The 55,763-nt window shown below is 44.7% G+C and overlaps 1 protein-coding gene across 1 annotated transcript; it reads right to left on the minus strand.

The window, feature by feature from the left end:
* Positions 1-1,582: 1,582 nt before the first annotated feature.
* On the minus strand, positions 1,583-20,774 carry cdon (cell adhesion associated, oncogene regulated; the record flags this gene model as incomplete). Its single annotated transcript, XM_079225088.1, has 18 exons — positions 1,583-2,225; positions 3,555-3,817; positions 4,877-4,956; positions 5,087-5,382; positions 6,225-6,416; positions 6,637-6,759; positions 8,856-8,961; positions 9,637-9,818; positions 10,318-10,521; positions 11,061-11,177; positions 12,550-12,724; positions 13,012-13,286; positions 16,649-16,918; positions 17,008-17,298; positions 17,398-17,541; positions 17,846-17,992; positions 18,483-18,761; positions 20,702-20,774. 18 exons carry the CDS (start codon positions 20,772-20,774, stop codon positions 2,071-2,073), a joined length of 3,372 nt encoding a protein of 1,123 aa, XP_079081214.1. The 3' UTR covers positions 1,583-2,070.
* Positions 20,775-55,763: the final 34,989 nt, after the last annotated feature.

The raw sequence follows: 55,763 nt of genomic DNA on the forward strand, positions 1-55,763 counted from the left end.
TTGCTCCCTAATGGCAGGGAGAGAATCAGAATGCACTCCCGATTGAACCGCTGCATGGAAGTTAAATAAAAGAAGAATGGGACCTTAAAGAAACTGGTGCAGAGAATGGCTGGTTCTTCCCATCACTCTGGGTCGTGAGTCACTTTTAGTTTTTGGATCCACACCTCAAAAATAAAATAAAATCGGTGTGAAACAATTTACTGTTTCAAGGCTGAGAAACTCCTGGGAAAGAACTAAGTTTAAGCCAAGTCGAGGGAATGAATGCCGCCAGCTTCCATCGAAACTAAAAATAACAGCCGGAAGAGGCGATGCCACGCCTCAGCAGCAGGCGAGTAAATCTGGGTGCCAGGAATATCCCTTATACCATCACGGGGAGGAGAGATGCCAGGCGAGCCAGGGCCTGAGGACTGGCAGCCAACTCTGGCTCAAACACAGGCAGACAGGCACCAGGCATGGAACGCCTGCACCGCAGTCATCCTCAGTGAAGCGGGGCCAGCCCCGTCATCTGCCCGCTGCAATCCTATCAACTCCAATCAGCCAGCACATCATGGAGATTATTTTAAAACCAATGGAGGGTTTAAGCCTTCAGAAAAATGGGTTTGGCGAAGGCAGGCGGAAACATGAGATGAGTATATTACAACTTGTTTCATGAATGAGTTATCTGCTGTAGTTTCACACATCAGGAGCATCACACAGCACGACCTTTTGAGTAATTCTGAAGACAGAATTACTCAACTCATCCTCCGTCTGTTCCGAATATATCACTGCCCATTTTGCTTTTTTACGGCCAACTTTGCATTTTAGTAGCTCCAACTGGCAATGCAACCTTCAGTTCCCAGAAATCATGGAATGTAACGTCATTAAACTGGGACAGATGGCCAACCGTCCCAATTTGAGATTACTTAAAGGGGCACGCAAATCACAATGCATTTAGTCACTTAGACCAAACAAAAAACTTCTTCATCGACACGATGAAATGATACAATCTGCTTTGTCAGGGTGAAGGGAAAAAAAACATGGTTGCCACATGATTGAGAAAAGATAGTTTTCTGGAGATTTGGACCCGATAACAGAATTTCACCTGGTCAGATAAACTTCATCTGTCACCACAAAATATAAAAAGGATGTGAAAGTATTATGTTGCTGGCAGCAGAGGAGTTTTAACACACTAAGTTCTACGTGAGAGGGCTGCTCACACTTAACAATTCGGATTTGACGCAACTTGCCCACTCCTCCAACAGATTGGGGCCAGTAGGTCAACAGTGCTCTCGAAGCAACAGTGCATTTTGCGTTAAGTGATGAGCTATCAAGTATTCACTGGAGCAAAGAGCAGCAGCCCTTAATCTGAACAGTGAAGGGAGTGTTCACCCCATTCAGGGGTCACTGCAGTGGAACAGCCCATCAGAGAGCACATCAAAGGCCTGACAGAAATATCGATGGTTTGGACCGAGGCCGGGAATTTCACTCCGGTAATCATTCATTGGGCGCCACACATGAAGGAGGGGAGGGAAAGACATTGAAAACAGTTGCTGGTTTACTCTTCCATATCTTCTCTTTATATTATTACAAAACTTTACACGGACAATTGCTAGTCTCCACACTCGAGTGGAACACAGAGGGACAAAACAACAACAACAAAAAGTATTTCTCATCCAAAAGGCATAAATAATATAAAAGACAAACTTATTTTACTTTAAAACAGATACATTCATATGAAATAATATTTCACTACTACAAAAAATAAATAAGTCGTCTCAAGAGTTTGTGATCTTTTGCGAGAGTCTTCCCTCCAGTGGGATATCGTTTCTGTCTTTGAGCAGCTTTTCCTGTGCTCTGTACGTGTCCCTCCATCTGGCCTCGCTCTCAGACTCTTGTAGTCGCTCTCTTTTCACACTGTGTTCCTCTCAGCTCAGCCCATAGAGCATTTAGTGTCTGTGTCACCATAACACGCAGTGTCTCTGACTCGCCCATCACTGGTGCTCTTCCCACCACCGTCTTTCGTCCAGTCTTCTCTGCGCGGCTTCTCGAAGCCCTCCACGCTGCACCAGAGTGTTTGTGTGCGGGCTGTGTTCAGACCTCCTGTGGGCCGGGCTGGATCAGCTCGCCCGCCAGGCCACTGCTGGAGATCCATCCAGGCTTTTCGTCACAGTCCAAGTCTGGCAGGCCAAGACTCTCCCAGCACACCACAGGCCCCTCCATGTCCATGCACTCCAGCTCCTCCTCAGCTGCACACAGACAGAGAGAGAGTCTTTGGTTTATACTTCATATTAAAAAAGACAAGAACAGATTCCGGAGAGAGCCACAGTGTAATTTGTGGCGATGCTGCAGATTTTGTCTGCGTACAACATGAGGATTGGTAATGACACAAACAATTACGAGTAAAGCATGAAGAAGAAGAACAACTTTCAGTGTGATTAAAAAAAAGTGTTGAACCATTTTTTCTGTAGCATTAACTAAACAACAACAATAAAAGGTAACTTTGTTAGAATTGTCATATGTGACCTTTGTCTTCTGCATGCAAACCTGTCATAAGTATTTAGGTGCAGTGGGCTGCTTGAGAGCACCTAGAGACATTGAGCACCCTCTGAGCGGCCCCATGGGTCTTAAAGCAACAGTACGGTAGAAATGATGCTACAGACTGAAGCAGATCAGCTAATTAGCAAAGATTTAAGCCTTTTAATATCACAAATGAACATGTCATTTTGTATATATATATATATATATATATATATATATATATATATATATATATATATAAGAAAAAAATAGACATGAGGCCAGACATTTTCATGGCCAGGATAAGGGACTTCCAGGAGTCCAGGAGACCTTTCCAGTATTAATAAAAAGCTAAGCTAACCTACTGTAGCATTAGATTTACCAGAATGACATGAGAATGGTTTTGATCTTCTCATCTGACTCTGCAAGACACCAAATTAACGTACTAGAGATATCAGACTAGTTCATTAACTGTCTCAGTTTGACATTACAATAAGCTATAGGTTTGATGAGTAGTAAATGCCTACAGATTACTGTAAAAGCCATTAGTCAATCTAATCATAATCATTATTTTGCGTTACGTTTATCATAAAATACTCCACTGACCACATGCCACCATTAAGAGATACTTCAACCATCCAAACACTAAAAGGTGTTCTTGCAATGAACATGTATTGAAATGAAAAAACATTTAAAATCTCTATTGAAGTACTACTATAACCTTTTTCTTCTCTGGTCATGTTCCTTTATTACACTAAATAGTATCCCTGCTGATAATAAGAAAAACATGTTTATTTCTGCCTGAAGCTGATGTTTGTTATATTATATAGCCTAGTGATGAAATTAATTGCTGTTTTCAACAAATTTAAAAGATTATCCAAAAAGTACCTGAAATTATAGAAATAAACAGGAAGTGAGAAGTTGCGGTTCTCTGTATCTGTAGTGAGAAAACACCAGAAGGACAGAAGAGGAAGAATAAGACAAAAGTGTTGGAGGAGATGAAAAGACAAAATACTTGGAAAGATTTTGTGGGCATTTGATATGAAAATGTGTCTCACCAGTATTGTCTGCTGGACAGTTTTCATTGTTCCCGACCAGACAGCAGGAATGCTGTGAGGGCGAGGACTCCCTGTGCTCGTCTGGCAGGCACCCCGCGTCCGCTCCCTGGTCACCAGAGTGCATGTGGCTGTCGGGGCCGTGGCACTGCGACAAAACCTGGCCCAGAGGCACCATCTCCAGGCTGTCTTGCTGGCATGGCGCCACGCGATGCATTACAGGCAGAATGCCGCTGGAGAAAGTGCCATTGGTCTTGTTGTAACATCTGCCCAGAGACAGAGAGAGATGGAAAGAAAAGTGGGACGTGTGTTTATAAAATGGTGCCAGTGCATTGCTGAGTGCTCACCCACTGACAACTCTCAGCTTTATTTTGCTTCACACACACACCACTCTGGTTCTTCCTCTCTGCAGATATCTGTGGGTTTTCCACCAGACCCAGAAAACCCTTGCATTAATACCAGTGTACAGTGTACAAAACGATGACAGCTCTTAACACGAGACCACTGTCGCTCAACCAAAAAATAAAAAGAAGTGTTTTCAACAGTCCAACTGGAGATTAAAGGTCCAGTACCACTGCCTCTAAATAACTAGGACAAACCCAGAGTGCTGCATGCAGCCAGCTTCACCGTGTTTCACTGAACTCAGCTTCCCCCTATCGGCACAAGATTTGATTGTGACCACACCCCCTCTTTTCCCAGCAGCCGGAGGTAAATAAACACAGGGCTCATTAGGTCTGCTGGCTGGGTGCACACAGGGTAAACTGTGATGGTGGGGACCCTTAAGTACATAAACAGGACTCGCAGGAGGGGAAATGTGTGTGTGTGTGTGTGTGTGTGTGTGTGTGTGTGTGTGTGTGTGTGTGTGTGTGTGTGTGTGTGTGTGTGTGTGTGTGTGTTAGAGCTCTTTTACTCAGCGGCATTTTATGAAATACGAGTGTTGTGCATGTCCTTGCAATATCCATAAGGCTCATCTTTTTAAATGTTTTCCAAGGTGCTTGTGTGACAAACAGCTCAGAAAATTTTAATAAATCTTTTTTTTTGTGGAAATCGAGCTGTGGATTATGCACCCTTCAAGTAAGTAAGTATAAAAATATGATAAAGATAAATAATTTAACTTAATAATAATAATAATTTGAGTGTCTTTTGGCTGCCTTGCACATTTTCCACAGATCCCATTCCAGATTTTAGTATTATTGATTTCTTTTCTGAACATGAACACCAATAAATTACCAGATTTCTGGAAAGAAATAAACCCAGAACTAAATCGTCCCAGATATCCACACAGAGCAAAACATATCACACAATGCTAAATTAAGTCATCGTACCTATTGTTATTGCAGAGGTTCTGACAGCTCATACAATCAGACGACTCCGTTTGGGGAAGAGCTGTGTACATGCCTCCACCCTGACAAGAGAGCACAAACACCACATTCAGTATGCACAGCTGCTGCTGTAAAATACTCTGTCATTTCAAACTGGAATATCATGGATATGAATAAGGCTAGGTTTGGAGTGCTTTGTGGTACAGCACTCACATTATGGTGGGGGTGCGGGTGCGAGTGCTCGCAGTCGTGGGTGCTGTGGGTCAGGGTGCCGTCGTGGCCGTGTGGGTGGCCGGGCGAGAACAGGCTGCTGGAGCCGTTGAGCAACGCCAAGCCGTTGGGGAGCTTGTGGTGGAGGTGATGGCACCCTTGGGGTAACATGGGGCCGCTGTGCCCATAGCCACCGTGGACGCCCCCATTGATGCGGCTGGAGCCGGGCAGAGTGGTGTACTCGAGGACATGGCCATTCATCTCTGCTGGCTGGTACAGGTAGCCGGGAGGGTCATACTCTACAGAGGGGGGACAGAGAGAGGGAGGGAGAGGGAGAGGGAGAGAGAGAAGGTGATGAAGAGGCAGAGAATGGCTAAAATAGAAGCTACAAGATAAATATAACTCTATAATTATCGGCAATTGTTACTTACAGAAACACAGAATTAAGAGGCAGATTTAGCTGACAATGATCGTATGAAAAAGTTGTTTACTTTTCTTGCACACACTTTTTAATCTTTTGGATGGTAAATCAAATATTCTTTTTTGCATTTGAGCTATTTTTAGCTTTTTGTCAATGTGCAAATTTGATCTGTGTTCTTGTGAAGCAGCTTGTGTAAAGACAATAACGCTGCACTTTGAGAGGTTTGTCTTCTTCCTCCTCAGTATTTTCTGCAACTAAACTCCAAATGCCCAGTGTACGTGAACGGTCATGTGATCTGCGTTTTCAAAGGTTGCCGTGTGGACGGAGATCGTTTCTGTTTCTAAACTCTGTTTTAAAATGAAAACGTATTAGTGTGAATGTAGCCGAAGTCACTATAGTGAACTCCAATGCATTCTCACACAGAAAGTGAGCACCTGTGATTCAATCTGGTCTTTTCCCCAAAATCTATAAGCTACAAAACCCAAACTATTTACAGACCCAGGCGGTCTGGTAAAGAGTCCATCCAACAATGGCAAACACTTTTGCAAGCAATGTGGGATCCATATATGTAATATGAACACTTGGAATATGCTGCACGCACCATCTTGGGGCCAACATTTTTTAAATATAAGACACTTGGAGTGAACAAAACACAGACCATATGATGGACGGTAAGCAGAAACTATGCTTCTTCTCTGCACACGTTGTCTGTACACTCACTGTGCATGTTGTTCTGCTGACGATTCCTCCACAGACACATGGCAATGAAAGCCAGCAGGATGAGTACCATCACTCCTAAAACGCAGCCCACAATCAGGTACAGCAGTCCTCCAGGTGAGCTGGGAGGCTCCCGCGGGTGAGGGTAAGGTGGGGTGATGGGATGCTGGCTGGGCGACCCCGGGGTCTGACGTGCTGCAGCAGAGAGGAAGGAAGGGGGCATGAGGAACAGCTTTTTACCCGATAGCAAACCATTGTTGTTGCTCTCGTAAAAGTCAGTACATTTATGTTGTGTAATTATGCCCATCATTAAAGTTACAGCTTTTTGCAGAAACATGCCTGGACTTCTGATTAAGTGCAGGTTGGGTTGACGCATTAAGTCTTTTCTCGTGCAGGACAGCTTGTGTTTACTTACCTTTGGTCTCACAGATCATGACGTTGCTGTATTCGCTCTCTCCCCCATCATTAAAGCACTGCATCTTGATATCGTAGGAGGTCTCCGGCTGGAGATGTCCAATCAAGTGCCAGTGTTTTACACCTGAGAAAGGCGGAAGAGAGGGAGGGGGACAAAGGTGAGAAATCACTTCCTCTATGAGCGGGCGATGACTTGCACTGCTCCAAATCCTATATAAACTCACTGTGAGTATTTCCCTCCTTCTCTTCCGTCTCTTTATGTCTCACACCTCAGGTCATGTTCTTTCATGCTCGCTCTGTCATCCACCCCCCTCTCTCTCTTTGCTTTAGCCCGCCGTCAGTCCCACCAGGGCCCAGACAGTTGTTTTACTCTAGATGAGCTCCATATATGGCAGCGTCATGTTTGTCCTGGCTTGCCGCCAATAATCCCACTCTACACACACACACACACACAGACACAGACCACTGCTGAATACAATCAGTAGTGGTGCACAATCAACGTGCTTTGGACTCACAGATGAGACGCCAATCTCCAACATGGAAATGCTAAGTTTCAAACAAATGAGGCAGAAATAAGGTGCTGTTCTTGCTGCGTTTGATTTAACATGAAGTCTAATAAATCATTGCACGGCGGCTTCAACCGCCCCAAGGTAGATTTTAACTGTCGCGAGTGGGAACAATAATAGAAGTAAGATGCTGCTGAAGATAAATCCACTCTGTGCTGTCAATCCGACTCAATACAGATGTTTATTAGCACAAATAAACACCAGTTTGTGCTCAGTCACAGATTTAAAATAATCATTTTCAAAGAAGACACACAGAGATTATCGGAGAGGAAAGTGACTACAGCAGGCATGTAAAGCAAAGTACTGAACCTCCGCACCTTTTGAGGGCCAAGCAAAATGTGTCCTAAGTACTGAGAAGTAAACTGCTGGGTGCGGTTCGGATGAAGGTTGGCATTGAGCGGTTTGTCCGATTATTAGTTGTGTCTTGTTGAGGCAAGGTTCATGAACAATAAAGGGAGTTACTTAGATAAATGTGTTTTTATTCCTCAAAGTATGGTATCCAAATAAGAATTGTGCTGGCTTGCTTTAAGAGGAGCCTGATCCTTGCAGCCATAGCAGCTCTAAACCTGAGAGTGGTCTGTCATTTGTGCTGTTAATATTGTGAGAGTTTCCCCTTGGAGACAATAAAGTCCATAATCTAAATATTAAATCTTACAAAGTTGCATTGACACTGTGGCTGGTAGAAAAGTTAGGAGGTGTCATTAGATGTACAGATCTAAATAATTTGATATAATGTGGAAGCAGGTCATAACTACACATGCACTGAATTCCTGTGGTAAACAGTAGTGGTGTAATGGGCCACTGTTGATCCGTACGGATATCCCCTCGCGGTTTGGTACGCACGTGGACCGCTGATTAATTACACAGTTTAGCGTCAACCATCACAGTGTGAACTAAAGTCTTACAACATTCAGTTTGTATGAAGAGAAAAAGGATAACATTGAGAATTCTTGACTTCAGAGCGGTTGAAATTATTTTTGGGAAGGCTGGAGCCTTGGAGGCCAGCTACTATAATCAAACAAATGAATCAGTATCTGCCATTATAGATCATTGATGATCAGCAATGAGTTTAGATCTGATCCGTGACTCTGATGCGTGAAATGATCGAAACTGTAAGCTTTATGAGCCGTTGCACCCATAGTAAACAGTAATAAGTGACATAATGACAAAAAAAAAAAATAACAAATAAAATGTTTTGCCATATTTTGACTTTCAAATCATCAAAAGCCGTGCTTCACACACATGCCTACAGTGGGGACATTGTGGACAACTAGACTTTCGGTACACATGAGAGGAGAGTGGGGCGGAGGGAAAGGATGTCCCTCCTTCCTTTTCTGTACCAGGCTCCACTGTTAGCATTCCACCCAGCAACCTGAGCCCCTCTCGTCGGCCTGGGCTCATATTTCAGCTCTGGCAACCATTTATTAAAAACAGACTTCCGAAAGCCCTGCTGCCCGTGGACAGCTCTCTCGATAAATCAAACAGCAGAAATGCCATGACAGTGAGTATCCATTACCCTCCCAACTCCCAGTTTATCTGCAGAGCGTGAGCGCAACATCCGCGACAGGCCGGGGCTAGCGACAAACAATCTACACACTCAAATCTGTACTCGAAACACAGACGAGCAAGCATTAAAATGTGCGTTTGCGCTCACCTTCGACTATATCTCTTTTGTAGTCGCTGTCATTGTCGCTGTCCGTGGGCCGGTAGTAAATGTAGAAGCCTTGGATTGGAGTGTTGTTGTTACTCGAGGGGCTATACTGGATGGGGATGGAAAAAAAAGATTACGTTAGAATACAGCAATCTGGTGAGCAATTATTATTCAAAGATAGGACATTTTCCGGCAACTAATGGCACGGCTTGTTATCAGCAGATGTGCAGGACTGCAAGCAAAGATTGTGATTGCGCTTTCTGTCTAAAAGTTCAGGAAATAATGAGACTGTCTGAGGTTAAGTAAATGTGGGGAACTATCTGCAGCCCAAGCTGTGGTGAGGAGGGGAAACCGGGCCGGGCCTCTTAATCTCTGTTAGAGCAGAGCTCTAATCAGCACAGCCGCTCAATGAAAGTTCTGAATGAGAACCACCAGCAGCTCAAACACAAGTGAGACACTGCACTAAGGTGCACCAAGGCAAGATACACAAGTCATCAGGTAGGTTTTAAACAGGCCAACAGTTTACTACAACAAGTATGGTTAGTTAAAGTTGAACCATGAAAGGTTTGACTGTTTTATCTCTTCCAAACAAGTTTGCATCAAATCTGACAGCTCGTGTTTCTGGTCCAGTCGAAATCATTTTTAGCATTTTCTTCTCCCCAGATATCAGCAATTATGCTGGTGGGTACAATGTAATGTACATATTCTATATAGGAATGATCACCCAGAACCAGAACTTCTTCCACCAGCTGTATGGATTATTGTCTGCCGGTCATTCACTCACAGTCCAGCGCAGCATGATCTGTGTGTCGCTGATGGGGTCCGTGGCCGAGATGTGCGGTCCGACCACGGGGCGGTCTGCGATGCGCTGACTGGAGTGCGGCACCTGGTACGGCTTGGAGGGGATGCTGTGAGGACTCTCGCCGTACATGTTCATGGCTACAACGCGGAACTTGTAGGAGGAACCTGAGAGAGAAAAAACTATGTCACAGTGGTGCCGAGCGGTGACTTTTCATCCTGTGATATAAATTATATCCTGGCAATGCTGTTGTCCTCGTTGATTCATTTTAGTCTCATCACTTACGTTTGAATCTTTTCTCATGGTAGAAATGTTTTAAATGCTTTTTGATTAACATATTAAAAAGGTCCATTTTATTACATTATAGCTTTATATTATATGTTCTTTACTTTTAAGAAATGTTGTGATACAGTCATAACCAGGCTACAAAAACAATATTATTGTGTAGTTGTTCGTCACTAATAAATAAACTAAAACTGTCAAACGTCAGCTGGTTGCATGAGCCACCATGCAGCAGGGAAACAGACAAATAAAGACAAGACAGATAAGCAAACTTTAAAAGTTAGTGTTGAGCCTTGCATGATTTTAGATCATGATTAACACATATCTGGGCAGAGAAACCACTTCATGCTGCAGAGGAACCTTTGGAACCTCGTGAACGCTCACCAGGCTCCAGATTGCGGACTTCCACCGACAGCTTGAGAGGTGAGATGTTATCCGCAGCCACAACCCACTCTGCACTGCGGCCGCGTCTGTACTCCACTCGGAAAGCTGTGATTGGAGACCCGCCATTGGCTCTCGGGACCCAGGTGACATACACCGAACTTTCAGTCGCCATGGAGATGGTGGGGCGGTCAGGGGCCTCGGGTACTGGGAGAGAAATAAACAAGGAATAACGCCTTTGAGTCGCGCAAACCTCTGTGAATCCAATTAAACACACAGAGAGACACACAAAGCGTCACGACTGCATCCCGACTCATGTGAGGATAGAACAAGTTCACAGAGAAAGAAAAAAAAAAAAGACGGCATGACGTGGAGGAATGTGTACTTACTGCCTGGGCACTTAGCCACAAAGTTAGAGGGCAGGAAAGAGTAAGAGAGAGAGAGGGTTAGTGAAAAGACCAATGTGAGTTTCAGCAAAGTTTGCTTGCAATGCCAGTAAACATGCACAAACACAGATCTGACCAAAAAGCTGTGTGCAATCTCACAGCTTTCTGCTTACAACATCTTTCATCCAGAGAGTCATTACAGGGTGTCAACTATCGTGTCACTGTTTGTACCAAGAGACAAAGCAGACCACATCCAAACATCTAAACTCTGAGATCTATTCAACACGGTCCGGTCAGGAACCCCACAATAACCTAAACTCCCGCGATCATTGCCGGCTCACAGTGCAGCAGCAGACCTACCTCTGTCGTGAATGACAACGCCAAAGTGTGTGTTGGTGGTTTTGTCCTCTGGGGCTTTAGGAGGCATCGAGATGACGGGAGGCTTGGACGGATTCTTGTTGACGGTGATGCTCTTCTCTGAGAGAGGAGGAAGAAAAGTGGGTAAGAAAAACTAGGCTCAACAAGTCTTTGGGGCTATCGGTTTCACCAAAAAGCACATGGATGTTTTTATTTTTATACATGCGTCTTTGAGGTAAGTATTTTCATACATTTGGTGGCTTTTAAAATTTTTATTAAAAAGATTTTTATTTCTTTAATTTTTTTGTCTGTAGGCAAAAACATGTATTGCACAGAAAATACAGGTAAATAAATAAACGCAATTTAGACCAAAATAAATGTCTTTATTGAGGATAAATCAGATGTTTCTTAGGGAGGTGGCGTTGTTCTGGTGAGTTCTGGATCTGGACACAAGAGTCCGGTTTTGGACTGGCTGGTAGTTTTTGGGTTCAAGAATATGTTGTAAAGGAACCACCCTTGGGATGAAATCATATCTGTGGTTTCTGGAAGTAGTTTACATATTTCTGACCAGGGGACATTTTTTTAACCCTGCTGTGGTATAGCATTATTGTTAGTTTTTGGAACATTTGCGGTTGCTCTTGTTTCTATTTGTCTCAAAAACACAACAAACTTTCTTGAAGTCATTCATTATAATACTATGGAACTGATGATTATGATTGGACAAGGTAGTAGAAGTAGTCATTTAAAGGAATAATCAACCCTCGGAAACAGTATATAGTTGTATAATATACATTTTGAATCATCCAGCAGTCATTTAGTCACAAAGTGTCAGCATTTTTATGTTTCGGTGTATTCACTCATCCTCAACCTGTCTCATCTGCTTCTACTTCAGTTATTAACATTCCTCAGTCCGCAGAAACCATAAACCATTTTCATTTTGCCAGGTGCTTGAGCCCCAAGTTAGCTTTTTTGAAAATACTTTATTGTGCTTCCTCTTCCGAGATTATATGGGTTTTTCTCTGAAGGTAGACAGACAAATATCTCCCCAAAAGCTACACTATATTCTCGTACACCCCAAACTCGAAGAGGTGATGTGCTCTGCATATTGTTTTTGATTCTGATGAGACCGCTATCGCTCAAGAATCTGCTTCGCCTCTCTCTTAAATTTCATCCTGAACGTCTGTTTAATATCTGTACAAAATCTGGAGGTCAGACACAACCAGATGCTCTTTAACTCAGAAGAGATGACACCAAAACCTGACATTTACTGTTGATGTTTTAGGCAGCTGAAAATGTTCCTTTTTCTATCGTAGCGGTGCTGGAAAAGTGGTGAAGTGGGGTCTTCCAGTGGTCAGCTATTCCCAAGAATACCACAAGAAACACTCAACAGCCTAACACACACTGGCGTAGAAGTCACATTGCTATTACCGGTTGTTTCAAACTGTGTTTGAGTGTTTTTTTTTTTCGTTGAGAGCCCCGTGGTTAGACTGACCCTTGCCGGTGCGGAAGGTGAGCATGGCCGGCTGACCCTCGCCTGCTGAACTTCGAGCGACCATCAGCACCTCGTAGAGACTGGAGGCCTCTAGCTCCGACAGCCGCAGGGTCTTCTCACTGCCAGGGACCCGAACCGTCTGCCAGCTCCCCACCACTGTTCCCATTTCATCGACCTGACGCAGATACACGGCCACACACACACACACACACACACACACACACACACACACACACACACACACACACACACAGACAAATACAAACACATGAGTGAAAACATAAAACTAATTCTCTGTAGGTCTCCAACCCTCCATAGTCTCTTTCCGAGCCTAAATAACGATCAGGGAATGGCTTCAGAAGCAATCCGTGGGAGAATTCTGTCACGATTTCCTACGAGATCTGTTTTTAAGACAACAGCAAGAAAGAAGTGAAACATGGCATCGTGTATTTTCCCGCTCACCTTACGGTATTTGACAAAATAGGCATTGATTAGACTCCCTCCATCGCGCCCCGCCCTCCACTCCAAGTCGTACATATCGGGCTTGTGAGTCTGAGGCGGACTGATGATGATCGGCGCCTCTGGAGTCGGATGGCCGTTACTTTTGTCAGCCGGCAGACTGATGGCGCCGCCCTCGTCTTCGGTGAGGAAGCGCTCGTGGCCCTCGTCGCTCTGCATGGGGTGGAGCGACGGTGAGGCCTCCAGCCGCACGCCAGGAGTGGAGCCCAGCTGTGGATCTGTCAGGGAGAGAAACCAAGGGTTATTAAAATATAACTGGAGTCGGCAGATGGAATAAAAAAAAAAAAGCAGGAATAAAAACAGAGTGTGACAGAATTCCTTGTTTATTTCTCCTCGAATGTAAAATATACCCAAAAATCAAAATATATCAATGTTGAGAGGAAAAGTGTGAACCTTGTTTAAATTTGGGGAACATTACTCCGACATCTTCACAAAAACAGATTTTAGATTTCTGAAAGATGACAAGAGCATATTTTAAGTAATATCAACATTCTCAAGCAGCAGCTGACACTTTTGGAAAGCTATTTAATTTCTAAGATTATGCACACACAAAAAAATCAGATTGAGTTATGTTGAATCTAAACATCTGTTACAAAATTGCACATATTATATATACATTATACTGGCAACCTTTGCACATTCCTGCACAAAACTGTGCAGCTCTTCGTTTTTATATTTTGTACATATGTTTTATTATGTTATTTTAGTATTGTCACTTTTTATTTATGTTTCTTGACTGTCGCAGTACTGTCGCAGATTCCTTGGACGAGAATATTCTATTTGGCAACAAACCTGATTGTGATTTCTTATCCATTTCTCAGCTCTAAAATGCAATATATTGTGCCACAACATATACACCTTCTCTGGAGAAAGCACCATGTAATGAAAGCTGAAGCGATGGCAACAAAGTGACTCAGTCAGTGACTAACGCAGGTGGCCCTGCATGTCCACAGAGGTCAACCAGTGCTGGAAAGTTTTGCGTTTGGAACAAGCTTTTAATCTACATAAAATAACAAGAAAAACCTGGAATCTCTGCAGCACTACATAATCACGCTTTGTTTGTTTTTTTCATTAAATCTTCGCCAGAGCCAGAGCGGTCCACCTGGACGAATCATGCAAGCTGGGAGCCTTATTACGGCTGACACCGGTTTGGCAGAGCCCGGGTGGAATTTTTCACAGACATTTGGAGGACGTTGACCACAGCCAACAAGAACAAGGGCTGCTCAACTTTAGAGCCACACCACTGAGGTCAAAGAGCACCATAATTGAATAATAAAGCCTGAACAATTGAGAAAGGGAGGTGAAAGCACCGAGGCTTGACACGAGGGCACGTTGCAGGGTCTACTTTTGGGCACTGCCGGTACTCTTTGTAAAACAAACGGGCCCGGAGCTGGTAACAGTAGACCTGATCCTGGGACTGCGGCCAGCTGCCACACATTCCACACGCCAGCCATTAAAATACCGGAGAGAATCAGACTCCGGCACTACAGCCAGTCCGACGCACTCTCCTGCTCGTTCCCCTCCCTCTGCCCTCACCACAGCTCTGACTCAGGGCTTAGCCACAGCTGGGGCTCCTCCTCCAAAACACTGATACAGGAGCAGGCAATTAAGGCCACAGCGTCCTCACCGTCCTCATGGAGGCGCGCGATATCTTGAGTGAGTGCTGCTGCCCCTGGACAGAGATACACTGCCAGGTCCTTCCCATAAAAAAAAGGTCTGTCATTTAGAGATGAACATGTGATCGTGAATCACGGAGGACTACCAGCAGAGACGAGAGCCTCGGTTTGGACCGAGCTCGGCTGGCTGGAGGACGGCTGGATGGAATGTACTTTTTTTTTTCTCTAACTGACTGCCTGGACCTCACAATAGCTCTGTCCTGATGTGGTGAGAAGGTGGGAGGTGTGTTTAGGGATGCAATGCTTATTTTCATTGACATTTTATGGTTATTAATTATTTGATTTAGAAAATGTCAGAACTTCAGTCTTCAAATTGCTGAATTTGTCAGACCAGCATTGCAAAACAGAGAAAGACAGGAAAGCAATATTATAATCTTTTGCTCATACAAAACATATTAAAGGTTTATCAAAACTGTGCTTGATATATTTTTCTATCAATCAAGTGATCCACTATTCCTTTCAGCCCTTTTTGTGGCTGTAGATGGGCTGCTGGCTTTGACAGGTGGGAGCAGGGAGGGAACAGCCAATTGTGTGAAAGAACAAGGACGCCACATCTCCCCTGGGGTGCATCCCACTTAGCGGATGAAAGCAGGGAGTCGTCATAGTGACGGAAACAACGACACCAAACAGGAAACCCGACATATTTCAGACTGCTCTCCGTGATGAGATACTAATAATACCACACTACTCACGTCAACGATAGTGTTTACTTTGAATGCAAAGGGCATTAGATAAGCGCCGGTGCCTGGTACCTAAAAAGCAACAGAACACAAACTGACCTCAGAGGAGGCCGAGTACGCCTCAGCTTTTCGGTTTCATTATTTGTATATATCTGCAGCAAAAGATATTAAATCTCATTCTTCTTCCTCTAGTCTGTAGAGCAAATGTTTTGCAGTCAACCCTCCTGATCCAGAGTGGGGCCCTGGCGTAGCGTGAGCGGCTGGGGAGGGAGAAGAGGGGAGGCTCGGAGAGCGTTGTGATGTGTTAATAAATAAAAGGCAGTTGTGTATGATGTTGACAGCTGGGTGGTCTGGTCCTCGTCATAACCCTCCACGGCTACTCCTTACATTCCAGTGTCCGGGGGCTTATCCCCGACGGCGTGCACAAAGCTCACTCTCACGCTCAAGCTCGGTTCAAGGCTCAGGAGGAGGGCGGCCTTGGCTAAGCCTCTCCTACCAGCCCTCCGAAACACACACACTCACACACACACACACACACTCAGAGCAAGGACTCCCTGCAGATACTGTATGTGCAGGCACACACAGATCCCGCCTGGTGTGATGCCTTACTCATTTCCAAACATTTTTTTTAAACAATTTAGCAACTAAGGGGCAATTCTTAAAAGGCTCCCTTTTGCATCTGTAAACTCTCTGAGCTTTGCGAGGCCTCCAGTCTCTGCGTACAAACTCACAAACTCAATTGTCATTACTGTACAGTCGCAATGAGGAACTGGATGCAGTTTAGGGTGACTTTGGGAACGGCAGGGTTGAATGACTTGTTTTGATCCAACCAAAGATTATCTGTTTCCTGCTAATTCAATTTGAGGTTTTGTTTTAAAATTACTGTAATTTTGATGTTATGGGGTATCTATTAAACAAGATGTCCCCTTTGGCTTTGCACATGTGAGGGGCATCGTTCTCTATTTTATGGCCTTTTATAAACTAACTGATTAATTGTTTAACAAAAATTCAAAGAAATTGACCGATTAATCAACAATGAAAATAAATGAAATAACTCAAGCCCTTAAAAACTGGCACAATCTTTGACATGCTGTTATTTGTTGCCTGCCTTTTGAAATCTCTCAGTGGGTTTGAGGCATTCAGCTGGTTAAAATATGTATTTATCACCAACAAAGCAGAAACCAAATTAAAGCCAAGAGATTAGTTTAAGATGACAATACACACCTGATTGCGTCGTAAGGACTGCACACGACTGTGCTGAGCCAATCCCGTTGTCCAGCAGACACTGAAACAAGCCCTCATCCTGCGGCGCCACGTCCGTAATAACGAGTGAGGATCCAGAGATCTGGAAGCGGTGCGATGGGGTGATGGAGTTGGCGTTGAACAGCCAGGTGACGTTTGGGGACGGGTTTCCTGTCGCCACGCAGGTAAAACGAGTGGAGGAGCCGCGAGGAACGAGCTGGTCGGTCAGGCCCTCCGTGATGGATATGGGCTCTGTGGAGGAGAGGACGATTAACATCACCATGGGGTCGGCTGCATTGCAAACCCTGCACCGCCGATAGCCTTTCTTGTGTTTTTCTTACCAAGAACATTCACAGTATAGTTGCCGCTGGTCACCGTCCCCTGCTTGCTCTCGGCAGCGCAGGCGTAACTCCCCTCGTCGGCCCTCGTCACCGCGACAAAGGCCAGGTTGTTGTGCTGTCGTTGGCGAGAAGGCCCCGGTGTGACCTCCTGACCGTTCTTAAACCATTTGGCTGCTGGCGCAGGGCTTCCAGACACGATGCACTCCAACGTCAGCGGCTGTGACTGCTGCACCGAAACGGTGACCGGTGCGGTGGGGTACACGACCCTCACTGAGGGGGAGGAGTCAGAATCTAAAACAAACAAAAGGACCGTGTCAAGAGGCGATAAGAGAACATGCAGCTGAGATGGGAGAGACGTCTGAATCGTAAATGAAATGTCGCCAGCCTCACGTTTCACCGACAGCTTGGTGCCATGGGACTGCATGACGGTTTCCCCGGTCACAGGGTTGAATGCACCGCATTTATACATGCCCTGGTGCTGGTCTGAAACAGAGATGATCTGGAGGTTTCCTGACGGAAGCACTAAGTAGTCATCTGAAAAGAGAAAGACACAACAGCATAAGTGATGGCACAGAGAACTTCCACAATGTCGGGATATAGCTTCATCGATTGCAAGTGAACAATGGAGGATTTCTTCAATCTCAGTCCATGGGATTAATATGGTGATATTAATAGTAACCTATAACATCTGCTAGATATTCAATAGAGAAATGATTTATAGGTAAAAAAAAACATATATAAAACATAATTTCATAGATGCATAGATTCATAGATTCCTGCTCTTGGATTTCCAACAATTCTCATACAACAAGAAGAAAAAAAGAAGAAAGAAACACACCTGTCGACACTTCTATCCGCTCCCCTCGTACTCTCAGCCGAGGAAGGGCTGGAGGGACGCTGTGCGGCAGAGGACACTCAATAAGAACAGAGCTGCCTTCCTGCACTGACAACGACCGCCGTCGGCCATCTTCATACTCTGATATTTCTGCAGTGACAGAGAAGAAGAGGACGCCTTGAGTTGAACTGACTTTCGGTGCAGAACAGTGGACGTTTGCCATCAGTCCAGATCGAAGGCCAACAGCGCTACTTGAGCCCGGCGTTTTGTGTTGGATCACTTGGTTTGTTTATTGTTGCAGTGAGCAATTCTATTCATGTCGGATACCGTTCCAGATCAAGGTCAACCCCTGAGTGTCGTTTCCAACAGCAAGAACATAACACACTACACAGGAAAGCCCAAGGCTCATTAAGGATACCGGTCAAGAGGCATTTGGAAGGGTGCCCGAGTAAAAACTCCTCCAGCTTCCTTCCCCTCCGCCACTCAGCAGCAGGCAGCCGAGGACAGGCATTCTTTCAAAGTGTTCAACACTCACAAAATGGCCATCCTTTTTCTCAAGGCAACTTCCTCTTTTTTCCCCTCCACTCTGCTTTGAAGTGAGTAGAAGTATGCACAAAAGGGTAATTCTCTACATCCGTACCTGCTATGGCCACGTGCGCATGGCGGCTGGCGATAGCCGGCCCATGGTCGAAGCGTGCCACACACTGATAGACGCCCACGTGGCTGGGCTTAAGGGAGGGGATGGTGAGGGAGCCCCCGTGGATCTCCACGCCAGGCAGGGTGTCCGGGTCCAGGGGACGGCCTCTGAAGCGCCAGGAAACCGCCGCTGATGGAGGACTCACCGAGCAGAGCAGGCGAGCGACAGAGCCTCGACTCTGAACCAAGGAGTCGGGCTCAGAGAGGAAAGAGGGATATTGAGCTGGAGAGGAGACAGAACTTTGAATCAGTCATGTTGTCATAGGTGCTTGGTAATCCTAAATGAACATATGCCGATAAAAACAATGTTCCCCCACCAAGAACAATTCGATGAAGGTGCTCAAAGAAAACCAAAATAAAACTAAAAGTATCTGCATGGTGTTGAGGCCAAGTGAGAAATACTTCGAAGCCATGGAGTATTTTGTAAGTAAGGTATTACAAAAAAGTATGTATCTAGAGAGAACCAACTCTTTTTGCTGTGTTGCTTTTGCCATAAGAAATCGAAAATATGTATCGTCAGTGAAAACCATGGGATGAAGCTGACTTCTTCATCCTTTTTCGTGATTAAGTTTGACTTTGATGCCCGCCCTTGTTTTGCCTGCTGTAAAGGTGTCATCATGTTATCTGCTTCTTTTGCATCCTTGACAGGAAAGACCTACCCTAACAACAGGGGCCAGATGTATAAATGCACACAAAAAAGCGTACGCCTTTTCCCCACCACACATTGACAGTTTTTTATAAAGGAATGATGTGGAGCGAGATTGTGCGCACTTCACGCAGACTTCAGACAAGACGTGTGCATAGTTACGGCTGAGGCAGCTGCAGGTGAAATGAAGGAGGAGATTGAAGTTGAGAGACAGGTGACATTGTTTTACGGTCATACGCCGCTTTATATGTCCAGGTGCATGGCGCATTTATAAACTTCATTTTTAATTATTTATGTGTGAATTTCTGTAAATTATCTTTTCATTCGATCCTGAATTGTGAAGCACTTTGTAAAGTATTTTACGACATCAACAGCAAAATCCTCCTGGTGTTTAATAATGATGATGATTGAGAGATTTCCTGCATTAAAAAGTGATGAATTAGTGGTATGCACGATACACACAGCCACAGCTGTGCGTAATGACAGCTATTGGAGAACCTCACTGATGCAACACAGTCGGTGAATTTGCTGACAGGTCAAATGAATATCAATAATAATAATAATCATATTGTGAGAAAATCATACATCGAAATATTGTGATACACAATTAAGACCATCTAAATTGATAATAACAAGCATATGCTAACTCAAATTTCTCAGAAATTCGGACGTGAAATATGCAAAGGGGATTTTAAGGGAATGTTTGGAAGATCAGGTTTTGTTTTGACATCATCACTCAGTTCAATGTGATTAACACACGGTGTGTAGATAGAGATTTTTTTTCTTCTCTAATTTCCCTTGAAACTGTTATTGTCTTTCATTTTGCACTTACGTTTGTAATTAAATGAGAAAAATAAATTATTCATTACTTTTAAAATACTTTATTTGTCAAGCACCTCACATGGTAGTTAAGCAAAATAGGCTTTACAATGTGATTTATCAACGTAGACTATTTATTGATTGACCAAAAAACATGCTATATTGGAATGAAATTGGGATTGAGATGAAATTACCTATATTGTGAGAGAAGGCTTGTTATAAAAAGGGAATTGGGTGTACACGTGGCTCCATAAATCTGGCAAAAAGTACGTCTATGCATATTTCTTTCTTTGTCTGACTCTACACAGAGTTCATGCATGTAGCCCGATATGTTTTAAAAAAAAAGAGGATCAAAATGACTACTCTAAAGCTGCAATAGTTTTATTGTTGGCCACATGGGAGCAGGAAACTCCATATCCAACTTTTAAAACACAACCGTAACACGTCCAGCAGACATCTACCCTCCTTTCTGCTGATAACTGCCTTGTTGCTGCTACAAACTGATGAAAACATGCATGAAAGCTGCTGAAAGATGCAGAGTTGGTGATCACTATGACGGACAACTTCAGTACATAATCATTTGCTCCATTGTCACTATAAACATAATGGTTTGTGGTTTGAGCAAAAAATAACGTTTTTATAAAAGGGGATCACACCACTTTTATTCACATCAAGCTGAATGTAGGAACACAACTTACAGGCGCAGCCGATAAGCAGGGACTGGCTGAGACACAGCACAGTGGACAGGAGGACCCTTAGGCCACTGTCCATGGTGCACTTTGACCCCTGCCAGCAGCCGTGTTGCCCAACACGCACGGCCTCGTCTGGTCAGCAAACCTGCAACACACGGGACAGAGAAGGAATACATCAAACTAAAGATCTGCATGGAAACGTGACAGCATCTGCATGAGCAAAAGAAGAGGTGAGACAGAGATAAACGACATAACAAGCTGGAGGAGGATTTGGGAGGTGGATCTATGCAGCGGAAGGGGGGGCGGGGGGGGGGGGTCTATTAGGTTCCAAATGAATCCTGTACGACAATCCTTCTAATCTTCACGACACATCCTCTTTACACACTCCTTGATCTCCACCTCCCACCTTCTCCTCTGACCCCTGTTCTCACCCACATCAGTGTCTCCACGGAGGCTGGAATGTCCAGTCTCTTTGCCCCCCTGCCTCTCTCTCCCACTGGGCCGCTGAGATCTCCCGCTAATGGAGTGGCCGTGGAGAGACTGTCGCCTCACTCTTAATATCACTCTCTTGTCACACTGTGTTGCTTCCTCATAGGTTCACTGTAGCCTGAAGTGCAGGCCCAGACAAACTGGAGGGCACGTAATTAGGAGCATTCCTCTATCCTTTTCAACCCGACCCCCTCCGACTGCGGCACCTCCTCCTCCTTTTTCTAAGAGTAATCCGGGCAAGCTTTGATCCCAGGTTCCTGGTTGGTTACCAGGGTTTGAGCCTGAGGCCGGAGGAACAATGGCTGTCCAGCTGTGATATTCACACTGGCGCTTCGGTGGCTTGCAGACGCTAGCGGAAGGGCCGACCTGGGCTGAAGGGGTGGGTCAAATTAAAAGGATGATGTCTGGGTGGGATTGGTGAAGCTGAACAGGTTCCTAACCTTCATTCTGCAACATAAACATTGTTTCATCAGCAGGTCAGTTTGTTTAGCCTCCTGTCAAGGCTAAGAAACACCTGTAGGAGAGAGTTTTGAGTAGGGCTGCAATGAACGATCATTTTCAGTCTCCATTAATCTGTAAAAATTGCTTGATTAATTTTCTGGGAAAAATGGGGAAAGATATTAATCACAATTTCTTAAAATTGCAACAAATCTTTACATTTGACAATCTAGAACAAGCAACGGTTCTGCTTGTTAAACGGTGTGACCACTTAATCAACTATCATAAATATTGTCGATTGATTTTCTATAGATTGATTGTTCTTCTATGCTCTCTCTCTCTCTCTGAGTAGGAGGAGGACGAGGAGAGAAGAGGAAGGAAATAATAAACTCTCCCAGCTCCTGGCTCACACCCCCTTCTCACCCCGAGGTCAAAGGGTAGGGAGCAAAGAGAGAGGGTGGACCAGCGGGTGTCTGGTGGCCCTGGACCAGCCCCCAGAGGTCACTTCCAGCTCTTTCTGTTTCACTCGCACACATTTCCCTGTTTTTACACACACATTACCAAACAGCCAAAACAAAACAGGTGGAAGAAACTGTTTGGAAAAAGAAACATTAAAAACTGGCAACAATCAGGCCATCTCAACAATTTCAGCTTGATTCTGACTGAACAGTGAACAATATGTCATTTGGAGTTTAGGATTGAAAATAATACATTATGCGCTGCATGCTCAGCATTTCAGGCTCCAGTTTGATATGTGCATGCTCATTCGAGCAGATCAAACCCACATCGTGCAGGCTAGCGTTTCTCCACCCCACGAGTTGCAACAGGCCCTGCACACTGCCCCCATGTCATCGGTGGAAACTTTCTTCCTCCCTCTGCCGGAATAATGATATATAATTACAATAACAACAACGGCGCTATATAAAATGCACAGCCAAGCGCAGGCACCTTGGCACGAGGTACGAGGAGAAACCGGAGCCGCCGCTCCCTCTCCCCACCTTTCTATCTCTTTTTACTTGGACCAGTTACTTCCTGTAGCAGTTGGGCACGACAGTCCCGACTGGGTGCCCTTGTGTAAACACACATACAGCGGCCTATCTGGCCCACCGATCTGGCTCAACGAGGAAACACAGGGGCATCATTCCTGTTTCTTATCGGCTTGGCTTTCCCCCGACATCCGCCCTCATCAGACCGCCTCAGCGGAGACAGACACCGCGAGGATATCTAGTGTCTCTCATCACAGAGAGGTTCCGATGCTGGCAGCACCTTATGCATGGAAGGGCAAGTCCCGCTTCTTCCTGAGCAGACGCCCAGAGAAAAGCTGGAGCGGCTCTTCGGCGGAGGGGAAGTCTCTGTCAAAGGAAGTCTGATCGGCCTGAGAGCCGTCTCCTCTGGTCCTGTGTTGATCTGCGGCCAGCCCACTCCCTCACTGCACTGCTCCCCTTCTCAAAACTCCAGACTACACTACTGAAAGGAAGAAGAAGAAGAAAAAAAATGGTGTGTGTGCGCGCCAGATTTCCTCCTCCTATCCTAAATCTGATCTTTTCTTCTAACCCTCCTGTTTTTGCACTTATGTTGTAGATGCATGGCCATTCTCAAGGCGGGATCGAAAGCTATAAATTGAAGAGACGTTCAGCATGCAAAACAGACTCTGCTCTATTGAAAGCTGATATACAGACACAGTTTATGAAAATAAATGAGCTTAGTGTCAGTGGGTTCAAGTGGAAAAGTTCCTATTTTTTTGGGGTGTGGGGGTTGACCCATGTCTGTTTGGGAAATGTTTGACTGACACCTTAAGTGTGTGAAAGCAAGGAAAAATAGCAGCAGTCTTTAGTCCCCCTTTAGTTTTCGTAACCTCGCTTTCTTTACATATTTTTGTAGTTTAGCCTTCATGCTCCCTCCCAGAGAAATCCATAGTATAGATGTACTGTTGAGAGAGGCAGGACCTTAGTAGTAATACAGAACTCAGACACCATATATCCCCTGGTAGGACAAGAGGGATCCCTGGTGATGACAATGGAGAAAATAAACACACCGACAGGCTGCCCTCAGGGAAGGGAAAGGGGTTTGGGTTGTGGGCGTTGGGGGGAGGGGGAGAGGAGCACCTGCACTTCTTTTTGGCCTCCTCTCTGCAGGAACTACTTAAAGACCCATCTGCCCGCATGTGGGGCGAGCCCATATCCCTGTCATATTGGGTAAACAGGGACAAAAGCAACGCGGCGGAGCATCAAAGACCTGGAGGGAAGAACAGGTCACAACTGGTGCTGCTGACTGAGGTAGGGGCCTGGCCTCTCTGCTTCACAAGACTGCACAGCTGAATAAAAGTCAACCGCACACATCAGGAAGCAGCTCCGACGCCGGTTGGATAACAGGGGGCAATCCAGATTGTTCTTATATGCTTTTGTGTATCCAATCAAATCAAAAAAGGTGCAAAAACTGAATGAAGCCCAGAGATGGACATGAAGACGTTCAGGGTGACGGAGCGAGTCTTTTCTGGTATGATGGTCTAATCTGACCCGAGCGCTGAAGCTGATTCACATGCTATACCCCAAACCTGTCTGCACTCGCCCCACATCTCACGGACAGAAGATCTGCCGCACATGCATTCCTCAGCTCCACAGAGAGAGACAGAGTGAGAGGGAGACGGACACACAGAAAGAGACAGAGAAAGAAAGACACACACACACACACACACACACACACACACACACACACACACACACACACACACACACACACACACACACACACAGAGAAGGTAGATCAATTCAAAACAAGAAGATGGGGGGGGGGGGGAGCATACGAGAGAAAATAGAAAGAACAGCTTTCCGGGAGAGGGGTAAAAGGAGACGGGGGTAAAAAGAGGTGAAACATTCTCGGAGAGGTGAAAAGTTGCCAATCCCCGACTCATTTCTCCTTCCTCTTTCTTTGGCTCAGAGATAGACGTAGAGATAATGGCTGAGCTCGCATCCACGTCTGCCAAAACTGATTGATTATTCAGTCTTACTACATTCAGCTCGGCCCAAAAACCCTGGAAGAGTCTCCCCGAGAGAAGAGACTCTAGGGGACCATTATGGGCTCCTTCTGTTGGTCTGGGTGAGCCCACTGTGGCAGCCCAGGGCCACATAGGAAACTAACGAGTGGAAACACTGGGCCTCTGGTATGGCCTAACTCCGTCTGATTAAAGACTGAGACGTTATTAAAAGTGGGACAGACTAAGAGAAGGAAAGCGAGCTGAAGGAGACGAGAGAAAGAGAGACATGATTTGGAATCAAATAAGGGAATTAGGAGGGCTGAGAAGAGGGTCCTTTCTGTTTAAGTAGGAGAAAATGACATTCGAAGGGTTTAGACTGCCATTGTCTGATTCTGACATCCTGCAGAAAGCCGTAATAAATCATCTCAACTGAGTGCGACTGCAGAAGACAAATGAGATACATCTTCAAGGACGGTGTGCTTTTGAGACACGGCTGTCTCGCTGGGTGCGCGTATGCAAGCGGACAGAGCAGTCCGGGAGGTGCAGGGTAACAGCGGGGCCAAGCGGGTCCCAGAACCCGGGGACGCCACAGCCCGGACAACATGGCCGTGGTGTGGGATCAGAAGAGAGGAGGAATGAAAGGAGAGGCCCCCGGGGATCAGACAGTCACATCCCACAATGCCCTGTTTACCAAGGACACACAGCCACCCCTCCCCTTCACCTTCTCCCCCCACCCAACATCTCCGTTCACCAAAGCCCAACCCTCCCAAAGTGCCAGGGCCGGGACCTGGGAGACAGCGCTAATTCTGCCCTGAGGCTTGTTGGCCGAGGACACAAACAGAGGGCTGAGAGGGGAGAGAAAGGGAGGGAGCTAGAAAGACTGAGACAGAGGGGAGAGACAGAGTGGGGACTGAATGGTACAGTATGTAAGACCCATCTTAATTGGAGATTGTTCTGCGTTGCCTTGTTTTTCCTGGGAATCGGTGAGGGGGGAGGGACGGGAAGGTGGGGAGGTACGGTTGTTTCCCAAGGTCCTGAACAGCGGGATTAACCACAGGGGCGAAACTCAATAGCGGCCTCGGACACTGGAAACAGATCCCCGGGTATCGCCACCATACAAGGCCACCTCGAGACCTTTTGCAAAGCGCATGTAACTAACAACCCTTCCCCATTGTCGGAGCTCTCTGGGCTCTTCCGGCTGATTTCACAGGCCTTTCAGCCCACAGGGGAACGTCTGCTTCAGACGAAAAAGGTAATTCTGATGGAAAGGAGGAATGCACAAGAAGGCCGTCTCGCCCGCAGGGTGTGTTATAACACTGATCTCCAACATGTGCCAAGAGTCTGATTCATCACGCCAGGCAAGAGGGGAGCTGGGATTGTGCAGCCGTGGCACCGAAGCAGAGGAGGCCACAGATTCACATTCCTCAATATCAGCCTTGATTAGAGAGATGATGGGAAAACACGTTAATGCAGGGGAGAGGGGAAAGAAATGTGCCAAAAGCCTCGAAAATGTCCACCTTCTCTGGGGGAGTCAAGACACTAACTATGTTTTTAAAGGCTGTTGTGTGGGCTGTGAACTGTAGGCATACAGTGATCTGAGCCAGCTGCCCCCCCTCCTCCCTCAGGCTCGCGTCCCTCCCCAACTCTCCTGGATTCCATCACTGCCCGAGTCTCTACGGCAACAAGCGGCGAAGACGCAGACAACAGTTTCTGCTCAGTCTCCTCCTGATAGGTCCCTGGCTGCGGCCCAAAAGTACTTTCAAACTAAAACATGTATTAAATAATGTAATTTCAAACATGTGCTACAAAAACAAAATGACAAGGGTGTCCAAATAGATATTAACAAGAACTTTTGCAAAGTCAGTATTAAAAAACAAACCCGGGACTAAAACTGCTTTCAGGACATCTGCCTCTCCTTTGTTTGTCACTTGAGAGGCGTGAGAAAGAAAGCACACACAGAGTATTTTAATTTCTCAGAATGATAAATTCCGTCTGCAAATATAACGCAGCGACAGTTCTATATTCACTGGGGGGAGGATTTATAGGACAGAGCGTCGCCTGAACTCCACAGCCAGCCGCTGGTACAAAAACAAACACGTGTAAAAAGGTTAAAATATAATTAGTCTTCTTCACCGACTCCACAAATCTCTTGCAAAAACCCAAACAAACAAACCAGCGGCCTTGTACGAACAGGTTGGAGGTCCCGAAGATAAATATGCAGTCGCAAACAGAACGTGTGAATGCTTTATTTGGTTTGTCTAAATGTTTATCCGTCTCGCCTTGTAACACTCCGCGCTTGTTGTGCAGCAATCGAGGGATCACAAAACAAACTTGGTGCACACACACACACACACACACACACACACACACACACACACACACACACACACACACACACACACACACACACACACACAGAATGCACCGAGTTAGCATACACCATGGTTTCTGTTGTCATGAGGTTGTGTTTCTCTTGGCGCCATCAAATCCCTGCATCATCTGCCAAAAGCCCTTCTCACCTCCAAACCCTGCAGCAGCGGACCCTAAATATGTTGCAGAGGTTTTTACGATTTGACCGAGAGCCAGAAGGGGTGTGTGTGTGTGTGTGTGTGTGTGTGTGTGTGTGTGTGTGTTTGTGTGCGCGCTACTGTTTAAGAGCACCACAAAGAGATGACATTGATTTATTTAATGATGAAAGTCAAAGTGTTTTCATTCGTCACAAGTACATCCTGCAGTATCCCGAGTATCTGCTGCAGTCGACTAGAACAATGCAGAAGGCTGGTCCAACCATCTGTTGGATATATTTTATAAATAAGGGCTTCCATTGCTCCCTAAGGGGCCACATCTTGGAGCAGGGAAGGCCCAAAATGGCACCCACAACCACAGGGCCAGAGGCAGGCGGCAGCAGAACCCACACCGCCTCACACTCTGATCTGGGAGAAAAACAGCCCTTCAAACAAGTAGCCTGTTTGTCAGCCCGGAGGGGAGTGCCAGCCACTACTTTTGCCTTAATATAGTCTTGCTGATCCCTGCGCTGGCTTTTCAGCAGCACACACATTCTGGTTCGCAGAAAACCCATGTCAGATGTGACTTATTGGTTCAGCATTTGAAATAGAAAGCTGTGGTTGCTTACAGTTTCAAGAAGAAAAGACTCTTAACTCGCGGGGGCCCAGCGCTGAGGCGACGGACTAAGTCAGGCATATTTAGTGGGGTAGGGTTCAGGAAGAGAAAAAAGAAATGAATCTTACAGGAAACAGGAAGACGGCGAGGATACGAATAAAAAAAGAGAGAAGAAAAATCCCCATGAATGTTCTGAAATACTTTGCAGTGAGAGCTGTCAGCAAGGGTCCGGTTCAGAAGTTCACTCCCTGAAATCTTCCCGAGGGCTGAAGAATCACTGGGAACGCTGCACGAGACAAGTGGCGGAACAATGGGTCTCATCGTTTTTGGTGAGAGACGAGTATTGTGTAAAAATGCCACGTCGAAACCTTGCAGGGGAACGGTTTGTTCTCTCTCACACGCGTGGTGATCATGTTAAAGTCACATATCTTTTCGCTACACAAGCCAAAAAGCACTCCCTCGAATGTCTGGGAGCATCTACGGAAAGTAAACTTAAAAAGGTTAAAAAGGACTCGCGGTGGGCTTCAAACGCCGCGGGACAAACAAAGTATTTCGCAGTCTGTCGGTGTCTTTTATCAAGTCTACAGCAGTAAAAAAAAAAAAATCATGGTCTCTCTCAAAGTGCATCCTTATGGGTCACTCAAACTGCTCTTGCCCATCTGATGTTGAGCTATTTTTACACACTTTATCTGCCTGGACAGTGTGTTTGAATTCCCGTATCAGAGAACACAGACACACATATATATATATAATTATATTATTATATATTAGTTGAGGCCTGTATTTCCACTACATTAGCAGAAAACAAACCATCTTCCGAGAAGAAGCAGACCTCCTCGCGCTGCCTATCTCCGGCCCGTACGGCTTCGTCCCGCTGCATTTCGGTGGCTGGCTGGAACATCTGTTTCTGCTGCTCCAAAAAACTGTTTGTTTGTCTTAACAATTACACCCCGATGTTTCTCATTTCATTTCTCGAATCTCTCGAAAGTCATTATCCAGTTTCAGGTCCTTCAAGGACTGGATTTTTAGAAACTCAATACGACCATCTGTTGAAAGCCGGCGTATACATCGGGGCTACAGTCAGCTCACCTTTGACATTTCGGAGGAGTTGTACCAGAGGAAGCTTGCAGCCTATCTGTAACCTGCTGGAGTAACATGCTTGCATAGTAAAGCGAGTCAACGTCGGGCTGTTTGGATCATCTGTCTGAATAGGGGGACCTGGAAGAAACAGGGAGGGGGTGCCCCTGAGAGACGTATGCGTTGTGGAGTGAAAATAATGACAGTGTGAGCTCGGAGCAGATAAGAAGTGCTACTAATGACAGCTTCACATAAACAAGGGTGACACCTTCAGCTACTGCGTTTGCCTTCACAGCCTCTTCAACACAGCTTCAATTTATCCAATTCCACTCACAGCTTGTCCCTCGAATAAATTAAGGGAGGGTGGAAGGAAAAGTATTTTTTTTTTGTTCGCACTGCAGCTGCAGGGTGCACTCACCGACCCAGCAGTCGCGAAAACTCAAACTCTTTCTCTGACCTGCCCATCTTTCCCATCGACCCCCTGCTCATGGCTGCTGGGTGTTGTCAATCAGCACCCCCTGGCTCCTTGAACATGGGGGCTTTTTGGCACGCTGCCCACACCTTCCCTCTGTCCATCGGAGCTCTGGCTCTGTCCATGACAAATGGGAGCCAAAGCTCGCAGAGTAAAGGCCAGCATCAGAAAATGGGGGAAAAGACTCCACTATGACTCAATCCCTGAGCAATGAGAGTAAAAGTAGGGCGCTGTGTCAAGAGTTCAGAACTGGTTTGAGTTTGGGAATAGCTGCTTGGCGGGTCAAACGCTAACCATACAGCCGTCCACTACATTCTACTCCATTATACTAAGAAGCTGAAATGGATTAGCCATCAGAGTTTGGGGAAATGAGTAAGACCTAATTACAGCTGTCAAAATATTGTGATGATGATAAAACATACGGCGGCTGCTCAAAGTTGGATTTCTCTCCTGTTTTATGACTCTCAGAACATATTCCACAGCCAACGGTTGATCCCTTGGAGCAATAATATGACAGATCGCTGCGTGAAGCCAAATACACAACCAAACCACTTTGTGATTTAGGTTTTTAATTCACTTAAATTCGCTTCAGGGCCAGGGCTGAGGTTTGCTGCCTGGCCTCGAAATCTATATGGCCTGGTAAACAGGAGAATGTGTGAGGGACCCAAACTGTACGTTAGCCACCCATTAGGACACACCCTCTCCCATCCACTTCACCAACATTGCAATCCTTCAACAATTATTTCATCTGTCGACTATTTATTTGGGTTATCAATTTTTTATTCAGTCCATAAATTACTAAAATTCCCAAAGTTATAACAAGTATTAGTTAATTGTCATTTGACTGATCAACTAATTGTATCAATATTTTCTTTTTTTAAACTAAAAGATTTTGACTCATATGAAACTCACTTCCTGCAGTTACCTTTAATAAAACCTGATCATTACTATGGAAACCCAAGCGTTACCTCAACTGCTACTCTTCAGCAATAATTTGTCATTGTTGGAGCGTATGCAGTTGTGTGATTATAATACTGCATCAGAAAATCAAAAGAGCCATTATGAGAGCAGCGGCTGGCATCATTACACATGCTGCTTACGTTCAAATTGCCCACTTAACATAGTTCTCCTCCAGCAACATGTGTTTATCATTAGCGTGCACCCTAATGGCTCAAACATTATTCGAGCTGGCTTAATGGCATAGTTGCGCTTTGTTCGGGTCTGTCTGATAAGAGCTGGGCCACTAATGGTTTATTAATTTCCCTACGAGTCACACAAAAAATAAAAACATGACTCTGAGTCTCTGTCATTGACTGATTAAATCACATTGACAAAACGTGGTCACTGTGGGGAAAGTCCCACGCAATACCAACTGACTGAAAAGTTATTGGTGCTGCAGCTTGAATTTATAGGTATATTTAATGTATTTTCTATTTACAAACTGCCCAACAACATGATGCCATGTTGAAATATTTCAAGCAACAAAGAAACGACTCAATTTCTCCACAGACCAGAATGCAATATGGCCAGCGCAGCAGTAGTTACAGCGAGGGTGAAAGGTATTCAAGGAAAAGTGGGAAATCACAGAGTGAATTAAGTTTGAATGAGGCCGGTTGAAGGAAGGCAGCCACTGTAAAAAATAAAAAATTACACCTTACTAGAAAAACTCCTGGAGCAGTCTCAAAACTCAATCTCAAAAACGTGAGGGGGGATTTCCCCCTGAAAGTGAACGCCTCAGCACAAAGGCCAAATCTCTCGCTGCCCCTGTCAAAAAGCTCACCCAATATTGGGGAGCACTGAAAGGATCTGAAAGGCATCGGAAGTGTCTTCTTGTCCCCCATCGACGCAACAATGCACGAGCAACTGTTTGAACTTGAAAAGTGTTTTATCTGAGGGCAGCCATGTGCGTCCCACTGACTGGACGTCATGCGTTCGAGAGGGATTCAAGACTTTGTTCGCAATCACTTTTAAGTGTTCAGTTTTCTGAGAGTCACCCCTATGTAACAAAAGTCCCTGTGAAGCTCTGATGATAGGGGTGAACGGCAGACAGAAGAAATTACTGGAGGGAAAGAAGTGAAGAGCTCGTCTCTGCAGCCACGACATTGCTATCACGTCCACTTCTTTTTATTTGTGCCCCGAAAGCCTCATCTTGGTTATTACTGCATATGTTTACAATCCTCGACATGTATGGCTTAATGCATCTGCATATATAGTGTATGATGTACTTTACAAAAGAAAATACAAAAACAAACTGTACTTTTTTGACATAAAAACATTTTCAATTATAAAATGTGATAAATATTAAACATTTTTAACTCAATAAAAAAAAACTATCAAGTTTGGAGTTGCCATCCTCAGAGTTCCTGAGGTGCAGATCACAACACAGCAAGACTTGAGTGTGCACACACACTTGCACATTTAGTCTTGAGCTGTTAGCGAGTGCATTTTTGGACACATCAAATATGTTTCTTTTAAAAACAAAACGTATTTCCCACATTGAAAGCAGAGCGAGACGCTGAGGAAACGTGTGAAATTGAGCCAATAAGAACAAAGCAAAAGCTGTTTGATGATCACGATCAGACGACGTTCACACATCTGCATCTTTGGAGTGATTTAAAAGATTCCCCTTTCCCTCCCGTGTTTTTATCCGTTGTGGAACTAAACTAATCCCAAATCAAAAATCCCTTGCCCATTCGGTAAACAACGACATCATCATGCAAGCAGGCAGGTATGAGTTGCTTTTGTAGGCTGTGCACAATAATTTGATTACTTGCCATAATGATAGCAGCAACAACATGGATTTATCAAACTAACCTTTATGACACCCTCGGGGGATTCATCTAAAACAATAAAGCCTCTCTGTCTTTAGAGAGAGGAAGGGGGAAAAAGAAGACAACTTAAAATATTAGTGTAAGCCACTAAATTCCTGCAACAGTGGTAACTGTGGTAGAAAGCTGGCTCCTGAAGCGAATCCATAACAAAAGTATAACTAACAAAGTAATGCTTCTCATATCTAACGTCCATTTCCACCGTTTATGACCATGACACCCATGTGTCAAAGGAGGGACGTATTTGCTATTTCTAAAAATGCTCTTTCATCTTTAATAGCAGAAATGCAGCCGCAAGCCATCTGTTTTCCACTGGGATGTTCAGTGGAGTGTCCCTGCCTTTCCAGAGCTGTGTACCAAACCAATATGTATGCCCTTTCTTGCATTTCACTCAGCTCAGAGACAACACGGTGCACTGAGCTGTGTCAGGATGCATAATGATAGCAGCTCAGTGCTGGATAATATTGATCATCTGAATATTTTGGGGTGGATTTGAACAAATTACAAAGCATTATTATACACAATAAATGCTGCTTAATCAAAAAAAAATCTTCTTTTCAGTGTCCAGATAATAATTTAACAAATATTTAGCCTGAAGCCAATCAAATCCAAATTATAGGATAGTAAACTATAAAAGCATATTCTAACACTTCAAAATCTATTTTTTTTTCAAGAATCAAAAGGATGTTATGGATCAAACGTAACGTGTCATATTGAGTATTTGTAGTCAGCGTAGACCTATGTTATATGCAAGTAACTATAGATATAAGTTAGTCCATAATGGGGACTGCATTCATGAACATAATATTCATATTTGTACACCCCTCACCCCCTCCAGACGGAGCACGGAGCCTCTCGGGCTCGCTGGTCTCCACTTCTACCAACAACACTAAGTTAAGAAAACACGGACATGTTTAGTAAAGCAGATAAAAAGTGGCACCGTGGAGCCGTCCGCTTCTTTGAACGTCACTTTTTCTTTTGTGACCGGAGAAACACAGCTGGCCAGCGCACCGAAGCCTCCCCCCGGCAACCCGCTGCCCGCTGCCCGCCCGCCGGTCCGGGTCTCCCCGGTCCGGCTGCCCTCCTTCGCCCGTCCTTACCTCTCTTGCAGGAGGGCAAAAGCTGCGAACCGTCGGGCGAATCAGCAGCAGGACACATTCTTCTGGAGGCAAATCCGTACGGGGCCCTCCATTAGACACAGGCTCAAAGTGCAAGACGACGGGAGGAACATGAAAACAGCCGGAGGTTGACGGAAGGGGGAAAGGAGAGTTTTCAGACCCGCGGAGCTGCTCTGGATTCCGGGGCCAAGGTGCGACAACTCTCGCTGCTCTCAGCTCGAGTGGAGGTGGTGGAGACTGTTCTCGTGGGAAGTTGGGAGTCCGCGTGTTGGATAAAAGCGTTACGTCCCGGCTTGGTAAACTCTCTCTGTCTGTCTCTGTCTGTCTGTCTCGACCCGTTATTGTAACTTCTCGTCTCCGTCTCTCTACCGCTGCCTCCTCCACACACGCATCTTTGAAGCCGGTGTCGAGTTGCTCAGCAAATCACTGCAGCGGCGGAGCTGGTCGTCAAACCAGGAATGTCCCAGCCCCACAGCTCAATACGGCTCCTGGAGAGGGGAGGGAGAGAGGGAGGGAGAGGAGGGGGTGTGACCCATATCGACTGTGCATTAACAAGTTTTACAATCTAACGAAAAAAAGAAGAAGAAGAAGAATAACCGTCCTCTTTCCTCCTCAGCGCGCCTACCTGTGTGACTTTATCACGAAAAGGTAAATCCCTGAACGCATCCTTTGTTTCCACGTGATGGTATAGGTATTTATCAATTCCTCTCAATATTTAAACATATTTTGCGTGTTTTCCTTTCAATTATAATTGTGTATTATTGATTGATCTGCTAAACAGACTGACTGAGGTTCACGTGTTACACTGCGCGCTTAATTCTCAACCAAGACAAAAAAATATACAAAATTACAGATTATTTAATTACAATCTTTAAAACACACATTACTTCAGTAACAAGTGTCATTTTGGTGACTTAGTTGAATGATCGGAAGAATGTCCAATCAGATGAATATTAGTAATCTGAACAGTTGTCACTTCTACTGTAGTTTGTGGATGGGATAAAATAACAAAGTTTTATTTGCAATCTACTAGCTCATGCAGGCAAGGTGATCATCATTAAAAAAAACGTCCATGTAAACAAAACTGATCATGTTTCCAGAAAACTTCATCTTCATGAAAATCTTCATGAATGAGATCAGCTTGACATTTCTGCTCGACCAAAAAAAGGTAGAAACTTAACTATAATGACTTGCATGAATGTAAGTAGCCTTACTTTACTGTCCACACAAGTTTGTATTGTTTGTACCTCAGGCTTCATTTACTTTGGGGAAATCTACCTCTCTGTTCAGGAGTGTGATAGTTTCATCTAATGCACAAACAGCCTCAAAGCCATGAAGGCTGTTCTCATTTGTCCATGCAATACACTGTGCCTTGTTATGTAGATAACACTATAGCTCTCACTGGGCCCATTGAAATGAATTCAACTTCTGTGGGAGGGGGATGTTTAAAGAGCTAATAGCTACGAGTCATTTCTGGCATCAGACCTGTTGGTTGGATGGGCTGAATGTTGGTTGGCTGCAGCTATTTCCTCATCACTATGGTGAAACGCCTTCACGGAGAGGCGTGGGGGGGTGGGGCTGGGGGTGGGGAGGGAGGACGAGTGTGAACAGTCATCTGTTGTGCGTATGGGCACGAGTAAACAGCATAATCATCTTTGAGGCAGTAATGATGTGCTCCGTACGTTGACCGTGCGGGCGGCGGCGGGCCCACCCTGCTTCAGTAAGCAGGTGCAGCTCACCGTCTGACAGCTGACTCCTAATGGAAGGTGTGATCCAATCCTCCCGAGGCCGGCCGACCCAATGTGAGCCTTCAGACTGTCAGGGCCAAAGCCAACAAACCAGCAAACCTCTGACACAGGAGAGGGGAAACAAGATGGAGGAGGTGGTGGATGGAGACAGGACTGATGAAGGACGGATGCTTCACAGTTAAACAGACCTGCTATCTTTTGTGCCAGTTTTATGTCATTGTCAAGTGTTTTTTCTTATCAGCACCACTTTCTAGTGTCATCATAGATTATAAAAGTTTTAGCATTCGTGTTGCTATTAATTACATTTCTTGGTCGAACAGTTATGGATAAAGTATTAAACCGCACACTTGATGGATGATTGTAGTTGGAAAACCCTTTCATGTCTCATTGGACAGTACAGCCCACTTTTTTTCCCCATCATCGTTTTTGATACAAGTGATTAATTTTCTTCAACCCAGTGATGGCAAAATTGTCTCCCTTTCTCTCTCTCTCTCTCTCTCTCTCTCTCTCTCTCTCTCTCTCTCGCTCTCTCTAAGGGTCAGGAGCTGGTTGGAGATGGAGAAGGAGGCTCTGGGTTCAGAGGGGGGTGAGCGGGGTGATTGGACACAGTCGCATGTGAAAGGCCAGAGAGCGGCGAGTCCACAGGGAGCAGGGTCCACACACAAAGGGCCAGGGAGGGGCTCAGTGGGGGCGGGAGGGGCGACCGAGGAGGAGAGGCCACGCTGGGAACCAAAGCTGACAGCACAGACACTTCTCATCCACTGGGGGTTCGGCTGTCTCTGGCCCCCTGGGGTCCATGCTCACTGGTGGAGCTACCAGCCAGCTCCACAGCAGCTTCAGCGAGCTGCTCACTCGGAGCAGAAGCAGCAGAAACACTAAGCACACAAAGCGGCCGTGACCTCTGGCCCACATTTGACTGATATGAAGGTTGTTTTCTGAGTCATACCAGCCCTGATCAAATAGCAATAGACTACTCCACATTTAGGCAATACAAGAGGACTTGATTATAATGCAGAGGCTGGAAAGCAACAGCAGTTTACATTGTATACATTCAAATACTGACTTTCCTCATGCAACGTCCTGATTTAGATCTAACGAAGGGGAGGAGGCAGGAGACCTGCTAACAAGGGGCTTTGTCTGTCTCTTGTTTGGTGTTGGTACCGCCAGCTTGCTGTCCTTTGCTCCGAGGATGATAAGCCTCCGACCACTGTCAACAGAGTGTTTATGACCTGCAAAGCAGCCCTGTGTTGTGTTGACTCTGTCAGCAGGGGCCCGAGGGAGGCCTGACTCCCAGTGCTATTAAAAGGCACTTTTAGATAACATATATACCATCCCTCTGTTTGCCAGGATTTGTGGATTTGTCAGCAGGACAAAATACCAAACTTAATTTATGTTTGTTGTATTTGTCAGATCTGACGCCCACTTTTATGTAATTACTTGAAAGCAGATGTTGTGGGTAAAATATAGAGGGTAAAATGCCACGAACAAGCACTTGTTGCCATTATTCTTTGAGAATGCTTCGGCATGACAGCTACAAAATGTTGTGGTTTTTTCTAAGACAAGGACATTTATTTGTTAACTTTTTATACGTTTTTATAAGACAAGGACAACTGTGTGCGAGCAAAGAAATACATATACGAGAGTGAGAAAGATCACAATACTTTACAACAGAGACTAAATGGATTTCCCCTTGGAGGGCAGTATATCTCATGACTTAGACAGGTGTGTACAGTGAGTATGGGTGTGTGGGTTGTGCCTTTCTGTGTGTCTGGGTACGGGCCTGCGGTTGTGTGAGTGTTCGCGGATGTGTAAAAAGAAAGAGAGGAAGAGAAATGCGAGGGCACGTTTCTCCATCTGGTTTCTGCATCACTGTAGGATCACATTATCCATAGTAGGCTCTCTGGGAATTTCATCAGTCTGTAACATCTCACTTATTCACACGTCTCTGTGGGTTTTACCATGTAGAACAATCCTGAGTGTCCCTGCTGACACTGCATTGACCCTGTACATCCTCTTTCCATCTTTAAAGCTAACTCCTGTCTGCTTTGGTGCCTCTGTGAGAACTGTACAGGGCATAAAACTGTGTAAACTCCAGTTTTCACACAGTCACTGTTTGCCTAAGTTGTCCACAGCTCAACAATATATATATATATAAATATAAATAAATATATATATATATTCATTCACTGCTTCGCCGCCAGGTGTGTGAACGAACAAGGGAGAGACGGCCAAACTTGAAATTAACAGAATGTTTTTACAGTTACTCGTGAGTAACAAACCCAAAATCATAATCTCTATACCTTTATATTATCTTGTTATATTTATTGAATAAAGATTAAAAAAAAAGAAAAGACTTTGCCCTGATGTGATGATCCTAAGATTGTTCAATCCACAGAGGTACTTTGCATGCTATAAAGTGAAAAGTTTATTGTCGTAACAAGATGTTTTTCATGACATTTTAACACAAAACCTTTCTTGTTATAACAATGTGCTATTTATCTTGTTATAACGTAAATATTTCATGTTATAGCATGAAAACTTAGCCTATATATATTAGTTTGAATCTGGGGACGGTGTTCAGAGAACAGATTTATTTGAGGAATTGGGTTCATTTACAGGATTTATTAAGTTCCACCCCATGCTTGATTTGACACATGGTGAGCGTCTCCTGTTACTGAGCACGATGTACGATATTGTGATAAGTATGCGTACACTAAGAAGGGTTTTACAGTGCACTGCCGGTACAGAGGAAGAGGGTCCGACCCTCTGGTTCTCCGCACTATATCACGTCCACAAAGCTCAGATTTATAACGGACTCCCAAATCGTACGGACATGTTGTTCCAGTCTCGTCCCGGACAACCGAATCAGCACTGACGTGAAGCTGTCATGATCTAGCATTCAGGAGCTGGTTGTAGTGGGTATCTGGGGAGTAGTGGAGCAGGAAGAGGCCAAAGTGAAATATCATTCCTATTAAACACTGATGTTTCCTCTGGTCCCACGGGCTCATGACGACGTTGTGATTTATGGTGCGGCGTCAGAGGAGCAGATCAGAATTCAGCTGCCCCATAGCTGCACACAAACATGTGCATACCGGACTCAAGCATAACTGGTAGTCTTGGTCCACATTCAAATCACTGCAGCTATTGCAATGCATGTTTCCTGGCTGTTGGACTGAAATAAATAAACAAAACAAATGTATCTGCATTTCTTTTCTCTTGTGTTTATTTGCCTGTGTCTGTGAATCCAGGGATTATGTGCGTAATAATGTGACGCTTGTTGCAGCTAACTGGCTTTTTCTGCTCGTTCTGAATGGCATGAAGTGATGTAGAAAATGAGCCAGATGAAGCGGATTAGGACCTGAGACTGCTCGCGCTAATCATCTCCCGTAGCACTGGAGTGTAGCCATGGAAACAGGAAGTAAGAGGCAAGCTTCCAAGATGGCCACCAGCTTGTGAATGGACGCATTCCTCAACGGCAGGGTGTCTGCGTGGGGAGAGGAGGGGCCAGCGTGTGTGTGTGTTTACTCCGAAAAGGGACTATATAAATAGTAACTGCTGCTGTTTTAAGGACTTCCTGTCACTAGGTATTCCATAAAACAGTAGTTAAATAAACAATCAGTTTCCCATTGGGGCGGCCTTGTCTATACTGAAGTGAGCTCTGCTGTGGGTTCAATCCAGGATCCCGGTGTGTGGATTTTAAAGCCCCAGACTGAAGTCATGGAGCTGTTACAGGTCACCACACTCTCTTTCACTCGCACTCCGTCTGGTCATATAACCAACACACACACAGACTGAGCCTCAATTCCACATTCAGCATGTTTTTGTTTTTTTCTCTCTGCTAAGTAACTTCTCGACTGACTTTTCAATGAGCTCTCTACATTGTTTTGTTAAGCAAGCTGTGCATGTGGAGCGCCTCTTCTTGGCATCGCAGTGCAAGGATTCATGGCACCATTAGTATCTGAGCGGGACTTCTGTCAGAGTGTTACAGTTAGACTAGAGGAATATAAAAGTGGACACCAGGAAATGAAGCATTTGGACATTGACAAGGTTTAGTTTTTTTTTTTTTAGGTTTTGTACCCCAAAGCATTCAAATTAAAATAATACAATTAATATTAGGTTAAATGGTTGATTTATATACAATATACCGATTATGTACATTGAAAGAGTTTTTGTTCAATGCAATGGTTTCTCTTGTTCCTATTGGCCATAGGCAATAGACCTCCTCTTAAAGCACTTTCACTGTGAGTGGACAAATACCAAACCTCATTCTGTGTAAATTGATTTAAAAGTTCATCAAAAACAAAGACGAGGCCTCAGCAATAAGACAGATCAAGTCTGTATTTGTAGAGCAAACATGTATCTATGTGTTACTGTCCCTCTCAGCCAGCAAACACCATCCATTGAGGCACAAAGGAGATATTCTATGCTAAAAGACTTCGATAACCACTGGATTTCTCTAACTGCTGAAGCCTTATATTAGCTTTAACTGACTGTTGTAATACATTGTTTACAACATGGACTGTAGATTTAGTTGACAGGTATAGTCAAAGTTCTCTCCGAATTAACATTTGAATATTGTGTTTCGATACAATTGGAAAAAATTAAATGTGCTCTCGAGGATAGCAAAAAAATATATACAGAAACATTCTCTAGAGAAAAGAAAAAAAGTATATTAAACCATGTATTTAGTCAACCAAGGGGCAAAACTATTGGTTCCCTCACCTGCACACACACACACACACACACACACACACACACACACACACATATATATATATATATATATATACATACGCAAATAGTTGTCAATACGGAAATATACAAACATCTACCAGCTGGCATTGTCAAGAAGGACACCATCCATCATGCCGGCTCTGTTTTAGACATGGCCATGAAGCTGTCGGCATGCATTCCTGACCGCAGCTTTTGCAGAGCACATTTGTCAACCTCTAGGGGAGTGCATGCCCACAATGTTTGGATGTTTAAACTTATCTCGTTTTGGCCTTTGGAAGTTGTTGGCATCCCCACAAGGGTTAAAATGATTTACAAACAGTGCGCTTTCGTATCATTGGATGCCTTAACTGGGACAGTGTGATCCTCTGGAGGCTATTCTCATCATGCTTGTTTGTTTTCAAGGACTTGAGTGAGGATGCAAGTATTGGAAAATGGAGGCCAAGGAAAGGATGTCAGGGTGTAATAGAGCATGCGGTGCCCTCATCTTCTTTCTTTTTTTTGCCTGTCTCTCAGACAGCACCCTCATCATGGGACAAGTATCACTTTTGTTTGTGCGTCGCACAGGTCAATCACACCATCCAGGAAGATACCATCTATCTCTCTTCTGCTCTTTCAGATGTGGAGCCTCAGTCGCAGCCCCCAGCAGGGGCCCGGCACACTATCGCTGCAGAATATCACCAGATAGTCACTGTGGAGCCGCGGGAAAATGTAGCAAGAGTAAACAAAGTGTCCCTGTGTGCCGACATACGGTACATGTATATTTTCCTATGTCTGAGCGTATGTATCTAAATGTGGCCGTATTGATGCGTGCTTTGTCTCTCCGACCACCACTATCTTATTAGACATTTGTTGGGTCCCCCCCCCCCCCCGGATAGGCTGTAGGGAAGTCTCAGGCAGATGCAGAAGTGAAGACACTGATGTCTTCATGATTTTTTAAACCTGCAGCTCATGCTATCTCACCCAGCTCTGTCAGCATCCTCTTTTTTATCTCCCTCATGCCAAAGAGACAAGCTAGATCCGTGAACAATCTGCTCCATCCCGCAGGCCGCGCTCCCCTCTCTGCTCCATAAATTGTAGCTCCCATGGGGACAGCTGGATAGACAGTACAAGTGGGAGCCAGATAGAGCTGTCTGAAAAGGCTCCTGTTTCAAATTAGGCTTGCTGGACAAAAGTCACCTCAACCCCGGAGTTGAATTCATATCTACTTCCTGTATCCCATTTCCTCAAGCGGCGTGGACGGACACTGGAAGGTGAAAGCCAATGTGTTAGCGCCGATGAAGCGGGTGTCCCTGTGCCTGTGGTCTCCTGATCGGGGCACAGAAAGGCAGTTTACAGCCCTGTTAAAGGTGAACAAAAAGCTTCTCTAAAGAGGCATGTTTCATGGCTTGTGTGCTCCCACAGTTAATGTCCAAGCCCAGCATGAGTTCACTGGACTTCCTCCCTCGTTGTGCCTCCGTGCCCTGATGGACTGAGCTCACTGCAGCGCTTTATACTTAAAATGAAATGGAGTGCAGTGAACTGGATTAATAAAACATATTGTGTCAGCACATGAAAAATTGCAGGTTTATAGACTGACCTATTTTTATTGCGTCCGACTAGCAAATCACCATCTTAGATTTTTTCTTTTCAAAAGTCTCTCTGCAAATGGTCAACAATGATTGTGATCCAAATACAAACAAAGGGTTTGCACCACAACCAATATTCAAACTAAAGCTGGTGAACCTGCTGTCACTAGTACATTTATTTACAAGTCTTTTAAATTCAGTGAACAGCTAAAACTAATTTATTCTCCGTTCTGAGGCTGTTATAGTTTTGTAAGGATCATTCATATTTCTCAACACATCTGTGAAACTTGCCTAGTAGCACTACACCGCTACTAAGCTGTTTTTGATATCTTAATTTCTTATGTTATATGTTTTTTTTGTATCTCTAATTCTTAATTTCTTATGTTATGTATAGCCAAACTAAAACAGACTAGGTATTTCAACCTTAGACATTGTGGATATGTTTTTTTTTTTTTTAGTGTGAGCTATGGGGGAACCGCCGGGACAAATTGGTCGAAAGAGAGACGGTGCAGGTGAACTCTTTGGCTCTCAGGGTGGATCGATGGCACAACATGGACCATTCATGCAGATGGTCTACCTCTGTGATACTGGACTGTTTGAGGTGTATGGGGGCTGATACAGGTACAGTACATACCAGCCTTAATGCTTTGATAATGACCGATCGCCCCTCGGGTGCTTATGGGGGATTCTAGTCACAGGGTCAACGCCGCACGGCTAACACGAGCCAGACATCCCCCATCGTGACTATCAAAACAAGCTTCATGGGACGTCCGTGGGCTGATCACCTGCCTCCTGCTCCTCCATTTTAAGGCAATTCTTTTTTATTAATTCTTATCTAAAATGTAATATTTTTGATATTATCTTTTCCTTTTAAGTACAGCAGTCTTAGACAAGGAACTGTTTCCAAGAAAATTGACATGGCAACTGTTTGGCCTGTTTTCGTTAAAATGTTCTACATTATACATTTTGTGTAACTTATATGTAACTAACTATATGTTGCAGATTTCACTTGCAAATTGTATTTATAATTTCATTGGGATCTTAATTAGTAAAATAAAGAAAATATGAAGAATAGTTTGCCCAGCAATAAAGAAATCCCCAGCACTAACAATAATTTATTTTTTCAGCCCGTGTTTGCTGAAACCCCACAGTGGTTCATTCAACTACACCAAAAAAATATCTCTCATTAGTCCAACTTGGCCCTCTTCACAACTAAAGACAACAAGATGTTCTATTTAGTGTTTACAAAACTTGTGTATACAATTTGTCCAAACAGCTTGTGCTGCATAATAGTTGATGGATAGATGGATGTAATAGTCACACAACTGCACTAACTCTATACACACTCATTAGGTCGTGCTTGCATACATATATTTACTCTAATGAAAGACTTGCTTGCTACTGTATGGTCTGTTTGTGATCATAAGATAAATACTAGTCTTTTGGACCCGCAGTACAATCGTTTGGCTGCAGAGGACATTGATTATGCATGTTTGTTGAGAGGAAGGATTTCACTTTTGGAAAATGAAGGTGAGAGAATAATAATGATGATGTGTATAATTATCACCACAAAATGAAAACCCATTTTGTGATGAAGAAATCCATTAACAGTCCCAACAACGACAATCCCATCTGATATTCTTCAGTACCCTGCATAGGTCATTATCCTTGTTCATCTTGCCGTATCTCTCAGTATGTTATACACACCGGCGCTGTCGAGGTGGGCACACAGAGGTTACCTGTCAACTTGTCCCAGAACGAGCATTTTGGTTTGCAGGAATTCTCTGGGACTGCACATTGATCGAGTTAATCTCTTCTGTCTTAATCTGGCTCAGGGATATTAAGACCAGCCTCTGCGGCCCCGGTCACATCACCTCTGACCCCCTCTGTAATCCGCCTCTCCCATCAGCTCATTAAGCCCAGGGAGTTCACACCTCTTGCCATGTTGGGCCCAGCTGTGTCTCCCCAGTGCCCAGGTCGGCCTGGGGTGTCAGGAAAGGCTGCCGGCTTCACAGGCACGACGCGGGCCCTGGTCTCTGATCTCTGCTGAAAATGCTATAAATCACAGACTGGAGGTGATGGTCTTAAGTGCTCATTAAAGTAGGCAATAATAAATGTGGAGAGAATGAAAGGCTCTCTCTACCTGTCAGCCTGGGCTGGTTAATGAGAGGAGCCTGTTGTACTTTACTAATGATGGATGATTAGGAAAAGGGTAGATGGAGTGTTAACAAACGTTTAACTGCAGAGCAGCAGTCTTAAATGTTTCGCAGCGACAACAGGCACTACAGTGCTTCCTTTGACTGCATAAAAATACCATGTGTTATGTATTCATAATCAGATTGCATCATCGTGTCTGATTTGAGTTTGTCAAGTGTTTATGCTTTTAAATGTCCCAGTGAACCACAGCGGCTCAGTTGTTTAAATAGGATTTTGGCTTAGTTTGGTAGACTGTGATAGACATTTGCTAATGGACAAGACACATCTTCTGACGTCCATATTCATACCATAGAAGGTGATTGCTGTACAATCTCAAAGCGGCGTGAGTTATAGCATCAATGAAAACTGAGGTTATAGGCTACTGTAGCTCTGCTAATGCAATTCAGTTTTTCTTCCTTTTGGAACAAAACAACCACAGTAACTCCTGAAATGATTAGTTGATTAACTGACAAATTGATTGAGAGAAATCTGCAATATTATATATACTTAAACTACATTTAAGTATTCTTTAAGCAAAAATGCCAAACATTTGCTTGTTCCAGCTTCTTAAATGTGAAGGTGTACTGCGTTTTCCTGTCTCTGTAAATGTAATATATTTGTGTTTTGATTCGATTTATCAAACGAATAATCAATACTAAATAATCATTAATTGGCGCCCTAATCCAAAAGATAGTACATCTTTGGAAAACAGAAAAAAAAACAGGAAACTTTCCTCATGGCTTTCTTTAAATATGAAATCTGCATGAGAGAAAATGTCAACAGACAGAGCTACATGCCTTTGAGGGCGCAGAAACACGACACACGCAATCAAACAAACATGCACATATTCATTACCGGCACTCGCCAGCTGCAGGAAAGATAATATTGGGCTTGGTGGTTTGGGTGACGCGGTGTGGATTAGGAAGCAGCATGGGTGTGAAAGAGCTCTCTTCAGAATGTTATCGCCCCACAAACAAACCCCCCACCCCACCCCCTGCAGGACAACCTTCTGGGTCGACCCAAAGACCGCTTCCACCACGCAGCCCGGTGGGACGCAACATACGCGAGGAGTCAGTCTGGTCCTGAATTACATTCACATGGACAAAGAGATTCAGGATAACAAATCCCACTTGGTTCATTTGGATTTCATGTTCTTGAATTTGATGTGTTTCAGATAAGCAAGATTGTATATTGCAAAGCAGCGCATTGCTTTTCGTGCATGTTAGTGAATGTAAGCCACACTAGCTAGCCTACAGCCACTGCGCTGCTAACGGAGGTTACAGCTGATGACACTGCCCCAACCAACTGCATTGCAGAAGCGTAGTACCCAGTACGCTCCGGTCAGCTCTGTTACCACTTTAGCCATAGTTTGCACTGTCTGCACTGTTAGCACCGTTATGTGCGAGCTGAGAGCCGCTGACTTGCAAATGGAAATGCTCCCAATCTTGTATATACATAGCACAATTTAAGCCTTGCTTTTAAGGTTTGCAGTAAAACAAGTGAAATTGTATTGATGGTGTTGGGAGTCTATTCTCTGAAAAACAAATGTACTATAACCTCAGAACTGTTTTTGTGAACTATTTTCTATCTAGAAAATTAAACCCAAGGAGGGAGAGGGGAGGAAAGAAATGCAAAAAAAGAGAAGTGCAGGCCTGACTGGATTAGGAGAAGGCCTGTTTTTCCTCTCCGTGTCAATGCACTCCTGCCCCACGATAGATAGATAGTGACGGCCTGCCAGTTGGTTTTCATTACATCCTTTGCGCTTCAGAACTACCCAGAAAAACAGCATCCCTCCCCTTCCTCCCACCCCTTCTCAACTGAGCACACTTTTCCATCTGAAAGAAGGGTACAAAATTGTTCCTGAAAGTGAAAAAGAATGTCCAGAGGGGACTTTCTTCAATGTATTTTTCTAATATCCTCTTCAGACTTGAAGTCTCCCTCTGCATGCCTTTTTTCTTTCAAGTAAAACCCTGTCATCTACCCCGTGGGGGCTACGCTGGAATGCTACTTCAATATAAGATCTGTACCTTTGCATTCTCTGTAATGCATGCCTATGTGTGTCCAAATGGGTCTCCCCACGGGGGGAGAGAGGAAGGCAGAGGGGAGGAGGCATGGAGTTTTCAGTCAGGGATATGGGAACAAGGTGGAACTGTGTTTTGTTTGTTGCCCTCTGCGCATACCGACGCAAAATTGAACAGCAATAAAATAAGGCCCAGATGTGCATTACTGGCTCAGACTTCAATTGTCCGCGACCTGGGTGTAGGCCTGGTCACGTTGTATTACAAAGTGGATGGTCTGACTCTCTCTCCCCCGCTCTCCCTCCTGAAGGCCTGTTATCTCTCCAGCATGCTGTGCTGCCTGGATGCCAGCATATAGCGCACCGATAACCACAACCAGAACATCTCCCCTCATAGGTCTCCTCACCCTGTTCGGCTCGAGTCACGCCATGCTATACCTACGGGAGCGCTGAGCTTCAAAGAGAGCCAACTCACAGATGCAACAGAGCCACAGCAGGCAGATTTTTAGTGGATAAGACAACTCCTGTCTGTTCTTAGAGCAGCATTGCCCTTTGACCCTTTGGCTTTAACGTTGACAAACTGAACTGCTCATTATTTCAATCAATCAGAAATTCCTTCCTGTGTGCGCCTCCTGCTTTAAATCACTCGGCATTAGCTGCTTGTCTCTTTATGGGTTGGAACTGCAAGTAAATCAAAAACGTACAACACAATGTAGAAAAAACAGTTAGTGGAAAAGCAAATATGCCATGCAGACGAATAAAACAAATGATATAATGTAAAATCAACCTTGGCCCCAGCTCCAAGGGCCTCGGGTACGTTGCTGTATGGTTCTGATGAATACACCAGTGGCGGTTGTCCAGGCTCAGGCTGAAATGTTCTCAACTTGCAGGGACTTATTGAAAATAGAACATTTGCCATCATATAAGCCTTACATCTGTTTTGTTTCTGCATAAGAAAATACAATGCAGTAAATTGACCCATAAAACTCTTTCGATGTTAATTTAAACAATCCTTGTTGGCTTTCCAAATGTTTTTATTTGTCTGCGCATTCACACGCACTCTTTACTTTTGACCCCCTGCCAGATGAAACCAGAAACTAAATCAGTATATATTCTTTTTCATTAGAAATTAGAACTTCGAAATGAAGTGTCTTGTGGAGACTTATTAGACATGGGCTGATTTAACCTATCTATGATAAAAGTTTGTGATAGACTCGTTCCAGGTCACAAACTGAATAGTTTTGTCTTCATTTTGATTCATTTGTGTTTGCATATAAAAACACATCAGGAAAAGAAAGGGAAAACCAGAATATGGTCCAAATGGCCATTCACTCTGCAGCTTTAGCCAACCAGAGGACGAACAGTGGGAACTGCTTTCAGCTCCAGAGCCTGCAGATTTTTCCAGATTGCATATCTGCATCTTAACTCTGCCAGAAGGGGCTTGTGTGGGACGCAGAACCTTCAGCAAGCATCAGTCTGTTGATGCGAAGCAGAGCAATTACAATTCCTTCCCAAATTGCAGAACTCATTGCTTCTCCAAGCTGAGGCTTCAGTGGGTTTGACTGCACCAAAAGACTATGTACTCTTATCTGCTCTTGCAGAGAAGCAGAAGATAGGGATAAAGAACTACAGAGCTACCGGGACGGGATCGCTCAAATGACACACAATCAAGTAATCCCGAAACTAATCACACTAATAAATTCAGTCAAAGGGAGGTTAGGTCTGAATTATCAGCCTTGAGGCATCTTTTTTTTAATCTTGGGCAGTTAGCTCCTTTAGAGGAAAAAGAGTAGCAGTACCGCAACAAGACTGAAAAGGCTATAACCACATATTTCAAAACTTTCTTACTTTGCATGAGATTAAATTGAACAACGTGCATCATCTTTATTCTTTGGATGATAGAGACTTGCCTTATTCAACAGTTACTTGCAAACAACAAGCACCCTATGGAGCAGGGGTGGATTGGCCATAGGGAGTACCGGGAGTTTTCCCGGTGGGCCGGTCAGTAATGGGCCGGCAGTGGCTGACCTTTTTTTTTTTTTTTTCATGTAAAGACGCATAAGAGGCCCAGTGGCCCTATGATAGGCCCAGTAGTCCCGCCCACGCATTATCCAGACCCCCTTCGTCCAATCACCTTTAATGATGAGCTAATGACACATCATTAGCAATCTGTGAGAGAGAAGAGAAAGCAAAAATGGAGAAAAAACGAAAAGGCGGTGCAGAAAAACTGAGGGAAAAGAAAAAAAAAGCTCTCGCAACTGATGCTGCTAAGAGCAGAAATATAATAAACATGTTTGCTGCTGCGGCGGGCCGGCGGCGGTGGCGTAGCCTCCGGCTCAGTGTCATGAAGTGGAGCTTTTAATGAGCACCAAGACACGTCTGGTATGAACGGACTCACTTTACTGGTGAACTGCAGTATTACAACTGTTAAAGCATTGAGAACACGCTCTTGCACCCGACATGTATATATTTTCCACACGTAACATTCAACATTAGTTAGTGTCAACAAGCACGTATCATTGTACTTTCTGCCTTCAAAGTAAAAGCACTTCCTGTTTACATGCTCTTCACAATAAGAGTAAATAATGTAATAAAACAAGTTACAACATACAGGAGGGGGAGGAGGAGATTGGTGGTGGTGATAGCAGGTGAGTGTGCTAGCTAACATGTTGATGTTGTGGATAAACACTCATTCACTAAATGTTCAGAAACGTTGTCTATGAACTTTACTTGACATAATAGATAGCGTGTGGTGTAAATATGGTTCTAAAATGTTGGAAAATGATATACTATCCTGATTAATTATAATTAATTATAATTACAAATCAGGTCACCATAGTTAAAGTGTTTTAAGTGTTTCTGTCAGTGTTTATGGTTTATTGTCCTTGCTTTTCTTTTTTTTGAACACTTATTTATGGAAATTTTCAGATTAAATTACATCAAATCAGAGACAAGGAGACAATGACCCATTCCAGTATAGTAGTGTTATTAAGGGCTTGTGTGATTATATGTACAGTACATCAACGGACCGAGTTGGCACAGTATCTGCGCGCGGATTGTGGTGGGTCAGTCTGGACCAAAAAGTCCAGGGCCGAATTGTTGTCCCAGTCCAGGCCTGCTATGGAGGAAAACCTTCACTTGTTTTATTTAATGATAACCACTACCAGCATTGGCTGTTCATTTTTTTTGTTCAACTAACTGTGAGTAGCAGCTTAAAGAAGCCCTATAAAAATTGTAATGGCTGACTGTGTTCTTTCAGCTGCCAAATATGACAAGGATACACATACAAAGGTGCATATAGCAGTAGCTCCATGTGCATTTTGTAATCTATTGTCAAGGAGGTGTAAAGCTGTGACCCCATGACAAAATGTTTAGTTTGTCAATAGCACCTTGAAGTGGATTCTTACATGGTCAGTGAGCACCCATAATACATTCTAGAAGCAAACAGAAGTAGTGAACACAAGCAGAAGTGAACAGTGCTAAGTGTGCGTCTGTCTTTGAGAATCACCCGAGCGAGTGGTGTGTGTTGTGAGCCGGTGGGCCCCTGGTTCAGCAGGTTGTGTGTGAGAGCGGCTGGTGCTGTGAGACCGTCCTGCGGTGTGAGAGCGGCACGCTGGAATCATCCGAACCCCCTGCTGCAGCTCCAACATCTGCTCGCCGGCCATAACCAATGAGAGGGAAGAGCTCAGAGCCGCGACGAATCGGCCAGCGTGGTGATCTTTTCAGGGAATCCTGGTGGAAGGGGTTACAACAAAAGCCAACCCCCACCGCCCTGAAACCCTCCCGCTGTATCCACCCTCTCCATCCTCCCCACAGCCTTCTGGCTTTGATATCTTAGACCCCTGCGGAAGGATAGCCTCCCTTCATACCCCCATACAGACCCCTCGTCCATACAAATAATCCCATGGATCATGTCAGAAAAATGACGAGGATTTTAATATCCTGAGCATGGTTGACATACATCTACTTTGCCGTTTGAAAGGTTGTTTGTGTCCTTTCTTTCCCGAGGATAAATTGGGGTATTACCATCGTGGAATTCCAGGGCTTCGCCCGGTGAGACGGCTCTCATCTGCAACCTCAGCGCTCAAACTGTCTATCTCGTTACTCATCTCTTATCTAGACATTCTTGCTCTAAGCTGAGATAAACTCTGACAGCCTGAGGATACACAGGCGTCATGCAAGCAGAGAGACATAGCAACAGCCGTTCTCCAATATGATATAATCAGAACACAGAAATGTAACTAATGGATAATACATCAAAGTCTTTGAGATGATGAGTTCGGAGGCCAGCGTTTTATTTGTGTAAACAAATGCACACAGACCGTCGGACTGAACCAAACAGACCTGTGAGAACGATCCGGACAGTCAATCCCCTGCCAGCCCATCTCAGCAGGCTGATGACATGGCTCTCTCTGGACATCTGAGGAATTGGCAGAAAGGCAAAGTTTGGGTTTTGCAGAAGGTAATTATGAGATGGAGTAATGGAGGGACAGACAGAAGACACAGGGAACACATCGAAGTATGTGGAAAAGGGGCCCGGTGACACAATGGATACTCGCACATCGATGACATACCCTCCATCCCCATGATAGGCCGTGACCATCTAGAATTACGCTGTGCTGAAATACGTTCTTGCATTCGCCTCTCCAAGCTCATATGATCCTGTTGTTTTTCGGGGGACTTCAAACGATCAAAAGTTGAGTTGACTCTGCCAAACGCTGCCACATTATCGCCCGTAAATCATGCTCAAAAGATATACGATACCTCCATTTCTCTCCTCCTGAATATCACAGAGCTTTTCTCTCAGTGATGCCCACGGAGTACCTGTGAAGTGCCACCTTCGGAAGGTAAGGTGATGATTGTTGGTCTCTTGTGGAGCAGATGGAAGGGTTGAGGAGCTCTTTCTGATCTTATTTGATCTCTGCAAACTGTCCATAAATCTTCCACACTTCATCAGGTTAGTAGGTAAGACTGAATATTGCTTGATGCAGGTCTACTGATTAAATCATCATACGTAAATAGAGTGTGCAGGTTTTCTCATTTACTGTTTACACTTTGTGTGATCTCAACAAACATCTGGGGGGTATTCTTCGTACGTAGTTCAACAAAGTCGATCAAATGTCCTATTATCCAGCTTAAATTAGCGAGATGATTGACATCATTCTTTCTCGGTTCTTCAAAGGTTGACCCGCCCTCAAACAGTTTCGTTCATTCGAACCAGACGTCAGTCATCTGGATAAATGCGCGTGCACGCTCCTCTTCAGAAGGGGGAGGAGTCGAACGCAGATTCAATGATCTTCAAACGCTACAAACACGATGAACAGCACGGCATGCAGCGGCTTTCCCGATGTTCTCCGCATCGCAGACACTGTACAAACATGTACCAGTCGCAAAAAATCTCAAGGCTATGATCTAGTCTGTGAGACACTGTGATCCAGTCTGCATACAGCATGTGAGACGAGCAATGCTCTGCTGCACCTGTGGTGTTTAATGTACCACTCAAGGAGGTCTCGGCAGAATCTATACGCTGCAGTCATGATGATGTGAAAACGGATCTTGGCGATCTGGAAGAACTCTCTCCCTATAAAACTAATATGACTAATATCGCTCCTTCGTCGATGAGGAAGTGAACTGCCTTTTTTTGTCCGGTGGGAGTGGCCAATTTATCCAGTGAATTTCACTAAACCTGCTCTGGAGCAGGTTAAGGGATTTCAATGTGTTGCTATGGTGATTTTTCTAAACTTGCTTCAAAGAACCGAAAAGCCTGACCTGCGTCATCTTATCCTGAAAATTATCCAGCTAACTCAGTAAACCAGGTACAAAGAATAAGGCCCAGGCTGTCCTGGAGCTCTGGTTTCCAAGCAGATGTGCCCGGGTATCAGGGATCACCTGCCTCGGCCTCCTGGCGGGACCAGCTGCCCTCCTAAAACAGGTGCCTAATAGCTATAAAATCAAGTTCGGCCAGTTCATCGTTACCACTTAAATTTACGCATTAGTCAATCTTCTCCCTTTCATCCTCTAGACTGTCAGCTCTTATTTATCTAATTGGTGTTACTGGTGAAGAGGCACTGACCTGCCGCCCTGTACCCCTTCCACCAGCTTCCCTCCCTCCTCCTCCACGAGGCCCCTGCCATCTCAGCGGCCATCAGACCTCATGTCTCCAGCTCCATACATGCAAGCCCACTACTTTTATGCACCTCTGCACATTGAACTCTGTTTAACCCCTGGTGATGAGCCTCTGACAGATCCGACCTGGCTGACTGTCTCACTGCTGAGAGACCGAAGGGGGCCACTGATCTGGCCTTTAGGAGTCCAGTTTGAAGGCTTGTCACATGCCAAGACACCGCAGCAGTTCATTCTGCTTTGAGGCAGAGTTTTACAACTGTGAAAAGTTATCATGGCAGGAATTACATGCTCCTATATCTCAGCACTTTTAACACAGCGCTACACAGTACGAGCTATAAGGTATAGGTTATGAGCATTTGATTTACCAGCACACTGCATGACGCCACGGAAGCAAAAGTTGAGATTGGATTAGCCCCATCAGTGAACTCCTTTTTTTTCTCCTATCATCCAGCAACAGGTTGCATTTTCAAAGTTATTTTTGTGATGTTAAAGTCTTTCAAAGTTGCATACGGGTGCTGACGTTATAGATGGGGCTAATCATCATCAACACTGTTTTGATTAACACTGTGGCGGCCAAGAGGCTGCATTTTTTGACATCGCATTAACATCAGTTCCAAACACAGCCCTACTCTGTTGGTTCTCCCATGTACGAACCACAATGCATCAATTCCTGAGGATGTAGGGGAATAAATCCAAATGTAGTGAGATCGGCAAAGTTACAGACAGGAAGTGTGGAAGGTTGACAGGAAGAGAAGCATGATTTTACTGCGCCGGCGCAAAGAGGGAGTTTCAAAATCGAGAAAGCAGAAAAGACAAGAGGGGGGTGGAGTCAAGTTGACTGCCTGAGAAACGAAAACTGACTCACTGAAAGAGTTTCAGTCAGGAAGGCACAGTGGCTGGTGGGTAATTTATAGCACAGAAAGGCTTGTAGGGTGAAAAACATTATTTTAGCGGCCCCCACATCCTAATAGAAGCCAGATGTGGAGGGATTAACAAAGACCATTCTCCCTTCTCTCTCTCCCTCACTCCCCTCTCCCTCTCTCACCCCCACCCCCACCCCTCTCTCACTGGAGTCCCTACTGTCTCATTTTCTTCCACTCTCTCTTTCATACTCAATCTCATGCTTTCCTTCGCCACTCCTCCATATTTTTCCTTGAGAGTGCGAGATGCACTGGGAATACGAGAGCAGTCAACACTCTGGTTTTTGAGGTGAGACTTCGGGAAGCGTCACTGAGCCTTTCCAAACTGTTCTTTTGTTTATCTCCGCTCCTGCTCGTGTGCAAACGGAAGCTTTGTGGTTGCTGATGTTACTTCACTCCAGGGGTTTCCAGGCCACATGTCAGGCAGCAACAAAACAGCCTGGCATCACTTTAATCCATACTTTCTCACTCACAACTGGAACCTTGGTCCGAGCCCCTTGGCATGGGAGATTGTCGCACTAGGTACCCTCTAGCCTTAGTTTCCAATGTGTCAGACAGTGTGTTGGTATTTGCTCATGACATGCATAGTGTCCTTTCAAACCTCTTCACAGGACTTTGTTTTGAAAAAGAGCTTTAACCTGACTTACAAGCAACTCACGTCACTAGCGAGCGACAAAAAACCCACATGACTAATGAATCACATAATTAACGACTCAGGTGACAAAATGTCAGCGTCTCCATTTAGTTTGGTGCGGGACACTAATGTGAGTCTCTCGGATGGAAGTCCTGTGTTTGTTTGACCGGTCCACCACCCCTCTCGCCCGCCCACCCTTAGCATACTCTCACGCACTTTATACTACGTCACATGCTCTTACCGTCTACTTATGAGCGGGAGGGTTTACATTGGAGTTTGCTGAAAGCCTGGTGCGTACAGCCACTGAATGTGTCTTATATGGCACTGACCAACAGTCTGTATTTGACGAGTTGGGAGTGAGGACAATGCCTTCAGGATGTCATTCGTGTTCCCTTTACAGTGAGCTCTCCAGGCCACTAGAAAGGTATGATTACACAGTCGAGAGATACTGTTGTAATGTGGCGCCAAAATCTTCAAAAGCTCTTTATAGTTGTGAGCTTGTGGCAGAATCACAAAAGCCAAAGTGCCATTACCTGGCCTGGCTTTGAAGGCCAACCAAACCGCCATGTTGAAACCCATATCAAATGGGCAAACCAACTGAAGCGCCAAAAGACAGTCAGATAAGAAAGTAGGGCAGATGTTTCAAGTCAGTTGGAGTGCATTAATCACTCAAATGTGTCGAGCGAGAGAGCTGCCAATAAAAAGGCCCTGCCTGCGTTCCTTCCAGCAGAATGGTATCAGTTCCAAAGTCAACACATTATGTAAATTGAATAAGATCATTTTTGTTCTTCCCTCAACACTTACATCATCACCTGGGAATAAAAGCTCTGCAGCCTCAGAAGACCTCTGCTGCTGGGACGCAGGACGCTGAGTCATGGCAGGTGCTTCTGAGAAAGTTTGTGGTGAAGTTTGCTTTGTGGAAGGCTTTAATTTGTGAACGATTCACTGCATGTTTTCAGTGTTTTCAGTTTGTGTATAACTGTTTATGTATACGTAGTTGTGTTTGTCTTTAGCTGTATTTCTGCGTGTGTGTGTGTGTGTGTGTGTGTGTGTGTGTGTGTGTGTGTGTGTGTGTGTGTGTGTGTGTGTGTGTGTGTGTGTGTGTGAAAGCAGCAGGAGCTCAGAGAATGACAGCGTGTCTGTGGCGGGCAGAAACTCGAACCCTCTGATCTCGTCTCGGAGTCTCCTGCCTCCCAGCTGTCACTGTGCCTCTGGCATCCTACTCAGCCTCTCGCCCCCCACCCGCTCCCTTTGAAGACCGCTACCCAGGAAATTGAAAGCTGTTTTCAAAGAAAGACAACAGAGGAGAGAAGAGCACAAGCACAGTAAAAACGGAGTGTGTGAAAAGAGGTTGATGGAGAGGTTTTAGGTTCAAAAGGGTACAGATGTTATTCAGTAAAGTGAAGGTACAAAGTCATGAACCAAGGACTCATCAAACTATACTAAGGCGTGAGTGTGAGGAAAAAAATAGAGATGCATTTAGTACTGCGGCTACTGTATGTATGCAAGCATTATCATGCATGTATGTATATACTATAGTATAGCATGGCTACACAGGCAAGTTTGGAACATACTGTACAAAAGTAGTACAGGAAAAACCATATTGAAAATATAAATGTTACCAAATGCTAAATAAAGTGAGAAAAAATGTCTTACATTATGATCAAAAGCAGTTATTCCAAGACATGAAATAAAATGACAAGTCCAGACAAAAACAATAAAAAACAAATATAACAAATGATAAATAAAAGTAGGAATAAGCTTAAGATATAACAGCAGTACGATGAGTAAAAAAGTGTAAGCAGAAGTCATCAGTAATGAGCGTTTCGGCCAGTCGGTATAGAAGGGGTGGTGGTGTCTGATCACGTGTTCTCCGTGTTTTTACAACAGATGAATCTGCTCTCTGACCTCACGGACTCCGAGGGAGGGAATGGTTCTTACAGCAGTCTTCTTCAGACTTTCCCTCCTCGCGTCTCCGAGACAATACAGAAGTGTGCCAGAGCGCCGGGGTACCAGTAGTTCTGCTGAGGTTTACACTGGAATAACATTTTGATGATCCACGTCTCAGAGGACATGAGCCAGGCAGAGTGCAGATGGTTGTGTGGTTTGGCCCAACAGCGGACAGCTCGAAAGACGAGGCAAACAAACGCTGATAGACAGGTGTGCGCGGGTGGGCGTGGAGCAGCCAGGATGGCAGTCAGATGGAAAGCAGCAGCAGAGGATTCTGATTGGCGTCTTGGCACCAAGCGTTAGACAGGCAAGCAAGTCTCCCAGCCAACAATAATGTCTGCCCCATTAGCTCTGGACCACAAGACTGACCAGTTGTTCTAGCAGGGAAGGAGCTTGTGAAGTGCGCCTGGTTAGGACTGTAAAGTTTATAAACGCAACAGATGGGTTAACAGACTATTACATTACAAGTAGAGAGTTTGGTTACTGTTTATGGTAATGAGGAACTGAATGTGGTATTCTTTCAGCTTCTGTAATAATTGTCTTTGATACTACTTCTAAGAGAATAGTATTGCTTTTTTTGTACTGCTACACATTCTTAATACATAAATGAAGAGTGACTTTATGCTGTGCTGAAGTACAGATCACTATAAAAACAGAGACAA

This window comes from Taurulus bubalis (genome assembly GCF_910589615.1).
Source record: "Taurulus bubalis genome assembly, chromosome: 10".
NCBI lineage: Eukaryota > Metazoa > Chordata > Actinopteri > Perciformes > Cottidae > Taurulus > Taurulus bubalis.